At 38.1% G+C, this 72,089-nt stretch overlaps 1 long non-coding RNA gene across 2 annotated transcripts; it reads left to right on the top strand.

Annotated features, from left to right (window-relative positions):
• Positions 1-24,280: 24,280 nt before the first annotated feature.
• LOC133260528 (uncharacterized) lies at positions 24,281-57,381 on the top strand. Of its 2 annotated transcripts, XR_009740850.1 has the most exons (4): positions 24,281-24,430; positions 28,296-28,400; positions 55,221-55,293; positions 56,853-57,381. It is a non-coding gene; the product is annotated as an uncharacterized LOC133260528 (long non-coding RNA). The 2 variants fall into 2 exon arrangements; XR_009740849.1 differs by lacking the exon at positions 56,853-57,381 and having other exon boundaries at positions 24,284-24,430; positions 55,221-55,796.
• The last annotated feature ends 14,708 nt before the right edge of the window (positions 57,382-72,089 follow it).

Genomic DNA, 72,089 nt, shown 5'->3' with positions numbered 1-72,089 from the left:
CTATAAGGCCCAAACAGCTCCTCCTTTACTTCCCAGCCTGCTGGTATTAGAAGCTTCGGTGAGTGTAATTATGGACAGCAGCAATGAGAGAGCTGAAAACAGGTGGTTCTTTCCTGGGGGGCAGTTGACTGTTGGTCACAGCAGGAGCTGCAGCTCCCTCTTCCTAGTCCAATTGGGCTGGTGTAAGAAAATCAACCCAGAATATTCGCTGGAAGGACTGATGGTGAAGCTGAAGCTCCGATACTTTGGCCACCTGATTTGAAGAGCCAACTCTTTGGAAAAAACCCTGATGCTGGGAAAGACTGAGGGCAAAAGGAAAGGGGATGACAGAGGATGAGATGGTTGGATGACATCATTGACTCAATGGACATGAGTTTGAGCAAACTCTGGAAGATAGTGAAGGAGAGGGAAGCCTGGAGTGTTGCCATCCATGGGGTCGCAAAGAGGTGGACATGACTGAGCAGCTGAACAACAACAGCAACAACATGGAAAATGAGGCCCTCAGAAAAAAACTACCACTAAATCACTCTAAGTTCAAGAAACACTGTCAGGCTGACAGCACAGAGGCCAGTGTAAGTTGCAAAGTTGCTTCTCTTTGGAAGTACTTCTGCCAAAAAAGGTCACAGCCAAGGCACTCTCAGTGATGATGGGTATTCTGGTAACTCGTCAAGAGCATCTGCCTTCTTGAGGAAAACTCACATGAAACTGAACACAGATTCAAAGGAAAATGTTTCCCTGAAAATAGTTGCATTTTGCACTTCTCAGGTCCAAAATCATAAGAAAAATGAATTGTGTCAATCACTGGGAGAGGCAGATTAATATGTATATTTTAACCAAGTTTGCCCATTTCAGTACAGAAAGTTCCCTACATACAAACCTTCAAGTTGCAACATTCAAAGATGCAAGCATGTGTTCACATGTCTAATCATGTAGGTTACATGTGTCTGGCATACATTGTCACATCTGTGCATCCTCTACAAGTGGTTGTGCTTTTGGGTGCCATACTCTATAGTACTGTATAAAGTACAATAGTGCAATATCTTTATTCCAAGCCTAGGATGTCCAAAGCATTGGGGATGTAGCTGGTACTGCTAAGAAGTGCCAGTTGTTATAATGTACTACTGTACTTCTCAAGGTACTGTAAGATTAAAAATGCTTTATTTTTTGTGTTTGTTTTTATGTATTATTTGTGTGAAAAGTATTATAAACCTAGCACAGTACTATATAGTCAATTGTGTTAGTTGGATACCTAGGCTAACATTGCTGGACTTATGAACAAATTGGACTTACAAATGCACTCTCAGAACAGAATTCATTTGTATGTAGGGGCCTTGCTATAGTTGCAAGAGGGAAAGCACCTCCCCCACCCCCTCCACCCTGCAGTGAAGGGCCAGCAATACAGCAGCCTCTGGGAAGGACAGGAAACACTCAGCATAAGATCTACACATTCTCTCCCTCAGTTGCCTCCTCCTCATGGGCTCATTCCATGGAAGCCCTACAAAATATGTAACATTTAGATCTAGGCTTAACAGCAGTGGGGACATATGAGAAAAGAAATGAATAGTGAACTTTTCTACTCCTTGCATTCACAGACAGAAATATGCTCTTAGTTCTGAATTTGGAATGATGAGTATGACAGTCAGGGGAGAGACTGTGAGGGCCTGAAAGCAACAGTTGTGGATTGTTCTTGGAGTTAGAGGGTGAATAGGGCAGAAAAAAAAAAGAAAGAAAGCTTCTGGTTATATTTGCAGGATTGATACAGAGGCCAGGTATGCTTTCTTGGAACTGGGTTCTAGAATTTGAGTTCCTTCTGTACTGCACACAGTTTTCTAAACTGAGTCTCAGAAAGAGAAGGAGTGATCAGGAAATAGTGATGATTAATTGATTTAAAGTGCAATAGTGACCCAAGAACCTTAAGCAGAACAATATAGTTTACTCAAATATTCCTCACTTTCAGTAAAGAAAACAAAATGAGAGAAGGTGGATGATTACCTGTCTACTATCACCTTATTATGGCTCAGTGGTAAAGAATCTGCCTGCCTCTGCAGGAGACTCAAGAGACCTGGGTTCAATCCCTGGGTCAGGAAGATGCCCTGGAGGAGGAAATGGCAACTCACTCCAGTATTCTTGCCTGGAAGATCCTATGGACAGGGGAGCCTAGCAGGCTACAGTCCATGGGGTCACAAAGAGCCAGACACAACTGAGCACACATTCATGCACGCATCACTTCATTAATGCTTCATTATGATGGATTTTAGTAGGTCATAACCTTACTATGAGAGAGTACTATATTGAAAATACTTTTAGAAGTCAAAATAAATTAACAAAAGGTTAAAAAACCAATGATTAAATAATGAAGTGGATTAATAAAAATGTAATGTTCCAATCATATTCTTGGACCAAGCATTTTAAAGATATTTCTCAATTATATTCATGAATCTAGGGCATAGGGTCTGGCTTTCATCTACCAGACTTCAAATTCTGACACTGACACTTACTCCGTGACTTCAGGCTAGCTGCTTAACCTAAATTTCAATTTCCTTATCTGTAAAATGGGACTAATGAGAAGAGTGATTCCAGAAGAGTTGTCCTGGTGATTACATGACTAATGTGGGTTAAATGCATGTCTGGCACAGTGTAAGGTCTTAAAAAATAGTTTAACTATTAAGAAAAATGAGAGAAAGTGAGTCTTAGTCTTTGAGATGATGTGTCAGTAGGAATATAAGCCAGGACAGAAAGCTATAGGACCCTACGTAAAGATGAGTGGCCAAGGTGAAGTGTGGGCTCTGTGATATATGCCACTCTCAGAACAGACATGAAAATGATTTTTTGCTCAAAAATCAGGGGGGAAAGTGCCAGTCAAAGCACTAAAATAAACCAAGATTAATTGTCTCTTTTGACCAAATTGTCACCAGCCAGCCCCTGAAACATTTCCTTTGAATTCTCATCCATTAGTTGATAAAGTTTCCAAATTACCAGTCAGGAGTCCATATGGCTTAGGCAGACAAGGCTTAGCAGTTACCTTTCTTCTATAATATTTTATATATCCTTTGCTCAAGTATATGCTCCATTGTTCCATCAGACTTCGCTTACAAAACACATTCAAAGATTAAATGATCACGTTTCAAGACAGCAATAGTAGACACAACGCTAACTGTGGGGTTCTTATGAGGCCCTGCTCTCACTGTTTCATAATAAAAAGTGAATGGTTAGAAATGGAATCTATTAAGTAGAATGAATTAATTGGGACTTTTCAGATCTATCTGAATGAGTCAGAGGCCCAGACGTTTTTCTGCTGAACAGACCACCTAGAGCATGCTTTTCATTTAGGTGACTACAGCTGGGTTATCAACCAGTTTCACTTTGTTATGTGTGCAGAACCTACTCATACACACACAGGTTCCCAGAGAAAAATATATACCAGGTTATATAGTAAATTTCACCACAATAAAGGTGCCAAATACAACCTTAAAACTAGATAAAACTTCTCAAGGAGCACCCTGGGTCTAACCTATGCTCATCCCCAACAAACTGGATTAATAGGACGAACTCATAAGATTTGTCTGCCTAAGCCATATGGACTCCTGACTGGTAATTTGGAAACTTTATCAACTAATGGATGAGAATTCAAAGGAAATGTTTCAGGGGCTGGCTGGTGACAATTTGGTCAAAAGAGACAATTAATCTTGGACAAGGTTATCTGTTGGGTTGGAGTGGGATTGTTTCAGTTATCCCACTGCCCAGCTCATAATCAGTAGGGCAGAGAAGGCAAGTCCACACAGACTAAATGGACAAGAACAGATGAAGAGTGAGTTAATAGTGAAGTAATTAGGAACAAAGCCAAAATAGGACCCACAGGTACCCAATGTTAGAGAGAGATAAAGAGAAATGCTGATATTCTGAAAAGGGACAAGTTGGAACAGTTATTCATCAGCAAATATTTTTATACTGGGATTGGGAAGGAAGGTCTCAAAGAAAATATTAGCCCCAAAGCTGAATTTCCTTATGGGTGGTGTAAAATATGTGCAAAGTCCCCTTCCCCTTTCATACAGAAATTAACATTGGACTTCTGTTGTTTTCCAACATGGCTGTTAATTTTTGAAAGGTAATCATTTTACAAATGAGAACTTGAAACAGAGTCTACCTGATGCTTAGGAGAAAAGTTAAGGAGTATTAGAGTATTAGGAGTCTTTGAATATTAGATAAGTTTTTGATCAGGGCCAGGTGGTACAAAATAAATCTGATTCCAGTTCCACTTCTGCTATTTACTCTGTGTGACTTTTATTACATTTTACTTCCTCACTGGCCTTCAAAGTACTTCTTTGTCAAATGAAATGACTGGACAATTTCCAAGTTTCTTCTACAAACATTCTGTGATCCTTCCCTCAAAAGGACTTCACAAGGCAATGGAAGAATAAATAGCAACTAGAACTTACTCTGAAGAAAAGCTATTATCTAAGACCACATTAAGTCACCTCTACCTATATTTTATCCTGTCATACTTTTTCCATCAAGCTGCACAATCTTCCCCATGTCCTTTCCACCTATAGCAGTGAAAATGTTACTCTCAAATACTCTAATTCAGCCTGTAAGTTTGATGTTGAGTAGTTGCTCAGTTGTGTCTGACTCTTTGCAACCCCATAAACTGCAGAATGCCAGGCTTCCCTGTCCTTCACTGTCTCTCTGAGCTTGTTCAAACTCACGTCCATTGAGTCAATGATACCGTCCAACCACCTCATCCTGTGTTGCCTCCTTCTCCTCCTGCCTTAATCTTTCCCAGAATCAGGGTCTTTTCAATAAGTTGGCTCTTTGCATCAGGTGGCCAAAGTATTGGAGTTCAGCCTCAGCATTAGTCCTTTATTCAGGGTAAATTTCCTTTAGGATGGACTGGCCTGCAGTCTAAGGGACCCTCAAGAGTCTTCTCCAGCACCATAGTTCGAAAGCAACAGTTCTTCAATGCTCAGCCTTCTTTATGGCCCAACTGTCACAGCCTTACATGACTACTGGAGAAATCATAGCTTTGACTATACAGACCTTTGTTGGCAAAGTGATGTCTCTGCTTTTTAATACGCTATCTAGGTTTGTCATTGCTTTTCTTCAAAGGAGCAAGCGTCTTTTAATTTCATGGCTGCAGTCACTGTCCACAATGATTTTGGAGCCCAAGAAAATAAAATCTGTCACGGCTTCCAAATGTTTGATGACACAATTTATTTCTCCAAATTAAAATAAAATGAGATCAAACTCACAGAGGAAGTTTAGAAAAGAGTTGCCAACCCTCTTCTTTGGACTTCCATGTCCAAAGGAGAGGCTGACTTTCCAATCAGTCTGTTGTAGCTTCTGACTTCATGGTTTTTCATATCCAGAAACTGTCATGGAAGAATTTGGCTAACAATGTCCAGTAATGCAGGCTTCCTGAGGTGGCTCAGATGGTAAAGAATCTGCCTGCAATGCAGGAGACCCAGGTTCAATCCCTGGGTCAGGAAGATCCCCTGGAGGAAATGGCAACCTACTCCAGTATTCCTGCCTGGAGAATCCCTTAGACAAGGAGCCTAACAGACGATGGTCCATAGGGTTGCAAAGAGTTAGACATGACCAAGTTTTCACTAGACCAGACTTCATTAATGATTTTTCAAGGGAAGAAGAGATTGGAAGTAACTTTTTGGTGCTGACTTCAACCCCAAAATACCCTTATTGGTTCTATAAGTCAGCTCTTTCAGTTTACAGATATTTTTTTCTCTGAAAATCAGGAAAGTTTCCTTTTTTCTCCTGTGAAACATAGGGGTTGATTCTGGATATACCTATCATCTGGGCCATGAGGCTTTACTAGACTTCCTTTCATGGATAGTTACCTATATTGTTTTTAAGGAACCCCTACACCTAAGAAGTTTGCAATGTGGTTCCAGAAGTCCCTTATAAAAATAAATGAGTTACTTTAAAAAACTAAGAAGTTGGGGGACACCGACTGCTTGGGGGCCACGTAGCTATTTAGCATGCCAGTGTCTCATTTGTTATCAGAATTAACCAGACAATTGCTCCACCTTCTAAGAACTCCATACACCACCACCCATGGAATTGAGAAAGAGTTAGCAATCTGTCAATCCTGTCTGTGTCCAGGCTGGATGAGGTTTCCTGTGTTTATATGATCTAGCCATCCCAGTCCTGGGCATATGTCCGGAAAAGATGAAAACACTACATTGAGCATTCCAATGTTCACAGCAGCACTATTTATAATAGCCAAGACATGGAAGCAAGAAGTGTCCATTGACAGATGAATGGATAGAGAAGATGTGGTGTATATATATATATATACACACACACACACATACATACATACATGTATACACACACACACAATGGGATACTACTCAGTTATAAAAAAGAATGAAATATTGCCATTTGCAATGACATAGATGGACCTAGAGAATATCATACTAAGTGAAGTAAATCAGAGAAAGACAAATATATCAATCTAAAAAATAATACAGATGATCTATTTATAAAACAGAAACAGACTCACTGACCTAGAAAACAAACTTACGGTTACTAAAGGGGAAAGGGAGGGGGAAGGCAAATATTAGAAGTATGGGATTAATACACTACCATATATAAAATAGATAAGCAACAAGGATGTACTATACAACACAGGGAACAATCTTCAATATCTTGTAATAACTTATAACAGAAATAATATGAAAAAATATATATATATAAAACAATCACTTTGCTGTAAGAAAGCCTTCTTCAGCAATCAATGCAAAGAAATAGAGGAAAACAACAGAATGGGAAAGACTAGAGATCTCTTCAAGAAAATCAGAGATACCAAAGGAACATTTCATGCAAAGATGGGCTCAATAAAGGACAGAAATGGTATCGACCTAACAGAAGCAGAAGATATTAAGAAGAGATGGCAAGAATACACAGAAGAACTGTACAAAAAGATCTTCACGACCCAGATGATCATAATGGTGTGATCACTGACCGAGAGCCAGACATCCTGGAATGTGAAGTCAAGTGGGCCTTAGAAAGCATCACTATGAACAAAGCTAGTGGAGGTGATAGAATTCCAGTTGAGCTATTTCAAATCCTCAAAGATGATGCTGTGAAAGTGCTGCACTCAATATGCCAGCAAATTTGGAATACTCAGCAGTGGCCACAGGACTGGCAAAGGTCAGTTTTCATTCCAATCTCAAAGAAAGGCAATACCAAAGAAGGCTCAAACTACCGCACAATTGTACTCATCTCACACACTAGTAAAGTAATGCTCAAAAATCTCCAAGCCAGGCTTCAGCAATAGGTGAACCGTGAACTTCCTGATGTTCAAGCTGGATTTAGAAAAGGCAGAGGAACCAGAGATCAAATTGCCAACATCCACTGGATCATGGAAAAAGCAAGAGAGTTCCAGAAAAACATCTATTTCTGCTTTATTGACTAAGCCAAAGCCTTTGACTGTGTGGATCACAATAAACTGTGGGAAATTCTGAAAGAGATGGGAATCCCAGACCACCTGATCTGCCTCTTGAGAAATTTGTATGCAGGTCAGGAAGCAACAGTTAGAACTGGACATGGAACAACAGACTGGTTCCAAATAGGAAAAGGAGTACGTCAAGGCTGTATATTGTCACCCTGTTTATTTAACTCTGTATATGCAGAGTACATCATGAGAAACGCTGGACTGGAAGAAACACAAGCTGGAATCAAGATTGCCGGGAGAAATATCAATAACCTCAGGTATGCAGATGACACCACCCTTATGGCAGAAAGTGAAGAGGAACTCAAAAGCCTCTTGATGAAAGTGAAAGTGGAGAGTGAAAAAGTTGGCTTAAAGCTCAACATTCAGAAAACGAAGATCATGGCATCCGGTCCCATCACTTCATGGGAAATAGATGGGGAAACAGTGTCAGACTTTATTTTTCTGGGCTCCAAAATCACTGAAGATGGTGACTGCAGCCATGAAATTAAAAGACGCTTACTCCTTGGAAGGAAAGTTATGACCAACCTAGATAGCATATTGAAAAGCACAGATGTTACTTTGCCAACAAAGGTCCGTCTAGTCAAGGCTATGGTTTTTCCTGTGGTCATGTATGGATGGGACAGTTGGACTGTGAAGAAGGCTGAGCGCCGAAGAATTGATGCTTTTGAACTGTGGTGTTGGAGAAGACTCTTGAGAGTCCCTTGGACTGCAAGGAGATCCAACCAGTCCATTCTAAAGGAGATCAGCCCTGGGATTCCTTTGGAGGGAATGATGCTAAAGCTGAAACTCCAGTACTTTGGCCACCTCATGCGAAGAGTTGACTCATTGGAAAAGACTCTGATGCTGGGAGGGATTGGGGGCAGGATGAGAAGGGGACGACAGAGGATGAGATGGCTGGATGGCATCACTGACTCGATGGACATGAGTCTCAGTGAACTCCGGGAGTTGGTGATGGACAGGGAGGCCTGGCATGCTGCAGTTCATGGGGTCACAAAGAGTCGGACATGACTGAGCGACTGATCTGATCTGATCTGAACATAATATTGTAAATCAACTATAACTTCAATCAAAATAAATTAAAATTAAAAAAAATTAAAATAAAAAATGAGTTACTTGAAGAGATAACTCCGTATCCTATTAAAATCCTTTATCCTTTATGCCTAATTAACAAAAGACTGCAGTATGAGACAAAATAAGAATTAATGTTTAGCTCAATACAACAAATATTTGCTGAAATTCTGCTCTCTGTAAGCATCTTACCTATGTGTGGGAGATCCCAATATGAAGCCAATTCTGGCTTCTAGAAAGGTCACAAAGGATGTTACATCAGTGGGAAAATATATGACTCAAAAAAAAGGCCTGTCTTGGAAACTGTGATGAGTTATAAAAGGAGAACAAAGCACAGTTGTGTTTGAGGGGAAAGAGGTGGTGGTGGGGTTCTTTAGGAATATTTAGATCTCATCTTGACTTGCAGGCTGAGTAGAACTTCAACAGTGAAAGAAGTAAATGTAAAACTAATAATAAGATCTAATATGTTCTAAATATTTACTTGATAGTATTGATGTTTCTCATTTTAGGGAAGAAAACTTGATGAAAGTATTCTATTTGTAGCATTTCAGAATAAACTTTGAAGGCATTTTTGGTTTCAAGGCCTGAATTTATAATATTGGAGGTACAAACTAAATATATCTTGAATATACTGATGATGTTTGAGCAAGGTCCATTGTGTCCAGTGTGGTTGCTGCATCTGTGACAGAAAGAATATGGAAGATGGAGAAATCATTTAGTCCAGATTTCAGAAGGAGCTGACTACCAGACAATAACCAACACTACACTATTGAATAAGAGAGTCCTTGACTGTGTATCTTGGAGGGGGTGGTAAGGAAGAATTTTACCATGGAACACCATTAAATATTAAGACCTGGGTGTCTGAGGTAGGCTACTAATTGAATATAACTTCAGAATAATTTGCTTTTAAACATTTATATTCAGTAATTATATTCAACATTTAAAGGAGAGGCAGATCACTGCGTGGAGAATGTTGGATAAAAGGAAACCACAGAGGAGGTAGGTGGCCTTGCACATGTTTTTCTGAGTTCTGGTTCCACGCTTGCATGTAAAAGAAAGAAAAAGAAAACCTTTCCATTCATTTGAAAAAGAAAGGAAAAAACCTTATAAGATACTTACTGGCATCTATCATTATCCATTCAAGTCTTTAAAGGGTCTCATTCCTCCTAGACATTTGTCACATTTTCTGGCTAATACTTTCCCAACACCACCCCAAGGGAGAAGCCAGAGAAGTGGCTCTTTCAGCTGCCTTGCCACTGGAATTCAGAAATATGACTTGGACTCTACCAACTAGATGCATCTTTGCAATACTGTGGTAAAAAGTAAGCAGCAAAAGCAAGAACTGTACAGAATTCATTGTCCTGTTGTTGTTGACGCTGTTTTTGCAAGGTTTAAGAAGGTGTCCATCATTTGGGGTCAGTGTTACAGAAACAGAGGTCCTGACGTACAGTCACAGTACTGCACATTTTGTCATCTGGTCTATAGTGGCCTCAGCTACAGCTTCCTACCCAATGTGGTTTTAAAGCATTGCCATGAACACAGTCTCTAGCTTGCTTTCAATGGTTCTGTGATCTTCTCAATATCTTTTTAATAAATTCCTCGTCTGCTCAATCTTTTCTGAGTTAGCTTCTGTTGCTTGGAACTATACTCCTCATCTGATACCCAATTTCCTTTCCTTTCTGATAAGCTCAATTTTCTCCATATTGTTACATATCCAGTGATGTGTTCATTCCTCAACTGATGGTCTGGCAGCTGATATGGATGAGTGCCTCAGACAGCTGTTGTGACGGTCTGCTACTGAATCTGAAACTGAATGTTGGACGGAACAACTCCAGGAGGGAAGCCAGAAAGTGGCAAGCAAGCATAGATCATGGTATGGCATAAAAATAGGGACAGAGAGCACTAAAATGAAGCACTCTGGATCTGAAAAACTGTTGTTGTATAGTCACTAAGTCATGTCCAGCTCTTTTGTGATCCCATGGACTGTAGTCTCTAAGGCTCCTCTATCCATGGGATTTCCCAGGGAAGAACACTGGAATGCGTTGTGATTATCTTTTCCAGGGGATCTTCCCAACCAAGGGATTGAACCTGCATCCCCTGCATTGGCAGGAAGATTCTTTACTGGATTAGGTTATTTTAATGACATTAATTATTTGACTACTTCAAGAATGCATTAAGCTAGCTTTTGTTTGTGTATTTGCATGAATTTGTAATTTCGCTAAAATTTAATAGCACCAGGGAAGCTCAGGGCTGAAAAATAATTAGGCTCCAATTCACATCCTATCTTGGATTAACCTTGAGTTCCAGCTATGGTAACATTTGAATTTTTAGTTGCTCCCCATCTCTGAGTTCCCATAAACAGAGCACAGGTCTTTATTATAACATGTCACATGCTGTACTACAATTATTGATTCACTCATCTGTATTTCCCACTAGTCAGTCTAAAGCCAGGACCATGACATTCTTTTCTGTGTGTACCTATTAGTTACCATTGAACTGCATGGGAAACCTAATAAAAAGCAACTCTCATTCCTACTCCTCAAATTCTGTACAAATTGGTAGATAAAGTAGTAACAGCAAACACTGATATAGCATTTTCCCAAGCACTTGCTACTAACTGTTCTCATCTATAACAATCCTGTGTAAGTTAGTACAGGTATTTTCCTATTTTATACATGAGAAAACTGAGAAAGAGTTTAAGTAGTTGGACAAAGATCGTCTAACTTACAAACAGAAGTCTTTCCAGTGTCTACAGCAAGGCAGTGAAAGATTAAAATGTTAACTTTTCCATTATACAGCTGATTGAGATTCCAGCTTAAGTGAAAAGCAACAGTGAACTTTATAATACTGTACCCTCATCTCAAACAGCAAAATAAAACTGTCCAATGCATAAAAGTGAAAAGTCAAAGTGAAGTCACTCAGTCGTGTCCAACTCTTAGCCTCCCCACGGACTGCAGCCTACCAGGCTCCTCCGTCCATGGGATTTTCCAGGCAAGAGTACTGGAGTGGGGTGCCATTGCCTTCTCCAAAAGAACACTGTAGGCCTCCCCAAAGGAAGCCTCAAGCACTGAGTTTAGCACATGGCCAGGAGCAGACAAGAACACACTTTCTCTGAAGGCCGAGAGAAAGTTCAAAAAGAGAGCAAGAGACTGAGCATCCCCAGTCCCTCTCCCTATCACACCAATCTGATAATTCATTCCATCTGCCTATGAGAGGAATAAATAAGATGAGAAGAGCAAAGCCAAGAGGTTATGACTGATGTCTCTTCTCTTAGAAACATGAACCAGGATAAATGACGCTTTCTAATCAGCATTCCTAAGATTTTGGTTCTCTTCTCTCCTTTGGCTCTATCCTAAACACACAGTCAACAATGGCATGATTATCTCATTGGGGGAGAGAGTGGCAACCCATTAGGGTGGTTTGATTCTACCTTCATAAAGCTCTCCCTTATACCAATCAAATCACTCCTGAATTAAGGACCCTCCTGAGGTTGCAGATGACAGTGTAGACTGTTCCCTGTTCATTAATTAAACTAATTCAAAAACCATGGTAGCCACGTGAAATTTCTGCCTTATTTTTGACCAGTTTTGAATTATGTTCAAGTACATTACCTAATATTACTCATTGGGAAACTTCAACCAATGATAAAATTCCCAGTACCTGAATATAAACTCCCTCCCAGGATCAAATTCCTTGCGAGAAAATAAAGCTCATAGATTAGAGTATCTTGAAAGTTCAAGTACAACAAAGGTGAAAGTAATTAAATTCCAAAGTTAGATATTGTTCTTGGGTATGAAAAGACCAAAGAAAGTGAAGTCTTTTTTGTATTCTGCTTTGTCTTCGTTGAAGGTGTTCTCTCAATGACCAAAAGGAATTGGGTTCCTTCAGAAGTGACAACCTAGACTGTTCATCACTAGAATACAGGCAGTTCCTTTGGACCTTAAGAGTTGACTTCAGTTCAGTTCAGTTCAGTTGCTCAGTTGTGTCTGACCCCTTGCGACTCCATGGACTGCAGCAGGCCTGGCCTCCCTGTCCATCACCAACTCCCAGAGTTTACTGAAACTCATGTCCAGTGGTGCCAACCAGCCATCTCATCCTCTGTTGTCCCCTTCTCCTCCAGCTTTCAATCTTTCCTAGCATCGGGGTCTTTCCCAATGAGTCAGTTCTTCACATCAGGTGGCCAAAGTATTGGAGTTTCAGCTTCAACATCAGTCCTTCCAATGAACACCCAGGACTGATTTCCTTTAGGATTGACTGGTTGGATTAGTCCCACATAAAATATCTTTAATGTACCTCACTCCTTAAAGAGTTCAGAGATTTATTAGAACACAACGTATTATTTCAGAAGTGCTTCAAACATAGAAACAATGGCAATTCTCAGTCCTCAAGTCCTCATCTCAGGCAAAGAAATTTAGAATGTAGGGCTGCCAGAGAATCAGATCAGATCAGATCAGATAAGTTGCTCAGCCATGTCCAACTCTTTGCAACATCATGAATCACAGCACGCCAGGCCTCCCTGTCCATCACCATCTTCTGGAGTTCACTCAAACTCACATCCATCGAGTCGGTGATGGCGTCCAGCCATCTCATCCTCTGTCATCCCCTTCTCCTCCTGCCCCCAATCCCTCCCAGCATCAGAGTCTTTTCCAATGAGTCAACTCTTCACGTGAGGTGGCCAAAGTACTGGAGTTTCAGCTTTAGCATCATTCCTTCCAAAGAAATCCCAGGGCTGATCTCCTTTAGAATGGACTGGTTGGATCTCCTTGCAGTCCAAGGGACTCTCAAGAGTCTTCTCCAACACCACAGTTCAAAAGAGAATAGCAAATAGCAAAGATTTGATGGTATTTGAAAGAATTGGGATTATTGGTAACTTTTAAATTTTAGCTCCAAATGATGTCAATTAGGCTGATTTAAGAAGGCCATCACCTTTAAATTTAAATTCAGTTGGAAGGTCTTTTTAAAGAAAGCTTATTTGGGCACGGTGCTTTTACCATATCTGAGAGGGAGCTCCACTTATGGGTTCTGTCACCCAGAAAGTGCCATTTGACATAATGTATCTTCTGGGGTTTAGAAATTTGCAATGTAGCAGTCCAATCATCAAGTCCTTTTTGAGGTAGCATTCTTCCCCATTCACTGTATTTAAACTTTACTAACTTCCATTTCTCCTTTGGACTTCCCTAGTGGCTCAGTGGATAAAGAATCTACCTGCAATGCAGGAGACATAGGAGACCCAGGTTTGATCCCTGGATCAGAAAGATCCCCTGGAGTAGGAAATGGCAACCCACTCCAGTATTCTTGCCTGAAAAAAATCCCATGGACAGAGGAGCCTGGTGGGCTACAGTCCAAACGGTCAAGAAGAGTTGGACATGATTGAGTAACTAAGCATACATGCACATTTCTCCTTTAATCCCTGAGTCCTATTGAGCATAATTTGTTCTAGAAGCAGATTTTAAAGTAAGAATGCAGGTAGGCATTCTTACCTCTATACCTCAGTATCTATTAACCAAGTCCCTTGTGGAATTGATTAGGCCTATGGGATTTCTTTGGAAGGAATGATGCTAAAGCTGAAACTCCAGTACTTTGGCCACCTCACGTGAAGAGTTGACTCATTGGAAAAGACTCTGATGCTGGGAGGGATTGGGGGCAAGAGGAGAAGGGGACGACAGAGGATGAGATGGCTGGATGGCATCACTGACTCGATGGACGTGAGTCTGAGTGAACTCTGGGAGTTGGTGATGGACAGGGAGGCCTGGCATGCTGCAATTCATGGGGTTGCAGAGTCGGACACGACTGAGCAACTGATCTGATCTGATCTGATGAAATCGCCTCCAAGTTTCCCCCTATCTTTACCTAGGTCTTAGCAGGACCAGTATTCTGGAGCAAAGCCTTGATTGCTTCTGAAACTTGTATGTGGATGAAAATCTCTGACATGCGCTCTCCAAACACAGAAAAATGCAGCAATAGCTTAGTGATTAACTAGTCCTGAAGCAATCTGAAGCCAGTTTGTGTGTCTGGGAGGAGGTGGGGGTAGTGATATTCCAGGCTTTCAATAAACCTCAGGAACACAGAATTCTTTCCATAGTCCTGAAAATGGAATGGAATCTGGAAGTAGCAAATCGAGGTCAAGCTAACATTTACTGCCTGTGTCATACCAGTGCTCTGTATGCAGATCCCAGCCACCTTAAATTTTGTGAGGTTGTTGTTGTTTAGCAGTGGCAGATGTTCTATCCACTAATGCCTAAAATGATCTTTCAATACCAGGCCAAGCTTATCTTGAGTAACTTGAGATTAAACCATGTAGCCCATGTCCTAAGACCCCCACCCCCCGCCCCCGTTGAGCTGAGAACCTTGGCAGGACTGGCTCCACAACTTGTAAGGCCAAGTCAAAAAATGAAAATGTGAGTCCTTTGTTTAAAATTTTTAAATTTCAAGAACATGACAGCAAAATATTAACCCTAACATGGCTCTTCAAGGAGAGGAACATGTACGACTGCACTGCCCTTATACCCATGACCTGAGCCCTGCACTGTGGTGGCTCAAAAGCTGTTTGTAGACCTGGCACCATTTGCCTGACTTCAGCCAAATTTACACTAATGAAGCTGATGGAAAACTTTACATCAGTGTGAGGCAAGTTTGGTTTCATAAAACTGAGCCTTTATATTAGAGAAATTGACAATTCCTGTCATAAGCATGGAGGGCAAACCACAGACTGGTCACATTAGAACAGAAGTCTTACTGTTAAGCTGAACACATGACCAAGAACTGACCAGCAGATTGCAAAGAGAAAGAGAAGAAAAAGGGGCTGAGTCATGCCAGATTCCCCTTAAAACTCCTCAATAAAGTAGGTCACTGCCCACCTTTACTCCCTAACTGGAGAAGATGGGGGAGGGGGATAGGTGGCCAAGGAGGTTAGAGACAACAAGTGGCATCACTTCTCATAGACTCCTGAAGCTGGGAAACGGAGATGCCCAACCTGGCCTCTAGGATCCCTAGACAACAATTACTATGATGTCTGTTGTGCAGAGGTATTTAATAAATATTTGTTTAAAGAGCAAACATCCATGACTCCTGCACGTGTACAGTGGCCCATGTTAGAATTCCAGTGAGGCCTCTTTATTGTCCAGAGACCAGAATACTTCATCTCTTATGTTGCTGTTGTTCAGTCGGTAAGTCATGTCGGACTCTTTGCAACCCAGTGGACTGCAGCACACCAGGCCTCTCTGTCCCTCACTATCTCCCAGAGTTTGCCCAAGTTCATGTCCATTGAGTCAGTGATGCTTTCCAACCATCTCATCCTCTGCTACCCTCTTTCTTCTTTTGCTTTCAATCTTTCCCAGCATCAGTGTCTTTTTCAGTGTACTGGCTGTTCACATCAGGTGTAGAGTATTAGAGCTTCAGCTTGAACATCAGTCCTTCCAATAAGTATCCAGGGTTGATTTCCTTTAGGATTGACTGGTTTGATCTCCTTGTTGTCCAAGGGACTCTCAAGAGTCTTCTCCAGCACCACAATTGTAAAGCATCTCTTAGCAGCAGAGTAATAGCAATACAATTTACCGTATATGTTATATAGTCCTTCCTTCCACTCTTACGTGGGTTTCCCTATCTTGGCTTGCTTGACAGAAGCTTCCTCTAAATCCTGTTCGGTCAGGGTGCAGGATAGAGTTCTGGACAGAGAATGAAGGAAACTCAGCTGTGAGTCCAGCCTTTGCATCTGATTTACCCATGAACATGGACAATAGGCTAACCTCTTAGCTTTCTGCTTCAAAGTGAAGGGGTTGAATCAGATATATAGCTTTAAACATTTCACCTCCCCCAGAATCTCCAAGGAAAAAGAATAGCAGCTCTGTTTTTCTTGCAAAAGATGTGTGTTTACAGCATTCTGCATTAGGTTGAATATTTAAAATAGATCCTCAGAGACCCATTAAAAATGTTTGCCATTAGATAAAGGAGAGAGAAAATTTACTATAATGATGCATGACAAGATAACTCCTCATGTTGCAAAAGGTCATAGATAAATTATCCCTGGTAAGTAATATTTTTAATATATAGCACATCATGCTTAATGGAGGTTGAATGAAAATTAGCTCTTGGTAATTGTTATAAAATCCCACCAATCCACACAGACAACCTCTGCAACCGAACAGCAGCATTCATAGTACTGATGGACAGTCAGTACATGGAATGGTGAAGCTCTACAATCCCAGAGTCCTGAGTGGTGGGGTTGTGATGGAGCGAGGTCAGTCCATATGGCTGTTAGGACTCTTCCCTGAACTCAGGGCTCACTCAGGATAAAATTATGAGCTAGATGAAGTTTTATCTTTAGAACCATACCACGTGTCCCATGAATAACTCTTCCTGACCATTTTCCATGTGACTGTACTTCTTTCATCCATGAGTATAAAGAACTGATAAGTACTGTCCGTAGAATAACATGGTGTACTCCAGGGCACACTTTACAAGAGAATGAAGCATGTTCTTTGGGCTTTGTATCTTATTTTGTCTAGAGAATTCTGCCTGCTTGTTACTTTGTAAAAGCTGGGGAGTAGAAAAGAACAGCCTACTTCCTGCATTCAAATAAAAAAGGGAATAATGTATCAGGTTACTATGTCTATTAATGGTCTTGGTAGAGAGGAGCATTGTTAGTAAGCTTTGCTGCACAAGAATCTCTTTTTGTTTCCTCCTCATAAAACAATGGCACCCCACTCCAGTACTCTTGCCTGGAAAATCCCATGAACAGAGGGGCCTGGTGGGCTGCAGTCCTTGGGGTCGCTAGGAGTAGGACATGACTGAGCGACTTAACTTTATTTTTTCATTTTCATGCATTGGAGAAGGAAATGGCAACCCATTCCAGTGTTCTTGCCTGGAGAATCCCAGGGACGGGGGAGGCTGGTGGGCTGCTGTCTATGGGGTCACACAGAGTTGGACATGACTGAAGCGACTTAGCAGCAGCAGCAGCAGCATAAAACAGAAGAGATCTTGAATCTATATTCTGGCATTTGAAAACTTAGAAGCAAAAGAACTCATTCACACCAAACCAAGAAATCAATGTGGGCAATATTTAGTTATTAATGTCATTTTGAGGAGAAAATAAAAGGACTTTGCTGAAAACTTTTCTGTGCAAAGTTTCCCTTATATTTTCCAAATGCTCCTTATTGCTTTATAAAAAGAACCAATTAATTTGGAGCCCGAGAACGAGTTGGAAATCTCCCATATTTCCCAATACATTCCCTAAAATAGAAATACACCTACAATTTCTCCTTGGGATGGTTTTGTTATTGAATTTCTCATCTACAGTGACTTCCTCCTCCCTGTCACAGAGTTACAAAATAGACCAAGGATTTCAATAACCTTAATACTAAACCTGTTAGCCTTTACAACATTTATCATGTCTTTTACATTAGTTGATGGGAGCAAAGCTACATCCCAGGTAACTAGACCCAAGGTATTCAGACAAATAGGCAAATGAGTACGGGTCTACACTCTCTCTTTGATTCACCTTTCCCTGTCACCAGGCTTTGCATTGTCCTGGTCACAAACTTTGGTTCTGCTATTTTTTGTTCCCAGTCTCAACTTGGGCATTTAGCTGATTTTTTATATGTTAACTCCAGTTCTTCTCGTGACTACAGTCTCTTCCCAAACTTCTTTCTTTTTCAGAAATCCTTTTCTACTTTCTCTCACCTAAAACCAAGCTACTTCTTACCAACCCCAGTGTACAAAGCAATGGGTAGCTCTATATAACATGTGCTAGGCAATTGCATGCATAATGCAAAGCAACAGGGCAAATGTGGGAATAATCAGGTATTCTGCTAATACCTGGAGGTCTGTCATCCTTGGAAAGTCAGAATCTCCACTGTATCTTTTTAACTCTGGACCTCTAACACTATTCCTCTTCAAACATCTGGTATATTCAGGCTTTACTAAAGGACCTGTTTTAGTCCTTTACTCAAAGACAGAGATTCAATAACACTGAACACACTACATGGCAGTGGCATAGCATTCCCAATCAGGGGTCTTTGCTTTGTTAGAAAAAGATTTAGTAACAAATCCTGGAGAGGGTGTGGAGAAAAGGGAACCCTCCTATACTGCTGGTGGGAATGGAAGGTGGTTAAGCCACTATGGAAAACAGTATGGAGGTTCTTAAAAAAACCAAAAATTGAATTACCATATGATCCAACAACCCCACTCCTTGGTATGTATCCAGATGGAACTTTAAACCAAAAATATATATGCACCCCTATGTTCATAGCAGCACTATTCACAATAGTCAAGACATGGAAACAACCCATGTAACTATCAATAGATGAATGCGTAAAGAAGATGTGGTTCATGTGTACAGTGGAATACTACTCAGCCATAAAAAAGAATGAAACGTTGCCACCTGTATCAACATGGATGATAATCATATGAAGATAATCATACAAAGTGAAATGAGTCAAAAAGAGAAAGACAAATACCATATGATATCACTTAGAGGTGGAATCTAAAATACGGCATAATTGAACCTATCTACGAAATGGAAACAGAATCATAGACACAGAAAACAGACTAGTGGCTTCCAAGGGGGAGAACGTTGGGAGAGCAACAAAGTTGGAGATTGGGGTTAGCAGATACAAGCTGATATATGGGATGAGTAAACAACAAAGTCCTGCTGTATAGCACAGGGAACTATATTCAATATCCTATGATAAACCTTAATGGGAAAGAAGAATATTAAAAAATAATGCATATATGTGTATAATTGAATCACTTTGCTGTACAGCAGAAATTAACACAACATTGTAAATCAACTGTACTTCAATAAAGTTTTTTTTTAATAATACAGCAAAAAAAAAAAAAAGATTTAGGAAGAACTGGGAGCCATGCTTAATTAAAAAGGAGTAAGTCTTTAATAGAACAATGCAGATAAAATATTACTGGGGAAGGAAACTTATTTCCTCTACTTATTAACTCAAATCTGTTTTACTATGAAGCCATCTAATGATTACCTGAGCTCCATTTACAGGGAGGCACTCAAGAATCTAGTAGAGGGTGTAGGATGGAATAGAGGTTTTGCCAGTCTTTCAAACCTACTTGAAGCCTTTCCCATTCTGGGTCTTTTAAAATAGGAACTTTAGAATAAATTACAATGCAGAACTAATAAACCTCAAGTGGAAGTCCAGGTAGTGGATTTTGGAGGCAGGGGCTAAGCACTCTAAAGTGGAGACAAGACCCAAAGAACAGAAATGGTTTGTTTGCAGGCTGGGTGGTATTATTCTGTTTTGAGCTTTGAGAAATATTCTCTCTGAAAATCTCACTTTTTTTATTGCTTTTTTCTTTCTTCCTTTAACAAACAAGTAATGTGATTCTTGGCTAAGAACTTCTTTGACCTTCAATTCTAGTGGTCTTGATCACTTAGATGGATTGGTAACTTCAGCAGAAGGAAAGAGAGGAAGTTGCTTATCTCTGTTACTTGCTGCCTACATGGAGCGTGTTCTGGGAATGGAGAAGCTCACTGCCAGGATGGACGGTCCACTGAAAGAACTCTGACCTCCAGGTAATGACATCACACCTTAGACTGGAATTCAGGAAGCAGAAGCACATATGGGATAGAAGTTGAGTAAATCCTTAATCAGGATAAAATGGACAACAGTGTAGGCTACATACATACGTATATGGGTGATGAACGTAGAAAATAGGCCTAGGCAACATTCATAGGGGATTACAGCAAGGGAATGATGAATCTCTTAGAAGATGGTTGTGGAACTCTGTAAGTCCATTCCATCACCTGTACCACCATCCTGCTACAAGTCTTTACCATCTTTCTTTGCATCTCCAGCTACTTTAACACTGTCCCCAGCTCTAGTGTCCCTACCTTCCTGTCCATGCTGTCACCAGAAGGATGCATGAAACACAAACCTGGTCATAATGTTCTGCTGCTTAACTTCCTCAATGGCCTGTTGTCACCTACAGGACTGCACTCAAACTCCTTCAGAGGGACTCGGCCAACCTCACCTCCCACAAATATCCAATGTGCAGACTTTATCAGTGTGCTCACCCTCCCACATGTACCCACCTTCTGTTATCTTAACCTTGAATGGCTTTTTTAAACTTTTAAATTCTGAACCATGAAAATAAGTAAATAAATAAATTATGAACCACAGACTTCAGAAAAAACGAAAACTGGTACAGAGAGTTTCTATATATCCTTCACATCCCCTAATGTCTTACATAACAGCAGTCCATTTATCGAGTAAAAGAAATTCACATTGGGACTGTTATTAACTAAGCCAATACCTTTATTCAAATTGCACCAATTTTTTCACTAACTCTATTCCTATTCCACATCTTATCCAGGATCCCACCTTGCATTGTTATTATTTCTTCTTAGTCTGCTACAGTCTATAACAGTTCCTCTGCCTTCACTTACCTTTCATGACTTTGACACCTTTGAAGAGTATCAATCAGTAGTTTTGTTGAATGCTCCTTGGTTTTCTTTTGTCTGATGTCTTCTCATGATTGAAGTGAAATTATTTTGGACAAGAACATTGCAGAAATATAGAAATGCTCTATTCTTTTCAGTGTGTTGTATCGCTGGATTCACAATGCTGATATCTTATTACTGGTGATGTTGATCTCTACCTACTAGAAGGTGGTTTCTGCTGGATTTTTCTACTAAAAATTACTATCTTTGCCTTTGTATTTAATACATACCTTGGGGGACATATTTTGAGACTGTGTAAATTTTGTTTATTCGAAAGGTTTTAGCCACTAATTTTAGCATCCAACAGTGTTAAAGTAGCTGGAGATGCAAAAGAAAGATGGTAAAGACTTGTAGCAGGATGGCCTATTTTCTACATTCAGTGGACCATCCAACCTGGCAGTGAGCTTTTCCATCCCCAGAACACTCTCCATGTAGGCAGCAAGTAACAGAGAGATAAGCCACTTCCTCTCTCCTTCTGCTGAAGTTACCAATCCATCTAAGTGATCAAGACCACTAGAATTTAAGGTCAAAGAAGTTCTTAGCCAAGAATCGCATTACTTGTTTGTTAAAGGAAGAAATAAAAAAGCAATAAAAAAGTGAGATTTTCAGAGAGAATATTTCTCAAAGCTCAAAACAGAATAATACCACCCAGCCTGCAAACAAACCATTTCTGTTCTTTGGGTCTTGTCACCACTCTAGAGTGCTTAGGCCCTGCCTCCAAAATCCACTACCTGGGCTTCCACTTGAGGTTGATTAGTTCTGCATTGTAATTTATTCTAGAGTTCCTATTTTCAAAGACCCAGAATGGGAAAGGCTTCAAGTAGGTTTGAAAGACTGGCAAAACCTCTATTCCATCCTACACCCTCTACTAGATTCTTGAGTGCCTCCCTGTAAATGGAGCTCAGGTAATCATTAGATGGCTTCATAGTAAAACTTATCATGGGTGCATGATCCCGTTTCTCTTTGCCTTAAACATCTGCCCCCACATTTTCCTTTCAGTCAATTTCTATTCATCTTGCACATCCTAACTCAAGATAGTTTCTCCTCTAGGAAGCCTTTCTTGACTACCCCAGCCAGATGAAGAATTTCCTTCTCCACATTTCCTCTGCAGTTCATACCAAGCTTCACAATACACATCAATATCTTTATTGTTGTTTTTGTGTTTTCTTGTGAGTCACCCTGCATGAACTTTTTGGGGGGAGGCCTCACAGTCTTGGCAGCTTTTTCTACCAATGCCTAGCATACTGTCTGGTCTATAATAAGCATTCAATATATGTTTGCAGAATAAATGAATGAATGAATACATCTATTATAGTCTTTCCAAAATTCATTTCCAGGCTGAATAATTTCGAGTTTTTGTTGGTATAAAGAATAATGCTCATTTCTAAACACATGATTCTGATTTTCTGCCAGAATCTTACCCCTTTGGGAAATTTACTTCATCATGTTCCTGGCATCAGCCTTATTTAATCCTCTAAAAACTGAACTAAAATCCTACTTGCTGCCTTTTTTTTTTTCGTATCTCCCCTCATCATACAGTAACCTACCTTTTCTTCCTTTGCTTCTGATTCAGTTTATAAGTATATTTTCAGGGGTGTAAGGAAAGAAATTGCTCTTTCATTTCTTTTGCTAAGCTTCTGTGTGTCCCCTACTCTGACTCTGACACAAGCTTCCTTAATCCTTGGTGACACTTTCTCTCCTGTGTATTTGCTTTATTCTGTGAACTCATGGGAGCCTTTCTAAAACTGCCTTTATTCACCTGAAGAAGCAAATCAAATAGAGAAAACTGATTCTTTGGCTACCAAGTCTATTATTATTATTATTACATAATCAGTGATTTGAATCTTTAAGGAAGGAGACCAGGCACACAGGTAGAATAGTCTTCCTGGTTATATGCCCACAGGCATGTCAGCAGTAACTAATATAATTATGGATGCTAAAGGAACTTGTTCTCCAGCATCATCATGAGCATCACTGTCTTCATCATTGAAACCTTTACCACATTGTGTGTGGTCTGCCCAGAACCACACTTAACACTCCCAACACCTAACATCATTCCTTTGAATCTTCATAGCACTTTGAACCCTCATAATACTTCATTGTGGTAGTAATTTGAGACTGTATTGTTGTTATCTGGGGTTGTCATCCTTCTTGATCTCCTTTTCCCTACCCATTCTAGACCAGGAATTTCCTAAAGGCTGAAGATTAAGTTTATACTGTCTTTATCATTATTGCCTATTGCTATGCTGAGAACATAATAGAAGCTCAATAACTATCTGTGGAGTAAAACTGTTTATCTTTAGTCTAAAACAGAAAAAAAAAAGAAACTGAAAAATTGGGGAATGGAATGCAAGGAACTAGCAATTACAGAATCATAACTTGTTTCTTTCATTGATAGAATATTATTGATGAGCACATTTTAAGTAAAACAAACCTTCCAAAAGTTCTGAGAAGTTAGTAAAAGAAATCAACAACTGACATTTTATCAAGAAACATAGACTCACAGATAAGACCTGAAAATACCAAAGATTCATTTGGACTTGATTTATGTAACACTTTTCTAGTGTTACATAATAGTGGGTGACGCTCAACAAAAAAAACTGTCTAAATGCCATATTCTTTTTGCCTTCATAGCCATATTAATTTAAAAAATCTACTTACTCTTAATTCTCATTGATAATGTCTTGGTTCTGACCCTGACTATTTCTCATCTGGGTAATTGCAAGGCCTTTAAATGATTTTCCTGGTTCAGTTTCTTTTCCTTCAATGCATAAAAAGTGGCTCCTCATTGACCATAACACCAAGTTCTAATTCCATTTCACACCAGAGTAGATGCTTCAATTTTGGCCACCAATCTTTTTTTTTTTTAATTTTTCTCTTACCATTCCCCTTATATGAGTAATCTAGTCACACTGACCTTTACAATCTCCAGGAAGGAGTACAGCTTGATTTTTAGCATTCCACACATTTCCTCCCACTGTTTCTCCAAAGTGCAATGCCCATCACTTTGATCTGAGCCTCCAAGGACAAGGTAAAAAGGATACTATTCCCTCAGTGAGATATTCCTTACGTTTACCAGGCAGAATGATCTGTCTCTATCATTTGCCACAGAACTTACTCTGTACCTTTACTAAACCATTTGTCATGAGTTAGAATTCTGTATTTACCAAACTAAAGTTCTCAAAGGCTACAGCTATTCATCTCTGGATGGCCAACACCTGGACAGAGACTATAGTAGACTGGATTGCTATAACAAACCCTGACATCTCTGTGGTCTATTATGATGACAGCCCAGTGTTCACTTAGATGGGCCAGTATGAAGGGGAGAGGGGAGGAGCTTCTGTCCCACACAGTCACTCAGAGACCAGGCTCCTTGTAACTCATGTTACCACCATCTTCAATGTGTGGATTCCTAGTGTGCTAAAGAAACAGTAAGTAGAAGATTGCACGTGGGAGATTTTTATGGGTGAAACTAGAAGTGGCATACTCAATATTAAACAGCATTCTACTGTCATAACTTCGTCACAGACCCTACTTAACTTCATGGAACCTGGGAAAGGTAATTTAGCTGTGTGACCAGTGGAAAAAAGAGAAACTTGGATGTTAGCATAGCATCCTCTGCCATCATGAATGGTAAAAATGGGTGCAAAATGAATACATGAATCCAATCTAAAGCCCTTGTGATAGACTGGAAGAAAAAAAGGAAACACTTGTCAAAGGAGAAAGTCTAGGTTTCAGACTATAGCAATGCAAGCCACTCACTAGAGCTCTGTGATCACTGCAAATACTTAAGCTTCTGAGCTTCAATTTCCTCATCAGTAATTTGGGATTAATTAAGGTAATACATGAAAAGCATCTGACACATAGGCAGAGCTATTTAATAATTATCCTTTTTTCATTCAAACCAATACTTTACTAGAATCTGCAGTGTGCTAGTGTGGTGTGCTAAGTATCAGGAAAAGAAAGATCTATTAAAAACATTCTTACCTTTAGGAATTCACAGGCCAGTTGTTAGAACATAATTATAGACAAACAAATAGACATTTACAATACACTGTGATATGCAGTGTTCTTCATAACAGAAGACACCAAAACACCCAATAAACCATGCAAAAGGGCTCACATCATTAATTGTCAGAAAAATGCAAATTAAATCCATAATAAGTTGTCAATATATATCAAAAGGAGTAAAATTAGAAATATGAATAATATTAAGTGTTGGCAAATCTATGGAGCAACAGTGAATTTATGTTAGCAGGGTGACTGTAAATTGGTCCAATCACATAGAAAAAAAAGTTTTAAGGTACTTAATAAATCTTAACATACCCATAACTTAGAAACTTCATCCTGAATATATGCCCAACAGAAATGAGTGTTTATGTCTACCATAATGTACAAGACCTTTCATAGCATCTTTATTCATAAAAACCCTAAGCTGAAATGAGCCCAAATTGCCTGGAAAGAAGCCTGACAGAATTTTCTGGAGTGATAGAAATGTTCTGTATCTTGATACAGGTGCAGATTATAGGTATTTGTCAAAAGTAATAGAACTATACACTTAAGGTTTGTACATTCAATATATGTAAATTATGTCTTAATAATAATAATAAATAGTGTAAAGCAGGTGCTTCCAAATTAGCAGCTTATGAGAATCTCTTATCATACCTCAGTTTTAGTTGCGTTTGAAGATGACTCCTATATCTTTCAAGATATGCCACAGTTATACATAAGGCACAGATATGCCTTATGTACCTAAAGATATTTGATTAATGATATGGATTATCTCAATAATTATCTACACATTCTTAAAATTATTATTATTAAAAAGTCATCCCCAGTTTTAGCTTCTGGACAATCTATTAATAGCTCTAGAATAAACACTGTAAGTTCTGCGTTCTACCTAGACTATATTTTAAGGCATGCCACCCAAATACACTGTCCATTTGGGTAAGAATCTAGGCAACCATTTTTAATTTTTTATATATACAAATATTATTCATAGAAGAGACAGTCTTTCTCACTTTGGAGATGAAAAATACTAATTAGGGAAGAAAATATTTGAGTGAGTGAGTAAGTGAAGTCGCTCAGTCGTGTCCGACTCTTTCCGACCCCATAGACTATAGCCTACCAGGCTCCTCCGTCCATGGGATTTTCCAGGCAAGAGTAATGGAGTGGGTTGCCATTTCCTTCTCCAGAGGGAAGAAAATATTTAAGAAGCAATAAAACCAATGTCCTCAGAGTCCTCTATAGTAGAGTATAGTATAATATAGTCCTTTAAAAACTATATTCTATTCCCTAATTATATAGCAACATATGAATATAGTAAAAATGTTTGAAAGTATAATAAAATAGAAGGACAAAATCACCACCCAAACTTTCAATCCCCAAAACAACCACTCTGCACTTGAGATTATCTTCTGTCGATAGATAGATACTCTTTACTTAAAGCTATTTAGATTTTTAAATTTGAAAGTAAAGAATAAATATTGGCAAATATATCAGAATCACTCACAATTCCATCATGCAAATAATGTGAGCATCATACCTGACATCATAGAAGAACTGCTTGCTTCCTTGGTCGTCCAGGTTTTGGAATAGAAGAATGGAGTGTGGAGCATCTTTCCATCTGGCTCCATCTGCAAGATAAATAATTATAATTTTTCTTTAATTTTTGGTATTATTGTCCAATTTCATTTCTTTATTCTGAGTTTTCACCTTTTGCTGTTTCTACATTTTTCACTTCATATATTTGCAATCATATTTTAAATGAGAGCTGGAAGAGGACTTAATGGAGACTTCCCACTTGCCCTTTGAAATCAGAAATCTAATAGCTATAGAATGTGGAAGCCCCTTGAATTAGGTAGCAAGTACTATCAAGTATCAAACATCACAAAGGTTTCTGTAAAGATTGAGTTACTAAGGAAACTAGAGATGAGTTTTGGAAAGAGAAGTCAAAGTAAAGATTTCTGAAGGCAAAGAAAAACATGGAGAAGACTGTCCTATGGTTATTTCACAACAACAGATTCTTTTGTTGGCCTCATTGCAGATTCCTGAGTGAGCAAAGAAGATAGATTTGGCATGCCCATTTAATCTCATTAGAATTCTTCCTCTTTTCTACTTGATGACATTTGCTTCAGATCATTAGTAACTGAAAAAGCAGTGTATAAGCTGGCAGGATAATTGAAGCAGAGATCCTTGGTGTGCTGTTTCCCAGTAAAGATCAAAGTTCAAATACTGGGGGCTTCTCAAATAGAGGAAAAAGGAGTCACATATGGGAAAAATAATGTGAATTTTATCCCAATCATGCAATTTCATTTGTATAAGAATAATTTTCATTGTTTCTAAGAGAGAAACTTTGAAGATAATTTACTTGACTTCTGTAGCTCTAACTGACATTTCTCTATAGAGAGACTTGTAGGTTGGTGGTTGCCAACTGTGCCGCTTTTACAGAATCATTGATGGTGCTTTTCTTAAAGAAAAGGACTAACTTACTCAGAAATGGAATTCCAACGTTCTAAATAATCTGAAGGGTTCCCGCAAAGCTTTACCTTATGAAATCTGATGTAGGTCATAGTTTTTTTTTTAAATGCTTAAGACATCAAATAAAAAATAATACGGAAGTAGACATCTTCATACTTGGGAGATTAAGACTATCTAGCAATAGTGCACTGGATAAAATTCCCTGTCTCATACACATCTAATCATGGTTAAATCTAAGTTTCTGCCTACTCCACATCTGCTTACTAGCAACTCAGCAGTTGAACATGGAGGGAGGAAAAAAAACACAGCTGTATTACCTGGCATTATTTCATTTTTAGACCATAAACCTAAAGTTGTCCCATTGTCAGGCTATCCTCACAATAATAGCTGACACTTCATAAGATCAGGCTGTTTTAACCTCCCAAACAACCCTAAGATGTAAGTATTATTATTATCACAATTTTACAGATCTGGAAACTGAGGCGCTTAACTACTAAGCAAGTTACCCAAGTCCACAGTCATAAAGTGACACAGCCGAGACTGAATTCCCGACAGCCTGGCTCCAGAATCTAGACTAGAGTGTACTAGACATGTACACTAGACATGTACTAGACTAGTACACTAGACATGGTGTACTAGACTAACTAGTACACCATGCTACCTCTACCATCTTCCCTTGGTTTCCCTAGTAAATTTGTTTTTTCCACTGTTAGAGGCCACCACTGACAGTCTCTTAAAATCTATAGAAATTACTTCCCTTTCTTCATTCTTAATTGATGATCTTGTTTGTTTGTGTGTTTGTTTTTATTTCCCCAGGAAAATAAAGTTTTCAGAAGACAACGCTCTCATCTTTCCATCATCAAATCTCCCAGCCTCCATGACTCAGTATCCCTATAGCCGACTTCTTTCCTGATGCAGCAGGTAAAACATCCTTACTCAGATGGGGCTGCTAACACTAGTCTCTCCAAAAGTGTACTGTTTCCCATGTCCTCCAGTCTGCTCAGGAATTTGACTATTAAAGTTAATATACTTTCTCTATCAAATCATTCCTACTGGCTCACTACAGCTTTCATTAGCTCTCTTACATTTTCCACCTCCTTTCCAGTTAGGCAGGTTGTATGATTACTTCTGACCTATTAAACATGCATCGGTTCAGGCTTAGAGAATGAAAATCTCATTCATTTTTTTCTATTCTTTCTCTTCTACTGTAGCCACTGAGACTTTGCATATTTGAGACCATGCACATATAAAGCAAAAGAATCTAATTCAGACTGTAACCCCAAAACTATGAGTAGCACACCCTTCAACTGACTCTCCTAGAACACGTAGCATGCGAGAGAAATAAACCTTTGTTGCAGAAAATCACTGGGATCTGGGGCCTAACTTCTTACTGCAGCATAATCTAGGGTATCTTGACAAACACAGCATACAAATACTGTTGTAAAACAAACAAACAAAATTCTTGATTCTACATCCTCTTTCAGCTACTGTCAACTTATTTTGCTATTTTTAGGGAGAAAAGTCATTGAGTGGATCATCTACATTCCAGTCTCCACTTTCTTAGCTTTCATTTTCTTTTTTTATAGCATTACAAATATTTTTATTTATAAATGATTGATATTTGGATGAAGCCCTGCATACCTTGAATAAGTATGGCATTACATACTACTTTGGCATTACAGAAGTACTTATGTTACTAAAAAATTAACTCTATCCTCTTCCACTCTCCTAAAAATATCCTAAAGGAAATATCCACTGACAATAGTAGTATATTTTTCTAAAAAAAATTACTACCATTATTGTTTGTAAAATTAATTGCAAGTATTCCTTCTTTCACCCTGTAACTTCTTATTTTGATATTCAGATTCGTTGATCTGCAGAAGACATTCTGATTATTTATTGGTATCTTAAACTTAAGACATCAAAAATGGAATTGGGGTTAATATAAACTTTTATTTAAAGGCCATTTTCTTTTCAACTTTATAGCAGGCTCTTTTCCTTACTAATCACTCATCTATGTCACCAACACCTTTTTCTCGCTAAATCCATCAGTAAGTTCGATGTCTTTATCTTAACCCCACCATTTGGTGCAATTGCAAATATATACATTCTTTACTTTATTCTCCAAGAAATTTATTTATTTCACAGACCACTTCAGTTTTAGTTGCCAGTTACTTTTCCTCTATTCTTTCCTGAAAATTGTCCTTCCATTCTTTGTCCTTGACACCCTGTTCTCTACTTCCCTCAGTGATCTTCCAACCCCAGTATCTTATGTATGCTACATTACATGCTACATCGACATGCTGATGTCATCTAATATGTATTCTCCATCCAGATCTCTCTGATTGCAGACTTGTCCTTAACTCAGTAGTTAGTACTAACAGTAATAGTATGAGTTCAGTTTGGTTGTTCAGTCATGTCTGACTCTTCGCAACCCCATGGACTATAGCACACCAGGCCTCCCTGTCCATCACCAACTACTGGAGCTTACTCAGACTCATGCCCATCGAGTCAGTGATGCCATCCAACAATCTCTCTTCTGTTGCCCCCTTCTTCTCCCACCTTCAATCTTTCCCAGCATCAGGGTGTTTTCAAATGAGTCAGTTCTTCGCATCAGGTGGCCAAAGTATTGAAGTTTCAGCTTCAGCATCAGTCCTTCCAATGATTATTCAGGACTGATCTCCTTTAGGACTGGCTGATTTGATCCCCTTGCAGTCCAAGGGATTCTCATGAGTCTTCTCCAACACCACAAAAGCATCAATTCTTCGTTGCTCAGTATTCTTTATAGTCCAACTCTCACATGCATACATGACTATTGGAAAAACCATAGCTTTGATTAGACAGACCTGTCTTGGCAAAGTAATATTAAAAGTAAAGCCTTTTAATATTCTGTCTAGGTTGGTCATAGCTTTTCTTCCAAGGAGCAAGCATCTTTTAATTTCATGGCTACAGTCACCATCTGCAGTGATTTGGGGCCCCCAAAAATAGAGTCTCTCACTCTTTCCATTGTGTTCCCATCTATTTGCCATGAAGTGATGGCACCGGATGCCATGATCTTAGCTGTTTGAATGTTGTGTTTAAGCCAGCTTTTTCACTCTCCTTATTCACTTTCATCAAGAGGCTCTTCAGTTCCTCTTCACTTTCTGCCATAGGGTGGTGTCCTCTGCAAATCTGAGGTTATTGATATTTCTTCTCCCAGGAAACTTGATTCCAGCTTGTACTTCATCCAGTCCAGTGTTTCTCATGATGTACTCTGCATATAAGTTAAATAAGCAGGGTGACAATACATAGCCTTGACACTCCTTTCTCGATTTGGAACCAGTCTGTTGTTCCATGTCCAGTTCTAACTGTTGCTTCTTGACCTGCATGCATACAGATTTCTCATAGAGATATCTAAAATATAATATGTTCAAATCAAAACTGTGTACTTCTACTTCAACTCCTCTAAAGTGTGCTTTTTAACTATCTTCCTTATTGTAGCTACCAGCATTCATCTACTTGCTAAAGCTTCACCTGTGTACAGATGAAGGTTGTGCCCTGCACAAATATAGATGCCTCCATTATTTCAGATCTTTCTCTCACCTTAATTTCCCCATATCTAATCCATCAGAAAGCTCTGTTGGGTTCACTCTCAAACTATATTAATATCTAAATCCATTACCTCTGTTCACTTCTCCAAACATCGCACTCTAAGATACCATCTTTTTCATGGATGGTAGAAACTGACTCACAACTGGTCTCCTTGTGTCTGCTCTTGCAACATTCGAGTCTCTTAAGGCAGTTATCAGAGAGCTCTTTAAACCACAGACCAGATTTTATCACTTCCCCTGCAGTACTCATCCCCTGCCTCATTGATTCTCTCATAGAAGAAAAGAAACTGACGGATTTAGTACTCTTAGCATAACAGCCTCACTCCTTCTTCAGGGCTCCCTTGGCCTATGTAACTTGATCTCTGCTCCACTCCAGCCTTCCCTCCCTTTATTCCTCCTCACACCCTCCACTTTAGTCACATTGGCCTCCTCAAGGTTTTTACAACACTCCAAGCTCATTTCTGCTTTGAGAACTTTACACCCAATATTCCTTTTCTATTGAACAGTTTCATCAGATCTTTACATAGTTTGTCCCCTACATAGCTTCAGATTTCTGCTCAAATATCACCTCCTCAGAAAAACTTACCCCGATACCCATTCTAAAATAGTCTTTATTTCCTAGGCTCCTTTTAAAGTCTTGGCAACACTTAGCACAGTCTGACAGTATATACATGTTTAACTATCGAGTTTCTATCTCTCCTACTATAACTTAAGCACAGGGAATTTGTCTCATTTGTTACTGGATTTCCAGTGCTCAGAATAGAGCTAGGCATCCAGTAGATGCTCCATGCAGGGCTATTATATTCATTAATAAATTACTAAGTCACACACATCTGCAGGAGAAGGAAACCAAAAGTAAAATGTATCATCATGGGCAATAAATGTCCCAGTTATTGTCAAAGAAATTACTCAATATTAGCATTCCCTTATAGTCTAAAAATAATGCTTTGGTTTAATATTAGAGTTTTATAATTTTAAAAATTTCTTAGTATGTGTTCACACTGACATTTTAAGGCAGATTTTCTCAGACTAGTTTTTGAAGCACTAAAGAATTGATATGCTGAAAATTTACTGTTTTGTGTGTGTGTGTTTTTTTAATGCTTTGGGTCACACATTTATTTAGTTATTTTTATTAAATGCTTGCTTTTGTGGAGGTTCCCTGATGAGAAGTCTTGGTTCTTGCCCTCTGAGAACTTGATTGAAATTTGGGAAAAGAACATATGAATGCCAGTCACAGTTGGAGAAAAACTGAACAAACTTGACCCAGATCTTATGTTTGAATGCTCTGGAAAGAAACTTCCAGGCATACCCAAATGTTCTGGATAACAAAAAAACAGATAACAGACCCAGCGTCTTCTCAGATTGTTAATAGCATAAGTCCTGATAAGTTTTAAATTTTATACTTTTAGAGGGATCTTAATATTTCAAAGTTTATCTTATCTCATGGTAACCCAAATCTGTAAAATAATCAAGCTTGCTTTTAAACATCATTTGTCAGAAGTGGCAGCAAGAAGTTAAATGGCCTGTTTCAAGTCTTACAGTTTAGTAACAAGGCCCCTGTGCAATTTGTAATTATGCAAAATTATATGAACTAATTTGAGTAAACAAATGGCAAAGGATCATATAATGACCATTGCATCTGTGGACTGAAGGATGTGCATAGATGATAAGAACACACTCCATCCATTACACTATGTGCTATTATGGCCTATATTTTTTAGGACTAATACATATCATTTTCTTCTGTGTAATTTTCCTCATGATGAGTGTCTTTGACCTCTTCAAGGCTTGATAGAAGTACATGAAGAAATGTAAAAGCTTCTGATTTCTGAAAGTGAAATGATGGTGAAATATTTTACTAAACATTTCCTATTTTGATCCAGCTACTCTTCTTCAGTCTTAGAAAGCTCCACAGATGGAGATGGTGGACCAGACTGTGCTCTGTCTCTATTCCCAGCAGCCCCAGCAACAAGATACACAGTGTTTGCATGTATTTGGTGTGTGGCATGCCTTCCACATGCCAACTACATGGAACAATGGGCTGGTTCAAAACTAGAGAAGGAGCACATCAAAGCTGTATATTGTCATCCTGCTTATTTAACTTATATGCAGAGTACATCATGGAAAATGTCAGGCTGGATGAAGCACAAGCTGGAATCAAGATTGCCGGGAGAAATATCAATAACCTCAGATAGGCAGATGACACTACTTTAATGGCAGAAAGTGAAGAGGAACTAAAGAGCCTCTTGATGAAGGTGAAAGAAGAGAGTGAAAAAGCTGGCTTAAAACTCAACAGTCAAAAAAACTAAGGTCATGGCATCTGGTGTCATCATTTTATGGCAAATAGATGGAGAAACAATGAAAACAGTGAGCTATTTTATTTTCTTGGGCTCCAAAATCACTGCAGATGGTGACTGCAGCCACAAAATTAGACAATTGCCCCTTGGAAGAAAAGCTATGACAAACCTAGACAGTGTATTAAAAAGCAGATAAATCACTTTGCCGACAAACATCAGTGTAGTGAAAGCTGTGGTTTTTCCAGTAGTAATGTATGGATGTGAGAATTGGACCATAAAGAAGGCTGAGCACTAAAGAACTGATGTTTTTGAATTGTGATGTTGGAGAAGACTCTTGAGAGTCCCTTGGGCTGCAGGAGATCAAACCAGTCCATTCTAAAATAAATCAACTCTGAACATTCACTGGAAGGACTGATGCTGACTGAAATTCCAATACTTTGGCCACCTGATTGAAGACCTGATTCACTGGAAAAGACCTGATGTAGGGAAAGATTGAAGGCAAAAGAAGAAAGGGGCAGCAGAGGATGAGATGGTTAGATAGCATCACCAACTCAACAGACATGAATTTGAGCAATCTCCGGGAGATAGTGGGGAAAAGAGGAGCCTGGCAAGCTGATGCCCATGGGGACACAAAGGTTAGGCCCCTACTTAGCAACTGAATAACAACAACAGTTTCCTCACTCTAAATTTAGTGGTTACATTTTTTGCTAAAATGAATGTACATTTTGTGAAGGAATATGAGGCATGCTGAAGGTCTTTAAAAATAATTGTCCCATTTAATTGCACCGTTCTTTACAATAGTCATGACATGGAGGCATCCTAAGTGTTTATCAGTGGATGATGGGTAGAGAAAAAATATATACATGGATATTATTCCGCATCAGAAAAGGAAGGATATCTTGTTATTTGCGACCAATGGATGGACCTTAAGGGCATTATGGAAGTGAAATAAGTCAGATGAAGATAAACAAATACAGTATGATCTTACTTATATGCAGAATATAAATAAAAATAAAATGAACTTATAAACAGAAAACAGATTGGCGGCTTCCAGAAGCAGTGGATGGGCAAAGTGGTGAAGGCTTCAAGGAGTTAAAACTCCCATCTGTAAGTATTTATCTATAAATAAATAAACTCCCATCTATAAGTATTTATCTATAAAATAAATAAGATATGAGGATATAATGTACAGCATGATGACTATCGTTAATCTGTACAATTCCCTAGTGGCTCAGAAAGTAAAGACTCTGCCTGCAATGTGGGAGACTCAGGTTCGATCCCTACATTGGGAAGATTCCCTGGAGAAGGAATGACAATCCACTCCATTATTCTTGCCTGGAGAATCCCCAAGGATAGAGGAGCCTGGCGGGCTGCAGCTCATCAGGTCGTCACAAATAGTCAGTCATGACCGAGCAAATAACATTTTCACTTTCATGTACTTAAAATTCTAAGAGAATAGATCTCTAAAGTGCTCATCCCAAGAAAAAATTGTAACTATGTCTGGTGATGGCTGTTTAACTATGCTTTTTCGTACAAGGTGACCATTTTGCAGTACATACAAATATCCAATCACTAATGCAGTGTTATATGTCAACTATAATCTCACTTAAAAGTTTTTTAAAAACCATTGTAGAGTGCAGAGAATCAGCAAAGAAGTCAAGAAACACATGCATCTTATCTTGGGCCTCCACTGGCCTAAAGACAGTATTCAGGTATACTAGAGACTTGGTAACTCTTAGCTTGAAGAAAAGAAGTCTGGAAGACCCAGCCTGGAAATGCAAAAGAGGGACAGGTTTCACACTGCACACCTTTAGAGTCAGAGCTAGAACTGATGAGTGGAAGGTATTGGGAGACAGGCTTAATACATGAAACAATTTTCTAAAAAATATTATAGTTTTCATGCCAATAGTTATTCTAGATGCATTTATATATTATTAACTCTCTGTCTTTAGATGCTTCAACAATTTTAATCTTTATAGGAATTTACTTTACACATTACCAAATTGAAATACCAGGGTGTGATGAAATGTAGCATCCTAGTCAGGAGCTAGCAGAAATAGAATTTGAAACCACAATCTAGCTCTATAGGCTACAGGCTTAACCATGAGGGTGTGATACTTCTCTGATGCTTTGAACTATAATGGGATTCTTTATTAACAATTAATATTTTATATTATTGAACTTATTTAAATGAAAAATGACTATCCTCTATCTGGTATATAGCAGAGGAGGATTTCTGCCTTAGTTAGAAGTTATATTAGATCATTGATGTCTCTTTTAAGTCTTAGATTCTGAAATCAAATAATTTGGATTTTATGGGTTTTCTTCATGCATTGAACTATTGATATTATTTATTGTACTGTTACTCACTTGAGTTTGCCTATAATATAAACTATGACATGGCAAATCAAGTTTAAACCTGCTACTGGGCTCCACATTTGTAAAGAATATAGACTGATTCCATAATATGGAACGTGCTACGGCAGCTCCAGTCTTTACAATGGCTAGAGCCTATCCAAGTTGTCATGCCTAATCAGAGAAACAGCATTAGGGAAACCTGAAGTTATATTTATAACTAAATTACTTTGTGTAACTGAGTCTGGTACTGTCAAACACAACTTGACCAACAATGGAGCAATTTAAAAAGTGTAAGTGAAATAGATTTGCCAATTAGATATAGCACTTTATAAATATGGATAACTGATTCTGAGGAACCAGTAAGTATCTGGAGAACTCAATAATCACTTTAAAAAGTAATCAAGCCATGTAATTCCATCTGAGTTTTCATATCATGAAGAAAATTATCTGAATCAAGAGAAAGAGCATAGAGATTTCAATTTGTCTTTAATATTAATTAAGTTGGTTACCATGTTGCTGTAAATATTGTACCATCTTCTATAGCCTGTTAATTACCATCATTTTGAAATGTAATCCAGAATTAGGTAAGAGATATATGAATACCTGATAGCTTTTTCTTTTAATATAATGCAATTTAAGAAAACAACTGCAAATAAGATGGGGAAGTTAAACTTATTTCATGTTCTAAATTAGGAGTAGGGCAGGAAATGATGTGAATTTGGAAGGTCTTTTATTAGTAAGCTTCATTATTACTCAAGAAACCAATCCATAACCCCAAACACAATGATGTTCATTCTGTAAGGAGCACTACACCAGTGCAAACTAATTAAAACTAAAGCTCTATGAGTAGGAATATATAGTGATTATTTAACCAAGTGTCACGTAGTCCTAGTGATACATCTTGGGGCTAATTCTAGAGTGGGGCTACCCTTTCAATTCAAGAAATTCACAAAGTTTACTTAGAATTCAACTTATAAAAACTCATAATGTTTTTATTCCTCCAAATTTATCTTCTCTAAGCTCAGAATTACCTCATAATTCCACCTCCCAGAGCTAATATTTGTATGTTACCACCATCTTTGAGAGAAGTGAATATGAAAATGGGGGGGGGGGCTGATAGAATCCACAGGGTCTCATCAGAAAATCATTAAGAAATCCTGTGTGCCAATGTTTATATTGAAATCACATCTACTCACAATTCCTTAGGGTCCTTAAATATCAACTTGAAAACAGAAAAATCTGCTTGGAGCCATTATACTAGTTACTATCAGATTTTTGATCTTTTAACAAGGAGTATTTTGCAATTCATAGAAAGATACCAAATAATTTCATAAAAGCTGAAAATAGGCAAAGTTAGATGCATAATAATTAGGAAAAATAAATTATCATAAACATATGTGGACATATCTTCCCAAATTTGTAGCTACTCATTTTTAGGATTTTTCTCCAAAGTACCTGCTGTAGAACACAATATAAAAGAAATTTTGTGTTAAAATAAGTTCAGAAAGCATAGCAACATATACAGCTGTCTTTTACATAAATATGCATACTAAAGTTCAGAGAAATCCTGCCCCCCAAGTGTTTATTACAGCCTTTGCAAAATTTATTTGACCACAAACCACTCTCTTTTTCCTTTACCAAACATCTATTGTCATTCTGTAGAACAAGATTAAGAGTTTTTTAGTTAAAATATTTAATTATTTTCATTAGTTGTTAATATTTTAATTATATTTTGAAAAATAGGCAATTTTATTCCAAGGTTTTATGTTATATTAGAGAATTAAAAAAATTCATATTGAGCTTCTAGAAATGATGTTAAGCTAGACTATTTGAGTAATGCTTCCTTCAAAAACTAACTAAAAACCCTACATAAAATATTTTTATATGCATAGAAGAGATATAAAGGGACTTCAAAGCTGCTTTTGACCTATATTTACATTTCTCCTAAATGTAGTTTGGTTGCTTTGCAGGACAAGTGGAGAAAAATCAAAGTCCAGGTCTGGCAGTAGTTGGGGAATCTTAGAGGAAAAACACCTTCTTTAAGGAGTGGGGGAGGGGGGGGAGTCGTTTCTAAATTAAATCCTGTTGACTCCTGAACATTGCAAGGACTAGGAACTCAGATCCTTGAAGCAGTCAGAATTCCACCTACAACTTGACAGTCAACCCATTGTATTCCTGATTCTGCATCCATGAATTCAACAATGGGTTATGTAGTACTGTGCAAGCAGGCATGCTTAGTCGCTCAGTCATGTCTGACTCTTTTGTGACCCCCCATGGACTGTATGTAGCCCACAAGGCTGGTCTGTCCATGGAATTTTTCAGGCAAGAATATTGGAGTGGATTGCCATTTCCTACTCTAGGGGATCTTCCAACCCAGGGATCAAACCCACATCTCCTGCACTGGCAGGTAGATTCTTTACCACTGAGCTACTTGGGAAGCCACATGTAGTACTGTAGTATGTATTTATTTGAAAAAAAAATCCATGCATAAATGAATCCATGCATAAGTAACTTGTGGCAGTTCAAACTCATGTTGTTCAAGGGTCAACTGTACAAGAGAAGATGATCTGATGTGTCATTCCAGGACCTCAATATCCATCCCTGAAAACTTAAGAGGGTGAAGGAGACTGGTAACCAACTTAGGTCTCTGAAATCTGGTGGATGGAAGCTATCCTTGACAAACTGCTCTAAAGAGAGAGAACAGTTAGTACAGCATTTCGTGGAGGATCCCGGTTTATCAGGGTCTTGGCAGCTGCTTATTTACCAAGACACAGACCTGAGATACCTATGAAAGAAAGAACACGGCTGCCTGGAATAATGTGGTGACCACCACAGAGATGATGGACCAGCTTCTTCTAGGAGCTGACAAAGAGATACTAATGTTAAATCAGAGAAAAGATACTTATCTACTTGTGTCAAGGGAAAACAGTGAGAGATCTCAGGATGGGGGTGGGATATGCCTGTGAAAAAACAGGTAAAAACATCCCTTTAGAGAAAAATGACCTTTAGATTTCTTGGAAGCCCAGAGAACACTAATACCAGTTCATGATAGCATCAGTGCCTTGCTTATTTTGGTATCAACCCTGGAAGAACTAGAGTCTGCCTAGTGTATGAGGGAAGAAAAACTGCAGTGCTAGACTAAGGCCTGTAGGAGCAGACACTTCCCCTCCCACCAGTAACAAAGGCAGCCTGCTCAGAGCAGGCCCAAACTGACTGAAAGATGAAGGCTTAACCTTATATGGACCTGGACGTTTGGACTATTTGAAATCTTGGATTAAGACTGTATTGTGGCTTGAAATGACTTGAGAACTGTTCACTTTTTAGGAGGAAGCAGAAGAATCATGATTACTACTCTTATTTTCATCCAAGGGACTGGGGGAGAATTAGCGATAGTTCATTTTATGTGTCAACTTGGCTAGATTATGGTGCCCAGTTGTTTGACCAAACACCAGTCTGGCTGTTGCTGTGAAGGTGTTTTTTTGATGGAACAAACTAAATCAGGCTTCCCTGGTGGCTCAGAGGATAAAGAATCTGCCTGCAATGCAGGAGACCAGGGTTCAATCCCTGGATTGGGAAGATCCCCTGGAGATGGGAGTGGCTACCCACTCTAGTATTCTTGCCTGGAGAATCCCCATGGACAGTAGAGCCTGGCAGGCTACAGTCTATGGGGTTGCAAAGAGTCAGACACAACTGAGCAACTAACACTTTCATTTTCACATTTAAATCAGTGGACTTTGAGTAAAGCAAATTCTCTATCATCATTTGGATTGTACGCATACAATTAATTATAAGTCTTAAGAGCAAAGACAGGCTTCCTGAAAAAGGAATTTGGGTTCAATGTTGCAATGTAGAACTCCTGCCTGTATTTTGAGCCTGTTTGATCTGTCTAAAGGATTTCAGACACAACAGTCTTACCTGAATTCCAGCCTGATGGCATGTTCTATGGCTTTGGGACTTGCCAGCTCATATGATCATGTGAGTCAGTGCCTTAAAAATAAATCTGCCTCCTCACCCTCCTCCTACTACTCTACGTTCTCTGTATATATATTATTTCCGCCTTTCCTTCATTTATAAACAGAAAGGGTTAAATGGACAGTGTGAAGAAAAATATTTAGGTTGCTTTATGATCATACTCTTCACCTTTTTAAATATTCATATTTTAACATCTTTTTACCCTTGTAAGTACTTTTGACTATGTGAATACACTTGAAATCTAGGGGCCATTTGTTTTTGTCTGAAATGGGATGTTTGTTACTCCCCCTGGCTACCTCTTCTCTCTCTGCAAAGAATCCTGGTCACCATCTCTGCCTGTTTTCTAGCACTCACACAAACAGATACTTCAGAGGTCATCTGACAGCTGCTTCTTTAGAGCTGCCTGGCTCTGAGTCTGGTCTATTTTGGCTCAGTGAAAAATAATCTCACAGTTGCCTACTACTTAGTTCCTTGGTTTTAGTTCACTTGGGTATGTGTGTGTGTTACCCAAATAAAGTGTTTTGAACTGCCTCCCAAGGGAGATATGAAGCATAACTAACTTTGGTAAAATACACATTCCAATACAGATTATTATGTAGGCTTACACACTCAAACTTTTGTATAGCCTGGTTGCCAAAAGAATAGATAAGCATGCAAACCTCAGATACATTCAAAGGCAATTGCATATTAAACTAGGTTAAGTATTCCGTGATTTGAAGTTATTATATCCGAAGGTCTTTGCTTTCCATGATTTTAAGAAATAGAAGTGAGAGTGTGATTTTACAAACACTTGAGTTTTTACCACCTGTGTCACTGGAACTAGAAAATCATCTTCATCCTAGTTTCTGCCTCTGCCTTTTGGTCTCTGGGAGAAAACTGTCTAATGCTCTTCCCCCCACAATGCCTGCTGCTGCTGCTAAGTCCCTGCAGTTGTGTCCGACTCTGTGTGACCCCACAGACGGCAATCCCCCGTCCCTGGCATTCTCCAGGCAAGAACACTGGAGTGGGCTTCCATTTCCTTCTCCAACGCATGAAAGTGAGAAATGAAAGTCAAGTCGCTCCGTTGTGTCGGACCCTCAGCGACCCCATGGACTGCAGCCTACCAGGCTCCTTCATCCATAGGATTTTCCAGGCAAGAGTACTGGAGTGGGGTGCCATTGCCTTCTCTGCCCACAATGCCTAGCACAGTGCCATGTTTGTATGTATATGATCAGTCATGTCCAACTCTTTGCAACCCCATGAACTGTAGCCTGCCAGACTTCTCTTGTCCATGGAATTTTCCAAGAAAGAATACTGGAATGGGTTGACATTTCTGACTCCAGAGGAACTTCCTGACCCAGGGATCAAACACGCATATAAGGTAGCATAAAAAACAGCTTTCTGATTGTTCATTATGTTGTTGGCTACTCTCAGATGGGAAGAATTACATACTCCTAGAGCCAAGGACTACCCACTCCAGTATTCTTGGGCTTCCCTGGTGGCTCAGACAGTAAAGAATCTGCATGTGATGAGGGAAGCACGGGTTTCATCCCTGGGTTGGGAAGATCCCCTGAAGGAAGGCATAGCAACCCACTCTAGCATTCTTGTCTGGAGAATCCCCATGGACAGAGGAGCCTAGTGGGCTACCATTCACAGGGTTGCAAAGAGTCAGACATGACTCTTTAACATGTTTAAGGTTAAAGTAAACCTTAAACAACTGTAGGGTTTAGTCTCTGACTTGAGAATTACGAGGTTCTCCAGATGGCCAAAAATATCTGCACCTCTGTTTCACTCCTGTTCCTTGGTGGCCAATTCCAGCTTGTCATCTTTTATTATTCAACAGACAGTGTAGTTACACCTGATGTTCTGGGCTCTGAGAAATAAAATGATGATGAAAACAGAATCCCTGATCTCATGAAGTTACAGAGCAGGAAAATACTAAATAATCAAGCGAGAAGGAGTCATTGTGATCATTCCACCTTCTCTAACTCATATCATTTCATAGGTCAGGAAAGTTGACTCAGAAAAGTTAAATATTTTCTCAAGATCTAAACACTGGAATTTCTATTTTCAATTGTTCTTTGTAGCATATGAAAAGGCATTTAATTTTTCTATATGGACATTGTTTCTGTGACCTTACATAATTCATTATTTCTAGTTGATTTGTGTTGATTCATCAGAATTTATATAACATCATATGCAAATAAATGTATTTACCTATTCCTTCCCAATATAAATACCTTTTATTTTTGCCCCCTTGCCATATTGCCCTGCTCAGAGCCTCCAGTACAATGTTGAATAGAAGTGGCGAGGATAGACATCTTCTCTTTCCCTTGCTCTTAAGGGCAAAGGCTTCAGTCTTTTACCCTAGTCGTCAGTGTTAGCTGCCGGCTTTGGGGTAGATATCTGTTATCAGGTTAAGGTAGTTCTCTTATATTCCTAGTTTTCTCAGAGTTTTTCTAATGTTTGTGTTAGATTTTATCACATTCATTCCTGCATTTATAATTCTCCTTTTTCGCTGTTGCTGATGTGGCAAAATAACATGTATTTTTTGAATGTTTAACTTAGTGCTCCTGAGATAAACACACTGTATCCTGATGGGGGGTGATTTTTATACACTAGACTTATTTGAGGGCTTAATATCTAGCATCTCCTAGGGTCCAACAGATTGGCCCAGTTCTTTCTCAGAGTGTTCTGATGGCATTCTCTGCTGATGTCCTCAGTTATTCAGATGACTGAGCGCCCCTTGGCTCTTGCTGGCTGCAGGCCCTTCTGAGTCTCTACAATGTTAATCATATTGCCTATGGTTCAGGAAGTCTGTTTATTGACTTCAACGTGACTATCTGCCAGATTCTCAGCTCAGATTTCACACCAAAAGAAACCGATGATTAAGAGCCAGAAGATTCTCTTATTACTTATATATTAACAGTGCAAGTTCTCTCATTATATATCCCTTCATCAATTCTGTACAATCCCAGTAGACATCTCCTGATAAGAGTTTGATACTTTTATTTCCAGACTTTTGCCATTTTTTAAGCATGTCTATCCATCCATCTATCCACCCATCTATCTTTTGATTTATAGTTGCTTATATTTGCAGGTGTTCTTTGGAGTCAGAAATGAGATGAGATGGCAAATACATTGTTTGATAAATTGCTTATTTGTATTATTATTTTTAAGGTAAATATGTTTTGATTACCTTTCCAAGTGAACTCATAATTTGTTGTTAGTTTTTAGCCTCTCCAATTTATCTATTTCCTAGTAATAAATGTCCAGGAATCTAGAGCATTCCAGAAAAATATGTATTTCTGCTTCATTAATTAAATTAAAGCCTTTGACTGTGTAGATCACAACAAACTGTGGAAAATTCTTCAGGAGATGGGAATACCAGACCACCTGACCTGCCTCCTGTGAAACTTGTATGTAGGTCAAGAAGTAACACTTAGAATTGGACATGAATCAATGGAATGGTTCAAAATCGGGAAAGAAGTACGTCAAGGCTGTATATTGTCACCTTGCTTATTTAACTTATATGCAGAATACATTATAAGAAATGCCGGGCTGGATGAGGCACAATGAAGATTGCCAGGAGAAATATCAATAATCTTAGATTTGCAGATGATACCACCCTATGGCAGAAAGTGGACAGGAACTAAACAGCCTTTTGATGAAGGTGAAAGAGGAGTGAAAAAGCTAGCTTAAAACTCAACAGTCAAAAAACTAAGATCATGGCATCTGGTCCCATCACTCTGCGGCAAGTAGATGGGGAAACAATGGAAACAGTGCCAGACCATTATTTTCTTGGGCTCCATATTCACTGCAGATGGTGACTACAGCCATGAAATTAAAAGATGCTTGCTCCCTGGAAGAAAAGCTATGACAAACCTAGAGAGTGTCTAAAAAAGCAGATATTACTTTGCTGACAAAGGTTGGTCTAGTCAAAGCTGTAGTCATGTATGGATGTAAGAGCTGGACCATAAAGAAGGCTGAGCACTGAAGAATTGATGCTTTTGAACTGTGGTGTTGGAGAAGACTCTTGAGAGTCCCTTGGACTGCAAGGAAATCCAACCAGTCCATTCTGAAGGAGATCAGCCCTGGGATTTCTTTGGAGGGAATGGTGCTGAGGCTGAAGCTCCAATACTTTAGTCACCTGATGCAAAGAACTGACTCATTGGAAAAGACCCTAATGCTGGGAAAGACTGAAGGCAGGAGGAGAAGGGGACAACAGAGGACGGGATGGTTGGATAGCATCACCAACTCAATGGACATGAGTTTAAGCAAGCTCGGGGAGATAGTGAAGGACAGGGAAGCCTGGAGTGCTGCAGTCCATGGGGTCGCAAAGAGTCCAACACAAATGAGCCACTGAACAACGACAAATCTCAATATTTATCTAGCCCATGCTTTGGCTTATATTAGTAGTTTGTTCCTTTTTATTGTCAAACATTATTTCATTCCATGAATGTAAAACAACTTTTTATCAATTCAACAGCTGATATACATATGGGTTCTTTGCATAATTACTCACCTGTATAGGAAATATATTTAACTTTATAATAAATTGTTAGGCATTTCACCAAAGCAATTATACTAACTTATACAAACAATACATGTAAGTTCTGGTTACTCCACATTTTCCTCAGTACTTGGTATTGTCAGTCTCTATAATTTTAGTCATTTTAGTGGATGTAGAGTATGTTATATTACTTTAATTTACATATCCCTGATGAATCACTTTTGTAGTCAGAACTTTGAGAGAAATATTGGATGCTTTTGGTTTCTTGTCTCTTTTTTTCAAAAAAGATTTTCATTTGCTTCGGCAAGTTAGCTTGGGGGCCTATTGACTTTACTAGCCTGTGAGATGAGTGCAATTGTACAGCAGATTGAGAATTCTTTGTCATTGCCTTTCTTTGGAATTGGAATGAAAACTGACCTGACCTTTTCCAATCCTGTGGCTACTGCAGAGTTTTCCACATTTGCTGGCATATTGAGTGTAGCACTTTCACATCTTCATCTTTTAGGATTTGAATAGCTCAGCTGGAATTCCGTCACCTCCACTACCTTTGTTCCTAGTGATGCTTCCTAAGGCCCACTTGACTTTGCATTCCAGGATGTCTGGCTCTAGGTTGGTGATCACACCATCATGATTATCTGGGTTGTGAAGATCTTTTCTGTATAGTTCTGTGTATTCTTGCCACCTCTTAATATCTTTTGCTTCTGTTAGGTCCATACCATTTTTATCCTTTATTGAGCCCATCTTTGCATGAAGTATTCTCTTGGTATCTCTCATTTTATTGAAGATATCTCTAGTCTTTCCCATTCTATTATTTTCATCTATTTCTTTGCCATGATCACTGAGGAAGGCTTTCTTATCTCTCCTTGTTATTCTTTGGAACTCTGCATTCAAATGGGTATATCTTTCCTTTTCTCCTTTGCCTTTCACTTCTCTTCTTTTCACAGCTATTTGTAAGGCCTCCTCAGACAAACATTTTGTCTTTTTGCATTCCTTTTCTTGGGGATGGCCTTAATCCCTGCCTCCTGTACAATGTCACAAACCTCCATCCATAATTCTTCAGGCATTCTGTCCATCAGACCTAATCCCTTGAAACTATTTCTCACTTCCACTGTGTAATCATAAGGGGTTTGATTTAGGTCATACCTGAATCCTAAATTTGATTTAGGTCATACCTAATTTTGATTTAGGTCATATCTAGTAAAGTAATGCTCAAAATTCTCCTAGCCAGACTTCACCAGTATATGAACCGTGAACTTACAAATATTCAAGCCAGATTTAGAAAAGGCAGAGGAACCAGAGATAAAATTGCCAACATCTGTTGGATCATCAAAAAAGCAAGACAGTTCCAGAAAAACATCTACACCTGCTTTATTAACTATGGCAAAGCCCTTGACAGTGTGGATCACAACAAACTGTGGAAAATTTTGAAAGAGATGGGAATACCAGACCACCTGACCTGCTTCTTGAGAAATCTATATGCAGGTCATGAAGCAACAGTTGGAACTGGACATGGAACAACAGACTGGTTCCAAATAGGAAAAGGAGTACGTCAAGGCTGTATATTGTCACCCTGCTTATTTAACTTATATGCAGAGTACATCATGAGAAAAGCTGGGCTGGATGAAGCACAAGCTAGAATCAAGATTGCCGGGAGAAATATCAATAACCTCAGATTTATGGCAGAAAGTGAAGAGGAACTCAAAAGCCTCTTGATGAAAGTGAAAGTGGAGAGTGAAAAAGTTGGCTTAAATCTCAACATTCAGAAAATGAAGATCATGGCATCTGGTCCCATCACTTCATGGCAAATAGATGGGGAAACAGTGGAAACAGTGACAGACTTATTTTTTTAGGCTCCAAAATCACTGCAGATGGTGATTGCAGCCATGAAATTAAAAGACGCTTGCTCCTTGGAAGAAAAGTTATGACAAACCTAGACAGCATATTCAAAAGCAGAGACATTACTTTGCCAACAAAGGTCTGTCTAGTCAAGGCTATGGTTTTTCCAGTAGTCATGTATGTATATGAGAGTTGGACTATAAAGAAAGCTGAGTGTGGAAGTATTGATGCTTTTGAACTGTGGTGTTGAACAAGACTCTTGAAAGTCTCCTGGACTGCAAGGAGATCCAACCAGTCCATCCTAAAGGAAACCAGTCCTGAATATTCATTGGAAGGACTGATGCTGAAGCAGAAACTCCAGTACTTTGGCCACATGATGCAAAGAACTGGATCATTTGAAAAGACCCTGATGCTGAGAAAGATTTAAGTTGGGTGGAGAAGGGGATGACAGAGGACGAGATGGTTGGATAGTATCACCAACTCAATGGATAGGAGTTTTAAACTCCGCCAGTTGGTGATGGACAGGGAGGCCTGGCGTGCTGCAGTCCTTGGGGTCCCAAAGATTCGGACATGACTGAGTGAACTGACTATTGACTTTAACCATTCTTAATTTTCCACTTGATGCTTCTCAGATGAAATAGGTTGTGTGAATTAAACTCAGAAAATTATGTGAGCAAATAAAACATCTCAGGGAAGATGTTTTTCCTTTTCCACTAGTACCAATGTTATGTCAGCCAAGTTTTCTTGCCATCTCTTTCTGTGAGGTAAGTTGATTTCTTGTTCCTAAGAGATCCATTATATTTCCAGCTTCATACAGATACCTATTACATCCCTACCTTTCATGTCTTAGGTATCAAGTGCCTTCTTCAGTATCTTATTTGACCATCAGAACAGAAGCTCTGGGTACCTAGTATTTAGCAGTTTCCCTTGGAGCAAAAGCTATGTCCAATATTCCAAAATTCTATTTTCAGTCTTTTTCAAACTCCAGATCATTTTTTAAAAACCAAGTCATTCATTTAAAAGCAAATTTTCAGGAAAACATGTTTTAAACAAGATAATAAATCTGATCCACCATCCATATTGCCATAAATGGAAATCTTTTCCATTTTATTAAAGCATATATTGATATCCTCCACTATAGTTTGAAGTATTTATTTAATATATTAATATAATCTCTGTACACTAAATGCTAATTTTATATCAATGCATTTCAATTCCTTTTTTGCTTTTAATAATGAACACTTTTATTATATATATTTTATATGTAGGAAAACTATTAGCATTTTTGTAAATTGGTGATTATAGTGGAATGAACTCTATAATCTTAAAGTATTTTTTCACTCATCCTTTCAAGTATTTATACTTCTCATTTCTTTGTATTATCTAATCATAGATAGAATTTCTATAATAATATGATGGCTTCAGTGGGAAGAACCCCACTATCATATCATAAGACATGGTGCTACTATTACCATTTATTTCTACTTTGAAAGTTTAAAATTATGGTAGGATGTTAACATTGATAAACAGTTTTGGCTTCAACTGAGGCACTCACTATTTTATTTTATCCTTTGAACTAGTAATGGTGCTTTCCTGTATTTGTTTGTATTGAAACATTCTACTATTAAAACAATCAGGGCAAGGACTCTTGTATTCATGCCCTACTTTTAAAGTCTCTAACATTTTCGTCATCATTTATAAAAGTATATATTAGTATGTCATGTCCTTTCTATTACTATTTTAATCTACAACTGTTTTATTATAATAATTAAAAATATTTCTTCTATTGCTACCAAATTTTACTACCACATAATTCATTTGTGAAATTTGTATCCCTTGAAGGTCTAAGAATTTTAAATGCAAACTTTTCTGAACCCAACATTATAGCAAGAGGTACAGGGATTGGGCATGTTTCCTCTCATGGTTGATGCTTTGCTAATGTTTTTAAATTTATTTCACTTGTCAAAAATACAAGCTTTGCATTTGTGTGTAAAATGAATTTATTTCCTTAAAAAACTGGAAATAGAACTGCCATACGACCCAGCAATCCTACTGCTGGTCATACACACCGAGGAAACCAGAATTGAAAGAGACATGTGTACCCCAATGTTCACCGCAGCACTGTTTATAATAGCCAGGACATGGAAACAACCTATGGATAAGAAAGCTGTGGTACATATACACAATGGAGTATTACTCAGCCATTAAAAAGAATACATTTGAATGAGTTCTAATGAGGTGGATGAAACTGGAGCCGATTATACAGAGTGAAGTGAGCCAGAAAGAAAAACACCAATATAGTATACTAATGCATATATATGGAATTTAGAAAGATGGTAACAATAACCCTGAATGTGAGACAGCAAAAGAGACACAGATGTATAGAACAGTCTTTTGGACTCTGTGGTGGGGGGGTGGGGAGGATGATTTGGGAGAATGGCATTGAAATATGTATAATATCATATAAAAAACGAATCGCCAGTCCAGGTTCAATGCAGGATACAGGAAGCTTGGGGCTGGTGCACTGGGATGACCCAGAGGGATGGTATGGGGAGGGAGGTGGGAGGGGGGTTCAGGATGGGGAACACGTGTACACCCGTGGCGGATTCATGTTGATGTATGGCAAAACCAATACAATATGGTAAAGTAATTAGCCTATAATTAAAATAAATAAATTTAATTAAAAAAAACTAAATACCCTACAATCATCATTTTCAAACAAACAGAATTTATTCTAACAAGAAGGAAAAGGCTTATAGTAATTCAAACCCCTCCATTATGGACATATGAAAGTCATGGCAATAAATTCAAGACCTTGCTCATATAATAAACTAAACTAGACAGGTATTCAATCTTATATTGCCAAGATACAGAATATGGAGAAATATATCTTAAGTAAAATTAAGGTATATTAATTTTATATACCTTTTATTTTTCAAACACATATTTTTTGTTGTTAATTTTATGTGTTTATTATATTTATAATAAAAAATAAAGACTGTCCTAAACTTTATGAAGCAACTGAGTTGCCTATTCTTTCTTTCTGAAAGTTTTTATTGAATAAAATTGAGACTTTTGTCTTACTGTTTCAGTTTTAAGATTTTACATTTTGCATTTCCATGTAAAATCATTTTTGGTAACTTAAATTCCATTAGATAGCTCCTCTATTTTATCCACATATTCAAGCTTATTTGAAAAAAAAAAGAACAAGTAGTAATTTGTTATTCTTTTATTTTCCCCTGTATTTGTGGGTCTTTTCTCATTATCATTTCTATGGTGAGGTATTTGTATTGTTTTTCTCTTTTTTGCCTCTAATTGGTTAACCAATGATTTATCTAATTCATTATTTTCACAACCAATTTGCTAATTGACAATCTTATGATTGTCTTTTTTTATTACTTATTCCTGATTTTACTTTAATTAGTTTTATTCTCTGAGTTTATTTGGTTTTTAATTCTGATTAACCTAAATTTAAATAGCTCCATGTGGCTAGTGGCTACTACTGTTGAAAGTGCAGCTTAGATGGAAGCAATATTGCTATACCATCAATGGGTTGAGTTTGGGGGCTTAAAGGAAGTAGTGAAAGTGAAAGTCGCTCAGTCATGTCCAACTCTTTGCAACCCCATGGACTACACAGTCCATGGAATTCTCCAGGCCAGAATACTGGAGTGGGTGGCCATTCCCTTCTCCAGGGTAGAGGAAGTAAGGGCATTAAAAAAAAAAAAAATCCATCATATTGGAAGGAGTGATGATAGTTATTTTGTTGCAAATCAGTAGTGACTAGAAGGTGGCATGAAATTTTTGGAGTTTTGTAATATTTTCTTTCTTGATCTACTATTATATGAACATTTACTTTGTGGAAATTCCTTGAGCTATGCCTTATAAATTGTAAGTGATGAACCCTTTCTCAATATGTACCTCATTTTGAAAGTCAACTAATAGGGAAACAGTAAAGAACGAGTCAAGTTTACCCATCATCTGTACTACCAGGTAATAGTTCATTGAAGATACTAGCTAATGTAGACAAATGAAATATTCAAAAATTGAATTGTAATTAGAAAAGTAAAAAAATCTGTTATGATCAAATATCTAAAAAAATTCTGAGTCAAAGGAAAACCTTTGCAAATAATAAATGAATCTACTGAAATGACAATATATTAAACTCACATAAAATTGGAAATTCAAATATATAAATAAAAGAAGATATAAAGGAAGAGAAAAATTCCATTAAAATGGAAAAATATAAAAGAATAATTTAAGCATAAATATACAAAAGTAGACGAACAAATTTTCAGACTAAAATCCAAAAAGCCTTATCATATGTTGTATTGTGAGGATGGAAAAATAGGCACTCATACATTCCAATAGCTATTTGGCAATATTTAGCAAATTTTCACATGCAAAATTGACCCTTTGACCCAGCAATCACACTTCTCAAAAAACATCCCCAAAGAACTGGTAAATATACTAAACAACTTATGTGTATAGGTCACCATCTTTTTATAATCCCCCGAAGAGTCTTATTTTTTAGTTTACTTAAGTCACTCAGTCGTGTCCAACTCTTTGTGACCCCATGGACTGCAGCATGCTAGGCTTCCCTGTCCATCACCAACTCCCAGAACTTATTCAAACTCATGTCCATCGAGTCAGTGATGCCATCCAACCATCTCATCCTCTGTTGAGTTTGCTTGAAATATTAGTTATTACTGCTACTGTTCTTACTCTACAAATGGCTTTTGTTAATGTTCTGGCTCTGCAACTTTGTTCTTTCATCAGTGCTTACTGTTTTGCATCATGTGGTGCAAGGTTTCACTTGCACTTTCACAGGATTTCACTTGCTTCAAGATTATGGCAAAAACCAATACAATATTGTAAAGTAATTAAGCTCCAATTAAACTAAATAAATTTATATTTAAAAAAAAGATGATGGACTGGGGAGAATCTATCCTACTCCCTTTTTGATGGGGAGGTTAGAAAACTTTCTGATTTGGGTTTGCGCCTAAAATTGTTCTGCTTTCTTCCCACTTACTTCTGACAAAGGTTTATTCCTTGATCAAACTCTAGTCAGGCTCCTCTGAGTCCTGCTTTCCACCGGGTCTCAAACTTGACCTTGAACAAACACAAACACAAACATTTGCGCTAACTTGAGCTAAACACTAACTTGGAATCCAGCAGCTCATGACTGCAGCCCTAGCGCCTTGAAATGCTTACCTAAGAAAACTCAAGGCTACTAAAATAATTTCCCTTGTTCCAGCCAACACCTTAAGATAGGGCTACTGTCTCCCAGGCTCTGTGGAGGGTGGGAGCCCACGTTTAAAAAGCACTAGTTAGCAAATCCAAATGGGTTTCTTATGGACCAGCCTCCTTCCAGCTTTTACTAATTTTTCACTTTCTGACTCCTGAGTACATGCCCACCCGCTCCTCACTCCCTCATCTTCCCTTTAAAATGCTCAGTGCCTTCTGCACAAATTCAAGCTGAATTCAGCTCCTGTTAGACCCTTTTTCCTACTGCAAAAGTATGTTACTGATTAAAATCTGTCCTTACCACCAGTGTCCAGCTTTGCTTATCTTTGACACTTCTCGACATCAACAAATATTTTTCTTATTTCCAGTAGAACAGAATAGAAAATTTTAGTTTGACACAGCTTGTTCCAAACATGTGTGATTGAAAAACTCTTCTGGAGAAATGTTACTAAATTTATAGAGAAAAAAAGTTCCCTTGTAAAAATGTTTAACTATTAAGTAACATCTGAACATTGTTTTTAAACTGGGAAATGTCTCCGGGGATTTTAATGTTTTAATGCACTATGTGAATCAAATTTCCAAAAGGAAGATTTAAACTGCAGCCTTTTCCTAACGTATTTGGCCACAGTAACCCTTTTTTTTTTTTTTTTTTGAGCACCAGTCCCAGGACATTTCAGAACTAATGTTCCAAGAAAAACACTTTTTTGAAAACCCTGGCTTAAGGATTTTGAATCCAACATGTACATTTTACACTTACACATTATTTCTGTGATTTACAGAAACATCAGATCATGGCAAGATTTTCTTCAAGTGTAGACTTTTTAACCTTCTTATCAGAACCATCTCAGTATGTGTGTTAAAAAATGCAAATTTCTGGGCCATGCCCCAAACCTGCTGAATTGGTATCCCTCAGAATTCTAATGGGAATGTACTCTGTGACAACCTAGAGGGGTGGGATGGGGTGGGGGTGGGAGGGAAGTTCAAGAGGGAGGGGACATACGTACACCTATGGCTAATTTACCTTGTTGTATGACAGAAACCCGGAGAAGGCAATGGCACCCCACTCCAGTACTCTTGCCTGGAAAATCGCATGGACAGGGGAGCCTGATTGGCTGCCGTCTGTGGGGTCACACAGAGTCAGACACAACTGAAGTGACTTAGCAGCAGCATGACAGAAACCAATACAACACTGTAAAGCAATCATCCTCCTGCTGCTGCTGCTAAGTCGCTTCAGTCGTGTCCGACTCTGTGCGACCCCACAGATGGCAGCCCACTAGGCTCCCCCATCCCTGGGATTCTCCAGGCAAGAACACTGGAGTGGGTTGCCATTTCCTTCTCCAATGCATGAAAGTGAGAAGTGAAAGTGAAGTCCCTCAGTCGTGTCCCACTCTGAGTGACCCCATGGACTGCAGCCTACCAGGCTCCTCCATCCATGGGATTTTCCAGGCAACAGTACTGGAGTGGGGTGCCATTGCATTCTTCGAATCATCCTCCAATTAAAAATAAAAAAAAAATTTTTAAAGAATTCCAATGGGAGGTGGGACCTGGACTCAGAATTCTAAGTGTCCAAAGCTGGATAGTTGGATTCTTACCTACATTAAAGTCCAAGAACTCAGGTGAGGAATCTTACCTCTGGCTGCCCATTCAGGACCCACTGCTGACATCATTCCCCCAAAGTTGCAGGTTTTTTCCTTTCAAAGCAATAAGCTGAAGGAAGAAGTAGCATAAAGCTCCTTAGACTGTATCTGTGTAGAAAGAAAAAAACAGACAAGAGAAAAAGTTCACTGATTAACTTTTCCCACTCAGCAGGTGCTAACCTTCCACTGTGCTCTCAAAGAGTCAGCACTCCTTCTTCCCAACTGATACTTCCAAGGGTGTTGGCTGGCTGTGTGTTTCCTGATAATTAAATATAGTGATTCCCTCCAGCCTTACAAATGTGTAACAATTACAAACTGACTCTATAAGCCATCAAACTAACTCCATAAAAACTTATTTCTAAAAGAATATTTATTAAAAAAAAACTCATTTGACTATACTTTTAAAATCTATTATTTAAATTGATTTTATCCAATTTTTCCAGATTTAGATAAAGAGGAAGTGAACCATTTTAATTTTTTAAATCCAGAGTAAATATTCTGATTTCTCATTTCCAAGTAAGATGGACGTGCTTCTCTTTTAGTATTAATACTTCTTCCTCTTTGTCCTCTCCTCCTCTTCCTCCACCTCCTCTTTATGTTTTCCCTTCCTCTTTCACTTCTCCTCTTCCTTTTTTGAAGCCTCTCAAGTTTAATTTTCTGTTCAATACAGAAAATGAGACATGTATTGTTAACTATGCATATTGTAATTAAGTCTGCTTAAATGCCTTTTGAAATCTTTTACTTCTAGACTTTGCAAAATGTTCTCCCCTTTAGAGATATAGGCTATTCAAGAAAATGACTCTTGAGGGTTCTAAAACAAGGGGTAAGGCTGGATGAACAGTCAGTTTAAGGAGAACTGCTTTATGTGTACCTCTGGGACTTTTTATAATTGTTAGAAAGAAGAAGGAAAAAAAACTGAAGCTGAGTTAGAGAAGTGCCATGTTCTTTAAGAATTAAGCATGGAATATAATTCAGTGGTTCTCAAACTTCAGTGTGCATCAAAATCACCTGAACAGCTTGTTAACCCAGATTGCTAGGGCTACCCCCAAGGTTTCAGCAGGTCTAGGGTAGGGCCTGAGGACTGACATTTCTAATACATTTCCAGGTGATGCTTGGTCCAGGGACCACGTACTCTACTTCCAGATACTCTACTCTACAGGCTTTCTCTCTCTCTTATTTCCCTGGAAGGAAAAAACATCTGTAAGTGAAAGAAGATAAAACCTAAAAGGCAACATGCAGTCAGCATCTTGGAAAAGCTGGCAATCCCCAAAATAATTTTTAACAAGTATTATCTATGATGGTTCACTAAGAGCCAAGCAGCTGGTTCCAACATATGACAGAACCTAGCAGGATGCATTTTTAAAGTTAAACAGGATGTGTAACAAAGAAACAGTTAAAAGACTGGTGAGGAATGTATTGTGTTGGCCAAAAAGTTCCTTCAGGTTTTTCCATAACATCTTATGGAAAAGCCCACACGGAACTTTTTGCCTAACCCAATAACAGAGGTTATTTAAATGTTGCTCTAAATTATATTTTTTAATGAATTGGTAGTATGTTCTTTAATCTTAAATAATTGCTTATATTAATAAGGAATGGGAAATACATGTTAAGAGATCTATGGAGTGTTGAATAAAAATACTCACCTGAATTCTATTTCATATTTTGCAGGAGAGCCTCATGATTCATTTTTTGGAGGCTATATCCTATAAATTTTATGAGTTACAACTCTAAGCCCCAAATTACTAAGTAACAATAAAACACAAACTATTAAAAATGTTTTATCAAAAGATAATCCATATTTTCTTCTAAGCTTTTTCCAAAAATCCAATGTAAAATAATAAAGCCCTTCTTAATCCTCTCAACCCAAATGCTATGCTCATTCCCAAAGATGACTACTGTAGCAGTATTCTATATAAAAGGGCTTATCTTATTCACTTCCTCAGTGTGTAGCCAATATACCACCCTTTTCTTTTTATCTTGTATATAGGTCTAAGGAGTATTTTCCCTCCTACATTTGAGTTATTCATGTCGGGATTTTAAAAATTTATCTAGGACTTTCAAACTAAAAGAGATAATTCTGAACAGTAAGATATAATGAAAGAGCCTTCAGGATAATTTAAATACATCATTAACTGGCTAATATGACAAGAAATTCCAATCAACCTTTATCAGTTGCATCTCTCTTCAATGACCCTTCAACCTACTTTCCTTTAAACTACTTTGAGCTGTAGAACTACTTTGAAAATTCTCCTGAGGAATGTAAATGACTTGCATTTTCAGTCACCCCCTGACAATTTTCATTCACTATTTAACAGGCAATTATCTGACCATCCAGAGTTACAAATAACTCTCCAGGAGAATGGAGTGTCCTCTGAGTTCAGTGAAGAGGTGAGAGCCCATATGCCAATAATAGCCAGGATTTTAGTCCTGTAACTTCTCTTTTCTCCTTCAGCTTTCTTCACCCAACTTTTTCTCCTGATCTTCTCAGTGTGATAAATCTACTAATAACACACCATCTCCCAAGAATCAGTAAATTATAAACTGTTTAAGAAATGTATTAAATACTGTGTATCTCAATGTTTTACACAATAAAGTTATGTATGCAACACCTTACTGCAGTGGAATAAATTTCTTATGCTCTGAAGGATAGTATATTCAAGGCATAAATTACTTTTTTCAACTTAATTCAGTTAACCAAACATTTAATATCACTTTTACTTTTGTGGCTCTGCTTAAGAAGCAAGCACCATACACAGGTAAATAAGATGGAGATTTTTAAATATTTTCAATTCATAGGGAAAATGAGAAGAGTCACAGTGGAGATGAGATTGCAATTTTTATGATGAAAGTCTACTAGCAGACTGGACAACATACGTGGGAGAATAAAGGAGGGGGTTCCAGAAAGAAATAATTTCTGAATAGCTTCCTTGTGTTCAATTTAACTATGGCAGCCACCACTAAATACATAGATTTTGGTTTATTCTTTCAACTGAAAATTTTTCTGATATTGGAATAAGAAAGAAGAACATGTCAAGTATTCAATAACTTAATTCATCTTCAGTTACATATAATTGTATGTATATAAAGATATACAATCTCTTGAATCCTCAAAAGAGATCTACAGAATATGCATCTTTTCTGTCTACTCCTGCATTTTCTCTATGCCCTCACTTGTCCCATTTCTACTTTTTTCTTCTCTGATTTAAGTGAAAAGGATTATAACCTTGCTCTCATATCCCTGTGATACCTACATAACTGTAAAACTATAATAGAAAAGAACCTGAGAATCGAGGAAGAGATTAGTGGATGACAGAGTAATAAGGATAGACAAGAATAGTTTTAAAACGTCCACATCAGAAATTATGTGGAAGGAAACCTGCTCATTTCTGTTCTTTGTGGTTGTACTTCCAGGAGTCATCCATCCATTTCTCCCTTCTTTCTTAGCCCTTGAATCAGTCAGTCAGTCAATGCCAATCTCTTTCTCTAGTGTGTATGCATACACAAACAAACACCATCACACCACATCACTACAACACACCACTTGGAGCCCCGCCCATAGGTTTGAATCAGTATACTTGTTTACAACTGTTAAGAAAAATTTTCCTCAAAATTTGAGTTCTAAAATTGGAATGCAATTACAAATCTTCCTCAACTTACAATGGGATCATATCCTGATAAAGCCACCATCAAGCTAAAAATATCATATGTCAAAAATGCATTTAATACATCTACCCTACCAAATATCACAGCCTATCTTAAACTTGCTTGGAACACTTAAAACATTAACCTACAGTTGAGCAAAATTAGTTAACACAAGGTCTCTTTTATAACAAAGTGTTGAATAGCTCATGAAATGTATTGAGTACTGTACTGATAGTGAAAATAGATGGCTGTATGTGCACAGAATGGTCATAAGTGTATGGGTTGTTTACTCTTTTGATCTCAAGGTTGACTGGGAGCTGTGGCCTCATTGCGGCTGCTTGACATCACATGAGAGTATCATACCAAAAATTCAAATGTGAAGTACAATATCTACTGAATATGTATTGCTTTCACACAGTCATAAAGTAGAAAAACCGTAAGTCAAACCATCATAAGTTGGGGGTCATCTATCTGCAGTAGGTCTAAGGAATACAGAGACTCTTTCATGTGTGCGTGAAAATAAAGAGTTGAAACTCAATGTAATTTTTAAAAAATTTTAAATTTGCCCTTAATCTACACAAAACTACAGAGATACACCAATACAACTTTTAAAAATTCCCGTTAACCCTTGAATTTAGTTGGTGATATTTCATGTGTAAACCTGGCTTCTTATTTTTCATCAGATGACTTCTGCCACCTAAATGTTTTGTCATCCTACTTTTCACCTTCTTTTGCTCCATGGAGACTGGAATATACTTTTACTTGCTCTTTGGGGTATTCCGAATAAGTTAAATTTAAATCACCATCACCATTCCATGATTTTCTGAATGAAAATAAATTACCATCAATTATCTTTTACTCATCATTTTGTTGAGCTGTTGTGTTTTTATTCCGCCTTTACTAACTGTATAAAGTATATAGTGGACTTTTCATCAACATGACTGTCATCAGATATACTGAGAAATTTTACAAGAAATAACACATGGACAGACTACTGGGGTAAAAAATGATGTTTTCTACTTTTAACTCCTATAGTTCATCTGCTGTGAATCTAATTAGGTGTCAGGATCTAAGGTACAATTATCACAATTTAAATGACAAAGAATTTTTCATTTTATAAGTCTCTAAAAGCCCTACAAATATTCCCCAGACTGCTTCCTAGTTGATACTGCCTACTATATTTCATTAATGTATTGCATTCTGATGTTAACAAGACAGTTGATTAGATGCTCTATTCCCAAACTGGGTTGCATTATGCCTTAAGCACTTTGCTCTGTGAAAGAAGGAAATGGCAACCCACACAGATATTCCTGCCTGGAAAATTCCATGGACAGAAGAGCCTGGGCAACAGTCCCTAGGGTAGCAAAGAGTGGATAACTGAGGGCATGCACACGTGTGCACAGTCACACAAACACACACACACACACTCTTTGCTCTATGGGTCCCTTATTCTAAAAAAATAAACAGATACACACACGTATATATAACACACACATATTACACACATACATTTATATTTAATATATATTAAAAGTATGTTTTATAGGTTTTTTGATATAAAGATGAATATAATCAAGTCTGTTAAAAATATAAACATTTTCTTCAGCTCTAAAAGTTTATATTTTCTTCTGACTTAAAAAAAGTAAACTATTGATATTTTTGTAGGCCTCCCCAAATTTAGTGGGCACTTGGCTCTGTGCTTTCTCTGCCTACTGGAAAAGTCATTCCTGCTCCCCCAAATCTCCATGGCTCTCTCCTCATGTCCTTCAAGTCTTTGCTATTGACACCTACCCTGACCTCCTTACTTAAAATTATACCTTCTCCTTGCTCCTATACTTCTAATCTTTCATATGTTTCTCTGTATAACTTTCATATACTATCAGATCAGATCAGATCAGTCGCTCAGTCGTGTCTGACTACTTGCGACCCCATGAATCGCAGCACGCCAGGCCTCCCTGTCCATCACCAACTCCCGGAGTTCACTCAGACTCAAGTCCATCGAGTCAGTGATGCCATCCAGCCATCTCATCCTCTGTCGTCCCCTTCTCCTCCTGCCCCCAATCCCTCCCAGCATCAGAGACTTTTCCAATGAGTCAACTCTTCACATGAGGTGGCCAAAGTACTGGAGTTTCAGCTTTAGCATCATTCCTTCCAAAGAAATCCCAGGGCTGATCTCCTTCAGAATGGACTGGTTGGATCTCCTTGCAGTCCAAGGGACTCTCAAGAGTCTTCTCCAACACCACAGTTCAAATGCATCAATTCTTCGGCACTCAGCCTTCTTCACAGTCCAACTCTCACATCCATACATGACCACAGGAAAAACCATAGCCTTGACTAGACGAACCTTTGTTGGCAAAGTAATGTCTCTGCTTTTGAATATGCTATCTAGGTTGGTCATAACTTTCCTTCCAAGGAGTAAGCGTCTTTTAATTTCATGGCTGCAGTCACCATCTGCACTGATTTTGGAGCCCAGAAAAATAAACTCTGACACTGTTTCCACTGTTTCCCCATCTATTTCCCATGAAGTGGTGGGACCGGATGCCATGATTTTCATTTTCTGAATGTTGAGCTTTAAGTCAACTTTTTCACTCTCCACTTTCACTTTCATCAAGAGGCTTTTGAGTTCCTCTTCACTTTCTGCCATAAGGGTGGTGTCATCTGCATATCTGAGGTTATTGATATTTCTCCCGGCAATCTTGATTTCAGCTTGTGTTTCTTCCAGTCCAGCATTTCTCATGATGTACTCTGCATATAAGTTAAATAAACAGGGTGACAATATACAGCCTTGACGAACTCCTTTTCCTAGTTGGAACCAGTCTGTTGGTCCATGTCCAGTTCTAACTGTTGCTTCCTGACCTGCATACAAATTTCTCAAGAGGCAGATCAGGTGGTCTGGGATTCCCATCTCTTTCAGAATTTCCCACAGTTTATAGTGATCCACACAGTCAAAGGCTTTGGCATAGTCAATAAAGCAGAAATAGATGTTTTTCTGGAACTCTCTTGCTTTTTCTATGATCCAGCAGATGTTGGCAATTTGATCTCTGGTTCCTCTGCCTTTTCTAAAACCAGCTTGAACATCAGGAAGTTCATGGTTCACCTATTGCTGAAGCCTCGCTTGGAGAATTTTGAGCATTACTTTACTAGCGTGTGAGATTAGTGCAATTGTGCGGTAGTTTGAGCATTCTTTGGCATTGCCTTTCTTTGGGATTGGAATGAAAACTGACCTTTTCCAGTCCTGTGGCCACTGCTGAGTTTTCCAAATTTGCTGGCATATTGAGTGCAGCACTTTCACAGCATCATCTTTCAGGATTTGGAATAGCTCAACTGGAATTCCATCACCTCCACTAGCTTTGTTCGTAGTGATGCTTTCTAAGGCCAACTTGACTTCACATTCCAGGATGTCTGGCTCTAGGTGAGTGATCACACCATCGTGATTATCTGGGTCGTGAAGATCTTTTTTGTACAGTTCTTCTGTGTATTCTTGCCATCTCTTCTTAATATGTCACCTCTTTATACACTAAGATTGACTTGTTACTTATGTTTGTTTCCCCTATTAGAATATGAGCTCCATGAGGTCACAGATTTATCTCCAAATCCCTGAACAGAATATGGCATTGAGTAACATCTCAATAAACCTCTCCTAAATGAAATATACAGGAAATAAGTCTTTGCCTATTTTATTCTTCATGTTTTATAAATTTCTATTTTATTTTTTGATGGGCCCAGAAACTAAAGGGTGGGATAGAGGAATGTTTTCAGTTGCTAGCAGATCAATGTGTAATATGATGGTGGTTTTAAAGACTGCATTAAAAATGAGCTTTGTGCTTTAAAGACTCAAACATAATAAAAAAGTTTTGCATCAGTTGTCAGTCTTGCTGTATTCCTCCAAGGGCCTCATTATTTATATTTTAACCTTTGTCTGAAAGGCCACAGTTATATTTGAAAGTACCATGTCCCTTTCAGAATGTCAGCATTGTTTTAGTCAAATCCAAGCCATAATCACAACATGATCCTTAGAAAGCAGAAGTATGAATACTCTCACTTAATATTATATTGTCTTGAGAGGGAGGAAAAAGAAAAAAGAGGAGGAAAGCTACAGTTTTTCATACCCATTATGTGCTAGGAGCTGTAAGGCTCTCTGTATGTAATCTCTTGAATCCTCAGAACAGCTCTATGAAGTAGGTGTTAGTGTGTGCTCACTTAGTCCTATCTGGCTTTGCGATCCCATAGACTGTAGCCTGCAATGTTCCTCTGTCCATGGGACTTCCCAGGCAAGAGAACTGGAGTGGGTTGCCATTGCCTTCTCCAGGGGAACTTCCTGACCCAGAGACCAAACTCCTGTTTCCAGTGTCTCCTGGAGGAATTTTTTTTTTTTTTAACCACTGTGCTACCTGGGAAATCCCAGGTATTAGTATTCCTAACTTAAAAGCAAGGAAGTACCATTCAGATTCTATTCTACTTTAACAGAATTTGCCTGAGATCACATGTCTGGCAAAGATGAACTAGAATTTAAACCATTATCTATTGGGCTTTACAGCTTGAGCATTTTCAATTGCATTTTTTGTCACAAAAAAGGCACTGTAAGTACTGGTTTAAAAAAAAAAAAAAGCACCAGGATCCTGGGGACAATGAAAGGCTACAGAAGGATTGCTAAGTCTGGAACAACACTGTGTATGACAGGGACTTGTATCACTCATTTCTTTAACAAAGAATAACAGCAAATGGTTATAGGCTAATGTGACAACATGACTGGGTATCGTCAGTGACTTTATTTTTTAAAGTTTTTATTTATTGATTTTACTATAAAAGTCTCTGTCCAGTAATTTTACCATGAAACTTCATTTATTATTCTTATTGATGAGAAATAGCCAGAATTGGGTATGACTGATACTGGCTTCAACTTATTGAGATCAACTATAAATTTATTTCTCTCAAAAATATTTGTATCACCAGCCCCTGTTTAAATAACCAGTCATCATATAGAGAAGGAAAGTGGGCTATCTGAAATCATCACGTTTTATTTGATTACAATTATTTTCATTAGGGCTAACTTCAAAGCCAAAAGGAAAAACTTGTTCAGAGAAAGCATCAACAAGAAATAAAAATTTTCCATACTTTTGAGAGTAACTGTTTCTGTAAAAGTACTGATGTAAAATTAAAAAAAAAAAGATTACTCATTTTAATCAACATTTAGACAATAAGCAAATTCTGTATTTTTCAGATATAAGCATTTTGGTATATATAAAATAAGTACTGTGGAGTTGAGTACACATTTCTTATCCCTTTATCATTCAGTCAGCAAAAATTTCTTAGTTGTCTATTGTACATAAAGGTCTGTGTTCTATAGCACTCATAATTATATCAAAATATAAAATATTGTTAGACACTAGACTTGACCTAGAAAAATGTTTACCCTTGAGTTGGAATAATAAGACAAGAAAGTATGGCTTACAGAGATTAATCACCAAATGGTAAATCCATGTTGTCTGAAGCCCAAGACTACCCCATTCTTCATGGTACTAACTCCCGGACATTCTCACAAGCCAGCAACCAAAAGTTTTATGTTCAGCTCGATAGGGACCATCCTGAGTGATGGTCAGCTTACCAGTTTAGTGACACTGTGACAGCTGAATGACAGGCAGCATGGTATTTAACTCTCTGAGCTTCAGTACACTCTTAAAATAGAGATAATTTCTACCATAAAGAGTTGCTTCTGGGGGTCACAGAAGATGTATTTAAAATGTCTGGCATAATAAAAGGTGTGAGGTGATATCTCATTGTGGTTTTAAGTTGCATTTCCCTGACAATTGGTGAAATATGACTGCATGTCCTTTGGAACTGCTATTATCAAAAAAGCAAGAAATAACAAGTGTTAGAGAGAATGAGGAGAAAGAAAACCCTTTACGTTAATGATGGGAATATAAATTGGTGCAGCCTCTATGGAAAACAATATAATGACTCCTTAAAAATATTAAAAATAGAACCAGCATGTTATCCAGCTGTTCCACTTTTGGGTATTTATCTGAAGAATATGAAAACACTAATTTGAAAAGATATATGTGCCCCTTTGCTCATTATAGCACTGTCTGCAAGCCAAGATATGGAAACAACCCGTGTCCACAAATGGATGAGTAGATAAAGACGTGTTGTGTGTGTGTGTGTACACACACGAAACGGAATACTACTCAGCCATAAAAAGATGAAATCTTGCCATTTGTGATGACATGGATGGACCCTGAGGGTTTTATGCTAAGTGAGCAAGTCACATGAACAAAGACAAATACTGTAAGATTTAATTTATACATGGAATATTAAAAAACAAAATAAATGAAGAAACCGGACAGAAGATACAGAGAACAGAGTAGCAGTTACTGGAAAAAAGAGGTAAGGGGAAGGCAAATGGGTAAACAGGATCAACCGTATGGTGACAGATAAAAACTAAACTTTTGGTGGTGAGCATGCTGTAGTACAAACAGAAACTAAAATATAATGCTGCCCACATGCAACTTTTACAATGTTATAAACCAATGTTAGGTCAATAAAACTAAATTAATTAACTAATTTTAAAATGTCTGGCACGTATTTAGCACTTAAAGAATAGTAAGTTTTAGTTCTAAAAGCAGTATATGTCTAGGAAAAGAACAATAGGAAGAAAAAAAAGAAAAATATATTTCCCTGTCTTTTGATAATATGTATACAGCTTCAAGAGCTTCTCTGGTGGCTCAGATGATAAAGAATCTGCCTGCAATGTGGGAGACCTGGGTTCAACCCCTGGGTTGGGAAGATCCCCTGGAAGAGGGCATGGCAACACACTCTAGTATTCTTGCCTGGAGAATCCCCTTGGACAGAGCAGCCTGGCAGGCTTCAGTCCATGGGGTTGCAAAGAGTCAGACACAACTGAGTGACTCAGTACAACACAGCATACAGCTGCAAATGTGCCAAAGGTAAATGTTTTCATAGAGCTTTGGCAGTGGTAAGATATTCAAAATAAATTTGATACACAATATGAACATATTAATCAATGAATGATCCCATTTGGTTATATAATGCTTCCTCTTCAGATAAGATTTTAAAAAAGAAAAGACTTTTGCATTGTAGTTAAATTGTTACATAACATGCCATCATGCCACCAATTTATGCTTCCATTATATAAATTTTCTTACTTAATTGCTCATTAACTATCATTCTTTCTTCCTAGACCACAAGCTCCATGAGGGCAGGGCCCCTTTTCTGTCACTACATCGTCAATGTCAAGCAGAGTCCCTGGTATAGAGTACTAGGCTCAATAAGTGTCAATTGATTAAATTAGTGAATTAATAGTGGTTTGTGAAGGGAGAGGGATTTCATTTTTATTGAATATGTTGCAGGCATTTTATCCCATTTAATCTTTGAAAAAAAGTTTTGAAGTAGTTTTCTTATTCCCATTTTATGGTTTAGGAAACTGAGGCTCATCAGATCAGATCAGATCAGTCGCTCAGTCATGTCTGACTCTTTGCGACCCCATGAATCGCAGCACGCCAGGCCTCCCTGTCCATCACCAACTCCCGGAATTCACTCAGACTCACATCCATCGAGTCAGTGATGCCATCCAGCCATCTCATCCTCTGTCGTCCCCTTCTCCTCCTGTCCCCAATCCCTCCCAGCATCAGAGTCTTTTCCAAAGAGTCAACTCTTCACATGAGGTGGCCAAAGTACTGGAGTTTCAGCCTCAGCATCGTTCCCTCCAAAGAAATCCCAGGGCTGATCTCCTTCAGAATGGACTGGCTGGATTTCCTTGCAGTCCAAGGGACTCTCAAGAGTCTTCTCCAACACCACAGTTCAAAAGCATCAATTCTTCAGTGCTCAGCCTTCTTCACAGTTCAACTCTCACATCCATACATGACCATTGGAAAAACCATAGCCTTGACTAGATGAACCTTTGTTGGCAAAGTAATGTCTCTGCTTTTGAATATGCTATTTAGGTTGGTCATAACTTTCCTTCCAAGGAGTAAGCATCTTTTAATTTCATGGCTGCAGTCACCATCTGCAGTGATTTTGGAGACCCAAAAAATAAAGTCTGACACTGTTTCCACTGTTTCCTCATCTATTTCCCATGAAGTGGTGGGACCGGATGCCATGATTTCTGTTTTCTGAATGTTGAGCTTTAAGCCAACTTTTTCACTCTCCACTTTCACTTTCATCAAGAGGCTTTTGAGTTCCTCTTCACTTTCTGCCATAAGGATGGTGTCATCTGCATATCTGAGGTTATTGATATTTCTCCCGGCAATCTTGATTCCAGCTTGTGGTTTCTTCCAGTCCAGCGTTTCTCATGATGTATTCTGCAGATAAGTTAAATAAACAGGGTGACAATATACAGCCTTGACATACTCCTTTTCCTATTTGGAACCAGTCCGTTTTTCCATGTCCAGTTCTAACTATTGCTTCCTGACCTGCATACAGGTTTCTCAAGAGGCAGGTCAGATGGTCTGGTATTTGCAACTCTTTCAGAATTTTCCACAGTTTATTGTGATCCACACAGTCAAAGGCTTTGGCATAGTCAATAAAGCAGAAATAGATGTTTTTCTGGAACTCTTTTGCTTTTTCTATGATCCAGCGGATGTTGGCAATTTGATCTCTGGTTCATCTGCCTTTTCTAAAACCAGCTTGAACATCAGGAATTTCACAGTTCACATATTGCTGAAGCCTGGCTTGGAGAATTTTGAGCATTACTTTACTGGCGTGTGAGATGAGTGCAATTGTGCGGTAGTTTGAGCATTCTTTGGCATTGCCTTTCTTTGGGATTGGAATGAAAACTGACCTTTTCCAGTCCTGTGGCCACTGCTGATTTTCATTAACGTGTCCAAGGAAAAGACAGATTCAATTAAATGCAGAGTTCCAGAGAATAGCAAGGAGAGATAAGAAAGCCTTCTTAAGTGAACAATGCAAAGAAATAGAAGAAAAACAATAGAATGGGAAAGACTAGAAATATCAAGAAAATTGGACATACCAAGGGAACATTTCATGCAAAGATGGCCAGTCAATCCTAAAGGAAACCAAACCTGAATATTCATTGGAAGGACTGATGCTGAAGCTAAAGCTCCAATACCTTGGCCACTTGATGCAAAAAGCCGACTTACTGGAAAAGACCCTGATGATGGGAAAGATTGAGGGCAGAAGGAGAAGGGAATGAGAATGGATATGATTGGATTAAAATCACCAACTCAATGGACAAGAATTTGAGCAAACTCTGGGAGATAGTGAAGGACAGGAGGCCTGGCATGCTGCAGTCCATGGGGCTGCAAAGAGTTGGACATGACCTAGCAACTGAACAACAAGGTCATTTACATCAGGAGAATTTAATCCCAGGTCTTGATTTAAAACCCATGTCATTTCCCCTCTACTACTCAAACTATGGCCTTGCTTGTTTTCCATGAATCAAGTTAGGCTTTACTGTCTAAGGGAAATTAGCAATTATCTGTGTCTGCTGAGAAGTTGCAGCTTCTGAAATTTTTCAACATTAAGTAAGGAAGTAATAAAATTCATCTTTCCAGTTATTCCTGCAAGATACATGACAGAAAGAACAAAACGTCAGGACAGTGTGTTTAATCCTCTCCTCCACTACCTCCAACATTGGAAGTTAGCTATTCTGGAAAGAAAACTTGGCTTCAAAGACAGATGGTGGGAAGACGTAACAAACATGCAAAATACTTCAGAAGAAAAATGATAGAAAGGAAGGAACACAACAGAAATAAACAAAATCCTAGCCTAGAAGAAAATATCTAAAGGAACAGAAGAAAATTCCTCGCGTGAATTTCAATCTGTAGATCATCTTACTATGGATATGGGTCCAGTTTAAGAAAACAAACAACATGAGATTATTTAGGGGGATTGCGGTCAGAAAGAACAAATACTCATATATAAATAATCAGTAAAAGAGAAACAGCAAGAAACAAATGGCAATAAAACTGAAAATAATGATGAAAAGGAAAGATTAGGAAAGATTAGAAATAATCAGAGTGAACACCAGACGAAAAAGGAGAAAAGATGAAGGAGTAGGAAGATATTTTAAAACCAATAGAGAAAAGCCATGGACACAGAGAGATGAGCCAACAGTGTCACTGAAGAAGAGAATTTTACAAATAGAAACAGGGAAAAAATTAGTTTCTGAAATTCTAAATGAAGAAAATTTATTTAATGAAGAAAGAACTGATTCAGCAAATTGATAAGGTACAGTAAATTCCAGGAAAATGTGAAAAGATACTCAATGATGAGTTGAGATCTGATAAAGTAATTTAGCATCAACAATAAAGAAAAAATGCACTCAACCAGCCACAAAAATCCTTGACACAATGGGAGAAGTTCAGGCTAGCTTGTGCTCAGAAATATTTAATGCCAGCAAATAAAAGGGCAATACCTCAATTTCATGAAAAATGAAATGCCCATATGCATTTTTTAAATGGAAGAAAACAGGAAATACAGCACCCTTGAACTCTTCTTGGAAATTTCACTTGAAATCTAGAAAAGATTAAAACAAAGGGCTCAGAAATAAGGAACCATTAGTAAAGAGTTAATAATGGGCAGACTTAAATATAGAACAAATTCAGACAATTCTGTAACTGTTGTAGAAGAGAGTTTTAAATGATTTTGAATTTGGCAGCATAAACAAAAATAATTTAATCTGGAAGAAGCAAGAAATGTGAAAAGTGTAAGACTTATTTTTCTATTTTTACAGTGCAAGTAAAAATATTCTTTATAATGGAAAAACGTAGTTTTAAAACTAATGCCAGCCTTTTACTATTTTCCAAAAACGTAACCCAACCTTATGATGTTGAAGGAAATATTTTCTTTGGTAAAAGAGCAATATATGAAGTCCAGCAATGGTTTTGATTTTATTTCAGTATGCTTTTTTTTTTTTTAATTAAGTTCGAGTAAAGAGGAATTCAATATGACTACCAAAGTGTGTGTGTGTGTGTGTGTGTGTAAGAACTCAGTCATATCTGACTCTTTGTGACCCTATGGACCATAGTCTACCAGCTCCTCTGACAATGGGATTTTCCAGGCAACAATACTGGAGTGGGTTGCCATGCCCTCCTCCAGGGGATCTTCCCAACCCAGGGATCAAATCTGCATCTCCTACATTGCAGGCAGATTCTTTACCACTGAGCCACTGGGGAAGCCCCTTAAAAAATATATATGTTACATAAAAGCATTCTATCAACCTATCAAGCCATTCATTTTTTTATCTGTAGAGATGCAAAGAATAATGTCTAGAATTTCATTGAACTAGGATTACTATCTATTATTTCCAGATGATGAAATTTGGGATTTTTTTCTTCCTTTTTAAGTACTTATCTTCATTGCCTATACACTTTGTTATGGTTAGCCATGAATTTTATAAAGGGAATAGTGACTTCCTTTAAATAAAAGAACTACATGCTGCTGCTGCTGCTAAGTCGCTTCAGTCATCTCTGACTCTGTGTGACCCCATAGACAGCAGCCCACCAGGCTCTGCAGTCCCTGGGATTCTCCAGGCAAGAACACTGGAGTGGGTTGCCATTTCCTTCTCCAATGCATGAAAGTGAAAAGGGATAGTGAAGTCGCTCAGTTGTGCCCGACCCTCAGTGACCCCATGGACTGCAGCCTACCAGGCCCCTCTGTCCATGGGATTTTCCAGGCAAGAGTACTGGAGTGGGGTGCCATTGCCTTCTCCGAAAGAACTATATACACATACCCTTTTTGGATTTCTGTTTCAGTGAATTGTCTATTTAAACCATTTACACATTTAACTTACCTTCAGTCATAAGTGTCAATATTCTTCCTTGTCTTTAATGTTTAAAAATGTCCATTATATACAAATATATTAGCAATTAGAATGAAGTTTATTGTTACTTATCCTTTAGCATTAATTATTTATCAAATTTAAACATACTCTGGATAACATATTTATTTACTTTATGGCTTCTAAAATTCCTATTTTGCTTAAGGAAGCCTCCTATAGAAAATTATGTAGACATTCACCTATATATTCTCCCACTATTTTGGATATTCATATTCAGTTCAGTTCAGTCGCTCAGTCATGTCCGACTATTTGCGACCCCATGAATTGCAGCACGCCAGGCCTCCCTGTCCATCACCAACTCCCAGAGTTCACTCAGACTCACATCCATCGAGTCAGTTATGCCATCCAGCCATCTCATCCTCTGTCGTCCCCTTCTCCTTCTGCCCCCAATCCCTCCAAGCATCAGAGTGTTTTCCAAAGAGTCAACTCTTCATATGAGGTAGCCCAAGTACTGGAGTTTCAGCTTTAGCATCAGTCCTTCCAAAGAAATCCCAGGGCTGATCTCCTTCAGAATGGACTGGTTGGATCTCCTTGCAGTCCAAGGGACTCTCAAGAGTCTTCTCCAACACCACAGTTCAAAAGCATCAATTCTTCGGCGCTCATCGATACATGACCGCTGGAAAAACCATAGCCTTGACTAGACGGACCTTTGTTGGCAAAGTAATGTCTCTGCTTTTGAATATGCTAACTAGGTTGGTCATAACTTTCCTTCCAAGGAACAAGCTTTTAAATTTCATGGCAGCAGTCACCATCTGCAGTGATTTTAGAGCCCCCCAAAATAAAATCTGACACTGTTTCCACTGTTTCCCAATTACTATATATCAAATGCATTTGTGTGGAAAATACAAGTTGAACTAGTTTCATCTTCTTCCAGATAAATAACGGTCTATGCCAGCACTGTTGTTTTTTTTTTTTTTTCCAAAAATCTCATTGAGCTAAAAATGTTAATTTTGATCATTCCATGTGATTCTTGCTTACATTTTTGGATATTGTAACCTATCTCAGTGGATATCGTAACCTATCTCAGTACTGTGATTGTGGCTTTATAGTAAATTTTAATAGCTGAAAGATAAGCTCATCTTTTTACTATTCTTTTTTTCATTATTTGTACTATTCTCAGAACTTTATTCCATCATCTAAACTTTAAAATAATTCAATCTAGTTCCCCAAACAAAACAAAATAAAAGCATTAAGATTCACAGTGGAATGCAATTTCGCTTAATACTGTCTTACTTCGTATTTGTTTATATTTAATAATTTCTCTTATATAGACTCTATTAAATGTATTTCTAAGCAATTAAAGGGTTGGAAATTGTTATTGAGCTTTCTATTTTTCCATTTCTAAGTACTAGTAATAAAGGAAAAAGCTATTGAATTTTCTATATTTATGATATATTAGTAAAATTATGTTTCTTATTTTATACCATATAAATATTAATTTGAAGCATGAAAGGTACCATTTCTCATTTATAAGATTTATAAATGCTTTAAATCATGGTAGCATTCAGTTCTAGAAAGTATTTAAGGAAACAGGCACTATTGTGTATCACTGGTAGCATTATGATTTACTCAAAAAGTTAGATCTTCAGTTATCAAAATTGTTCTGGCTTTTGTTATAAAATTAAATTAAGCAGTGTTACTCTTATTAGTGTGCTGAAAATCTAAACCAGTTCAATAAACAAGAAAAAATGGCATAAAAATTGAAAAGGACAAAATAATCTTCATTTACAAATGGGGAAGTTGAACAGCTGCATGTAAATCAATGAAGTGAGAATACTCTCACCACACACAAAAATAAACTCAAAAAGGTTTAAAGACTTAATTACAAGACATGACACAATAAAACTCTTAGAAGAGATCATAGGCAAAACTTTCTCTGACATAAATCACACCAATGTTTTCTTAGATCAGTCTCCCAAGGCAATAGAAATAAAAATAAGAATAAACAAATGAGACCTAATCAAGCTTATAAGCTTTTGCACAGTAAAGGAAACCATAAAGAAAACAAAGACAACCTATAGAATGGGAGAAAATATCTGAAAACAATACGATCAACAATGGCTTAATTTCCAAAATATACAAACAGCTCATAAAACTCAAAACCAAAAAACAACCCAGTCAAAAAATGGGCTGCTGCTGCTGCTAAGTCGCTTCAGTCGTGTCCAACTCTGTGCGACCCCATAGACAGCAGCCCACCAGGCTCCCCCATTCCTGGGATTCTCCAGGCAAGAACAGTGGAGTGGGTTGCCATTTCCTTCTCCAATGAATGAAAGTGAAAAATGAAAGTTAAGTTGCTCAGTCGTGTCCAACTCTTCGCGACCCCATGGACTGCAGCCTTTCAGGCTCCTCCATCCATGGGATTTTCCAGGCAAGAGTAATGGGCAGAAGACCTAAATAGACATTTCTCCAAAGAAGACATACAGATGGCCAACTGGCACATGAAGTGACACTCAACATTGCTAATTGTTAGAGAAATGCAAATCAGACCGACAATGAGGTATCACCTCACACTGGTCAGGGTGGGCGTTATTAAGTCAACAAATAATAAATGCTGGAGAGGGTGTGGAGAAAGGAAACCCACAACTACAATGTTGGTGGGAATGTAAGTGGGTATAGCCACTACAGAAAACAGTATAGAGGTTCCTCAGAAAACTAAATAGGGAATTCCCAGGCAGTCCAGTGGTTAGGGCTTTGTGCTTTCACTGCCAAGGGAGCTAAGATCCTGTAAGCTCCATAGCATGGGCAAAAACTAAAAATAGAATTACCATATGATCCAACAATCCTACTCCTGATCATATATCCAGACAAAACTTCAATTAAAAAAAAAATACATGCACTCCTATGTTCATAGAAGCACTACTCACAATATCCAAGACATATAAGCAACCTAATTGTCCACTGACAGATGAATGGTAAAGAAGATGTGGTACATATATACAATGGAATAGTGCTCAGCCATAAAAAAGAATAAAATAATGCCATCTGTAGTATCATGGATGTAACTAGAGATTACCATACTAAATGAAGTAAGTCAGAAAGAGAATGACAAATACTATATAATATCACTTATATGTGGAATCTAAACTATGACACAGGAAAAGTGACATGATTCACGGCACTGGCAGCTTTCTGTGGCCACAGAGCAACCAGAGCTAGAAGGTCCACAGGAAGGATATCGTAACTTCCAAGGACAGTGGGAAGCCAATTGAGGCTTCAGGGGACAGCACGAGGGCAACCAAGATGTCAGGGGACAGCGGGAAAGAAGTAGAAGCTTCAGAGGATGGCAATCAGGAGGTGGCAACAAAAGTAACAGATTCCAAAACAAAGGCCAGAAGCAGAGTTTTAATAAAGCATTTGGACAGTAATTTGAAGTAGAGGATTTATTTGGCAAAAACAGAATTATGTTCAGCAATGTGGAACTGAACACTATTTTTCAAACAAAGTTAAAAGCACGTTGTATTTCCTTCCTGACCACTTGCCCAGTCCCCATCTCTTCGAGAGAGAAAAGTTTCATCTAAATTACTTCATCTGATGACTATCATTTATAACTTTATTGTTACTTCTGTTTTGGGTATGCCTTTGGAAAAGGTGTATGGATTCATTACATATTCTAATATATTGTCTATAGATTATAAGATAAAGTCAAGCATGTATCTGCTGTTACTTTTTAAGTTGACCTGTCTTTATACTTAGAAATGTCTCTTAATAGTAGGCTTCCCTGGTG

Source organism: Bos javanicus, chromosome 2 (genome assembly GCF_032452875.1).
Source record: "Bos javanicus breed banteng chromosome 2, ARS-OSU_banteng_1.0, whole genome shotgun sequence".
Taxonomy (NCBI): domain Eukaryota; kingdom Metazoa; phylum Chordata; class Mammalia; order Artiodactyla; family Bovidae; genus Bos; species Bos javanicus.
The sequence above is the reverse complement of the archived record's forward strand: the minus strand, read 5'-3'. Positions and strand labels throughout refer to the sequence as shown.